The 50,778-nt window shown below is 40.4% G+C and overlaps 1 protein-coding gene and 1 pseudogene across 1 annotated transcript; one reads left to right on the top strand and one right to left on the bottom strand.

Moving 5' to 3' along the window:
• Positions 1-21,838: 21,838 nt before the first annotated feature.
• Positions 21,839-35,239, bottom strand: GTSF1 (gametocyte specific factor 1). The gene is made up of 9 exons (XM_058557523.1): positions 35,199-35,239; positions 30,470-30,570; positions 28,261-28,387; positions 27,722-27,805; positions 27,199-27,262; positions 26,013-26,107; positions 25,052-25,088; positions 22,998-23,037; positions 21,839-22,896 (listed from the first exon to the last, which is right to left on the bottom strand). Exons 1-7 carry the CDS (start codon positions 35,212-35,214, stop codon positions 25,072-25,074), a joined length of 504 nt encoding a protein of 167 aa, XP_058413506.1. The 5' UTR covers positions 35,215-35,239; the 3' UTR covers positions 21,839-22,896; positions 22,998-23,037; positions 25,052-25,071.
• Positions 31,519-31,619, top strand: LOC131416601 (small nucleolar RNA U3; annotated as a pseudogene).
• Positions 35,240-50,778: the final 15,539 nt, after the last annotated feature.

Here is a 50,778-nt window from a genome sequence, read left to right as displayed (position 1 = left end):
TCTCAGCAGTGTCCCACTCTTCTGAATTCCTGCTCTCGCAGTCTGGACTACACTGTCTAGCATTTAATTATACAAGGTATTTGTAAAGTCCTTGTGCAACTTAGAAATTGAATACATTTGGATGTACATATGATAGAAGCAACTATAAATATTTTATGAAAGCATATTCCATAGAATTTTTAATGCTAACATTTCTTTTTTGTTAATGTGCTTTTTTTTCTTTTTTTTTTGTGAGGAAGATCAGCCCTGAGGTAACATCCATGCCAATCCTCTTCTTTTTGCTGAGGAAGACCGGCCCTGAGCTAACATCTATTGCCCATCCTCCTCCCTTTTTTCCCTTTTTCTCCCCAAAGCCCCAGTAGATAGTTGTATGTCACAGTTGCACATCCTTCTAGTTGCTGTATGTGGGACGCGGCCTCAGCATGGCTGGACAAGCGGTGCGTCGATGCGCGCCCGGGATCCCAACCCGGGTCGCCAGTAGCGGAGCGCGCTCACTTAACCGCTAAGCCACGGGGCCGGCCCCTGTTAATGTGCTTTTAATTTGCACGGGAAAGGTGTATGTTATAATGGAAAGAAGACCTAGGGGACCGGCCCGGTGGCGCAAGCGGTTAAGTGCGCATCCTCCGCTGCAGGGGCCCAGGTTCGCCCGTTCGGATCCCGGGTGCGCACCAACGCACCGCTTGTCAAGCCATACTGTGGCAGCGTCCCATATAAAGTGGAAGAAGATGGGCATGGATGTTAGCCCAGGGCCAGTCTTCCTCAGCAAAAAGGGGAGGATTGGCAGATGTTAGCTCAGGGCCGATCTTCCTCACAAAAAAAAAAAAAAGAAAGAAGACCTAAGTTTGAATGCTGCATCTCCCACTTAATAGACATGTGACCTTGGCAAGTTACTTAACCTCCCTGGGTCTCAGTATCTTCATCTGTAAAATGGAGAAAATAACTTCCTCACAGATTTGTTGGGAGAATTAAACTAATATACTATATGTACAATTACCTACCACGGCACTTGACTGCCAATATTAAAGCCTTATTCAGTCTAATTAATCTGAAATCTATTCAAAGTCTGACGTGCTCTCTGAATGGAATGTATTTTATAGGTCAGTTCGCAGCCCAGACTTTCTCCAAGAAGCCTTCCTTAATCCCACCCGCCCCCAGTACCCCAGATTTCACTAGTCCTAGCACTTACCCCACTTATTCTATCTCCTAGTTTAATTGCCTCCCCACCAGACTCAGTTCTGTGAGGTAAGGATCTTGTTTATTTCTGTTTTTCCATTGCCTAGCACATTGCCTAGATCAGTAAATATTTGAATAAATTGAGCCTTTTATAAAAAGCAATGGTAAACATAACACAGTGATAATAAAAGCTAATTTCTGAACTGCATGACAAATAATTTAAGATTTTTTTTTTCATAAGACAGTCTTCTAGCAAGATAGCACTTCTTGGTATCATGTTTTTAATGCACATCCAATTCCTGAAATGTATCTGCAGATGTGGTCCAATTACTTGTTAACTTCGGTCACCTGACCTGTCCCTGCAGAACTATATTTTGTATGTGTGGCAGAGACCACTGTCCCCTAGCATCCAGCCTCGTCTTCTTCCTTTGAGTACTACGACCCCTCCACCCTCCCATCTACACACTGAGTTTTAGCAGCGTACATGGCTGCTAGCTAGATGCTACTCTGCTCAGCCCGTCTGGTAGTAGTGGGTGGCCATGTAACTAAGTTCTGGTTAATGGAATGTGAGTGAAGCAGTGTGTCTAACTTCTGGGTCATGTTCTTAAAAATGAAAGCTGATTACCGTCTAGTTCCTATTTCTTCCTTCTGCTTGCCAGGAACTAAGCAGCTACCTTGGACCATTTGATGCAAGCCTTCTCCACCAGTCAAAGACTATCTACCCCATTTACCTCTGGACCATTATTTTATTTTAACCACTCTATTTGTGGGTCTCTTTGTTATAGCAGCATGGCCTACATTCTTTGAATAAACATTAAGATCACATGCAATCACGAAATCTCTTAGCCTACTCTGAAAAATGTTTTCAAGGAGTTCAAAAATAAAATTGAATGAAGTTTCAATGAAAATAGAATCTGCTGAAGTCTAGTTTATTTAATGGCATTTTGAGAAAAATGATGAAATTTGCTCTATCATAAACATATTCAAATTTCTTACAGGTTTAGAAACATCTTACCTCTTCTATTTAACATAATATATTATTTATGATAACTTTGAAATCCCAGATGGATTATGTGGTAGCCAGCCTCCAAGATGGCCCAGTGATCCTCCTCTTCTGGTATTCATGCCCTTTCTGTGTTCCCTTCCTACACTGAATCATGGCTGGGCTGTGTGATCAACACAATACCGTGGAAGTGACATGTGTAACTTGCAAGGCTAAGTCATAAAGGACATTGCAGTTTCCACCTTGGTCTCACTCTTGGATCACCTGCTCTGAGGGAAGCCAGCTGTCATGTCATGGGGACACTCAAGCAACCCTACGGAGAGGCCCATGTGGAGAGGAACTGAGATCTTCCACCAAAAGCCAGCACCAACTAGCCAGAATTTGAGTTCACTCATGTGAGTGAGTCACCTTGCAGTACAAGGTGGCCAACGCCAGGCAAACTTTCAGATAACTGCAGCCCCAGTTGACATCTTGACTGCAACCTTATGAAGAGACATCAAGCCAGAGCCACCTCGCTAAGCTGCTTTTGAGTTCCTGACCCACAGAAACTGTGCGAGAGAATAAAGGTTTGTTGTTTTAAGTCACCACATTTTGGGAGTAATTTGTTATGCATCAATAGATAACTAATATAAGGCTATAAGTTCCTTGAAAGTAGGATTCATGTCTCATACCTATTTTACTTCAAGTTATTGCATCAACCACCTCCCTGCCCCCTGCATACTAAAATATCTGGTGAAATATGAGAAGTGAAATGACCTTCCCCTTGAAATTCAGCATAATACAACTGGATGAGGAAAAACCCGATGTTAATCAGTCTAACTAGTCTGACCATTCTTTCTTCCCTGAGGGTATTGAAGATTCCCCAGGGTGAAGGTGAGGACAAGGGAGTAGAACTCAAGACTCAGGTGAGTATTGTTGTCATTCTGGAATCTCCTAAAACTCTGTTCTCAATTCTTAAGTGGGATATTTTCCTAAGCCTGAGTATATACGGAAGCTACGATAAATGGGGAGTTTCCAATATTCTATGGAAACTCACCTGGGCAAAGGAAGTGAGACAATGCCTGGAGGGGAAGTAAAGGGATGCCTGTCTTCACAGAGTAAAGTCAGGTACAGGTCCTTTCCCAGGGACCAGGTGAACACTGCACAGGCAGCCAGAACCAACTGAGTCAGCCCACTGTGAATCTGAATGGGCAGGAATGGACCTGAGTGAGGAAGGGAAGCTCTGGGGGCATCAGAGACAGACCTGTGTTAGACTCAAGCTCAATATATAGTAATACAATGGATGTTACCCAGATGAGCATCACTCTTTTTGAGACAGTAGCTTTAGATTCTCTTAGTGTCAAGGTTGACTAGATCCTCCAGCCTTCTCAGTATACAAATAAGGAGGTCTGGAGCTCTGATCTTCAAATCCCTGTGGTGGTGGGTGCCTCGTGTGGGAACAGAGATAGTGGGGGTAGGGACACTGGGAACTCAGAACTTTCACTTCCTCCACTCCTCTGATACATGGTTCCCTTAGCTTAGACATAGCTTACGCCTGGGGTCACAGAGGGTTCTGTGGGTGCAGGACTGGTCACTTTAAACAAGCGAAAGTCAATCACTTCTCAAAATTGAATAGCAGATGTCAGAGGAGGAAGATATTCAAGACACCATCTAGCACAATGGTAGATCATTTTACAGATGAAGAACTTGAGGCCCAGGGAACAGAAATGACTTGCCCATGGTCATACTGCTAATGTGGGATAGAAGCCAGTGTCCTTATTCTAAGTTAGCTCTTTCCACCATGCCACAGATGCCTTCACTCTACTTCCATCACATATTCCGTTTTATCCTATTAACTCCCAACTTCAAGTTCTAGGTGATCGTCAGAAAGGTCCTAAGACTTTTCTTTTCCAGTGGAAAGGTGAAGAGCCTCTGCCACTGTTTTTAGGTAAAGTAGGGCATTACCTCCTTTCCCTGCTCCCTTTCTCCTGTTGCTCTCATGAGGAACTGAGTCTATTTCTCCATATGTAGGAGGGCTCTTGGAATTTCCAGGCTCCATTCAGTTTGTGGCAGAGGAAGCTGATGGGCATAATGCCTTGGGATGCCCTCCACCTTGGCAGGCTGATTGTACCCAACTGGTGGTCATGGCCTAGTGCCCACTGGCAGGGAGAGTGCCCACCCATAGATGCCAGACGGCTGGCTGGATACCTATGCTGCATCTTGCCTGGTCTGCTGCTCCTGGTTTGTGTCACTTTTAGATGTGTATATGTGTGGGAGTTTTAGGAGGGTGGTCCCTCCATGGATTTAAGATACTGGCATTTCCAGATTGGCAGGAAGGACACCTCACTGCCAACCTAGAATCTGTGCTCAACGGCACAGGACTTGGACTTCAGGAAAGTCCTTCAATGTCTCTGTGATCCCCCTCTTTCCATCTTTACCCCACCACAGAGTTCTTTGTATCACCCCTTCCTAGCCTGACATCAGAAGCTCACAGGTCACAGTCTCCGGCCAAAGTTTCTAAGAAAGAGAAGGAGGAGAAATAGGGTGTATGTGGGTTAGGATAAGTGGGGACTGGGAAGCAGCAAAGGCACCCTGCTTACTTTCTGCCACAGGCTTCAGAAGACTCTGGAAGCTACCTATTGCCCAATAATTTCCACTGCAGTCCCAGGCAGCCTTAGACTGCATCTCCACCTGCTGGACACCAAGGAGATCGACAACCCTGTCTGAGCTCTTTAGAAAATAGAGACTAAAACTTCACTAATACTCTATCTTTATTTCAAGGTTAAATTCTTCCTTCTCAGAATCTGTTGAGGCTACAATTTTCTCTCTTGGAAGACTGCCTTTTCAGGAGACTGGATTCTAGGCAGAACTGGCTACAATTTCCCCCATATTCTGTCCTTTCCCTATCAACAAATCTCTCAGAGGCTGGATATGGAGCCTTGCTTGGTGAGTTGCCCTAGGTATAGGGTGGTTGAAATGTACCCCCCTCCTCACACCAGTTAACTGCCCACAGACAGAGAGCGGCAGGTAGGCGTGGCTGTACTTGGACATAGATCACAGCATTCCTGTAAGCCTTAGGGGCAGGGAGAAGGAAATCCTAGATAAAGAATTGCTCTTATTTGTCTCTCTGTCCTCTACCTGATTCAGATATGGGAGAGATCGGGGTGTCCTCTACTGCTGTTCTCCTCTTCCTATGCCCACTAGCAAAGACAACTCCATTAGGACCCATTAGCAATCATTCAGTCCATGTTGAAACTATGGGCTAGCTAATCCTGAGTCCTGGGGCTACATCTTCAGAAGTGAAGGTGATTTGTAAGCAGTGATAGCTCTCAAATGAATCCTTTATTGGTGAAATGGGACAATGTCAATAAATACCCTCAAAACTGATCAAGATGTACAATAATATCAATCCATAAAGGTTACAGGGCTAGGAAAACAAATGACATCAGATCCAGAAATCTACTCTCCTTTCCCAGCTGATATTGTGATCTACCCAGGTTAAGTAAAAAGCAGTAGTTTTTTTTTTTATTTTTTGGATGCCTGACTTTGACTGAACAGATGTCCTTTGTCTTCCAAATTTTTGTTTTAAAAGGAAGAAATCAAGGAGTTAAGACAGTGTATGGGGATAATCTTGTGCTGCATGCACCTCATGGCACCTGTGTATTAGGTCTCCTCAGTTTATTCATTACAGCTAAAATGCATTGAGTGCTATTAACTTGCTTAAAAACTTGAATGCATTTTCCCCCATTTATACCTTTCAATGATCTTATGAATCTGTACCTTTATTATCCTCATGTTCTTAATCACTACCATGCTATACTCTTTACTCTGTAATTAGTGTGTGGATTGTTTTAAGGACCTGGGTCCTTAAAAACTCAAATAGTGTAATTATCTTCCTTGTAAATTCCTAAAAAGCCTTTATTCAAAATAATATGTGGTTTCAGAAACTTTATTGTACGTAAGAATTATATGAGGTGTACTGTGAAAAACAGATTCTGTGTGCTGCTTCCAGATATTCTGATTCAGGAAATTTGGACCAAAGCCCAGGAATCTGCATTTTAAAATAAGCACCCGAGTAATTATGATGTAGGATGTTTGGATTAAGCTTTGAGAAACACTGCCTTTGACTATAAATGGCCTGAGGGTAGGGCTGTCATTATAATATATCTTCATGAGTACATCCCATTTCATTTGGCTGCATGTAGTGAGAGATGTAACATTGGGGTTTGTATCATCTTGGGCTAAGAACTAAACGCTGCTCATTCACTCTTATCTCTCTCTCTCTTTTTTTGGCTAAGGAAGACTCACTCTGAGCTAACATCCATGCCAATCTTCCTCTATTTTTTAATATGTGGAGGCCAGCCCTGGTGGCCTAGTGGTTTTTTTTTTTTTCTGCACCAAGGAGAGGCAGCCCTGGGGCCTCCCTGTCGGTCAGAAACCCTTGGAAAAGAGGCTGTGTTATATGTTAAGTGGCTTTTTCTTTTGCTAACCTGAAATATCTCTGTGCAGAGGCATGGTGAAGGCTATACAATTTGACATATCGGTCCTGGTGATTGTGCAATCTTCACTGGAGAGGGCTGCTATTTTTCTCTACCTTTTGAAATGCACATGCAGGGGGCGGGGTGAAGGGAGCAGAGTGGAGGGACTAAGCCAGTCTGTAAACAAGCTTGGAAGCAAATGAAGAAAGCATATTAGCAGGGGAGAAATGAAGGGCTCCTGTTACACCACAGCGTTCTCTGAAGACAGCACCAGTCACTGCCGGGTGTCTCCTATTTGGAAGGAAATAACAACAACAACAAACAGTATTGGCAAACTGACCCTCAGCTAACATCTGAAGGTTTGTCTGAAAATAGTGTTCTGAAAAGCAGTTTATATCAGAGAGGCGAGAATGAAGGACAAGTCTTGAAGGGAAAAAAAAATTAGGCCAAAAAATGCAGCAGGCACCTCCAGTAGCCCAGAGGAGGTTGCAGGGAGCTGGGGAAGCTCTATTTAATCTCTGGCCCAGCTAACATAGCCTAGAGGACACTTTTAATGCACCTTTTTTTTTTTTTTTTTTTTTTTATCACAAACCTGGCTTTTGAGGTTTTGATGGGCCCTTCTAGCTCCTAGAATCAATGATGTTTCTTTGAAGAATTTCTTTGCTCCTTAACTCCTGGGAACAGATTAACCAAAACCTCAAATTGGGAAATTAGGGAACTCCGAAGCTGCTCTGTGTGTTTTAAAAGACTATTTTTGCTTCAATATGGTGAAGGCAAAACCCCTCCACTTTCTAGGTTACTTTCTTCCCCTATTGCTTCTCTCACCTCATCTGAATGCCCTCAGAGAATATTTTAAGGTTGACAGGAAAATTTTACAGAATGATCAAAAGTAAAGCAAGCCCTAGAAATGGTTGCATAATCTTCCTCCTCTTTGCTTTAAAAAATGCTTTTTTCAATTGAAACTAAAAGAAACAAAATTTTAGGGTTGGACTAAATCTTGGAGGTCATCTAGTTCAATCTCCTCACTTCACAGAAGAGAGGAATGAGGCACAGAAAGTTTAACTGATGTTTCCAAGGTCACAGGGCTGGTCTCAGACTCAAGATAAGTCTGTAATGACTCCTAGCTCAATGTCACCTCTCTTAACTGCTTTCACAACCACTTTTCTCAAGTAGTTTTTGCCTGCCCCTGCCCATTTAGTACTCAAGTACTGTAGCAACAAATTTTTGTTTTTTTTAAGAAGCAGGTTGGCATGTGGTACCTTTTTCTGTGAACTTTGAAAGTAACTCATTTCCTTAAAAAAAAAAAAAAAGACTGACCTCAATCTTATAAAAGCAAACATTCAAAAACCCCCAGACACCCTAGGGCACACTTGCAATGCTCCAGGCCCTGATTACCCAGTTTCCTTTTTCCTTCCTCTGCTGACCCTACGTGTGGATGTTTACATTGGTCAGTAGCTCTGCAAAAAGTCCGATACTCCATATGCTGTGGGGACTGTTTGTGGCAGCTTCCTGACCCCTGCATTGTAGTCATGGTGCTAAGTCCTCAAACTCAGCATGCCAGTGGCCCTCAGAGGCTGTAGCTCCCTTGGTGGGTTAGCTCAGTAGTGTTCTGGGAGTCATTCCTAGAGGCCTCAGCTTTAGCCTGCTCCTTAAGCTAATCAAATGATTCTCTAAGCACTTAATAATTCTCTGTATTAAATTTATTTTCTTAAAATATTGAAATATTCAGAGTGGTTTCTGTTTCCTGTTCTAAACCCTGTTACAGGCACTTAGAAGATAATTACAGGGGAGAAGTCAACATGGCAGTGTAGGCAGACTCTGAACTTACCTCCTCCCGTGGACACAGCCAATTTACAACTACTCGTGGAAAAATTACCCGGGACAGAACTGACAACTGGATAAGAGGAACTCCTGCAACGAAGGACAATCCTAGTTGAGGTAGAAGAGGCAGAAACTCTCTTCTGGAGAGAAAAAAATGCCGCTTTCACCAGCCGCAGCGCCTCACGGCCGCCCAGGAGCAGCCCACAGGTACGCAGCCCTCCCTGGAGGCGCGGGGCCCTGAGCTGGGGAGCACTCCCACTGGGGGCATTTTGTGGACCCAGCACAATCAAGACAAGCGGCATAATATCTGACTTTGCCTGCTACTGAAACACTGGGGAGTACCCCCAGAAAAGCTGGTTCACAAAGAAATCAAAACCGGCTCTTAAAGGGCCCACGTGCAAACTCACCCATTTCAGAAAGCAACCTAAAATCACAAGAAAGGTGCACAGTGCTTTGGTGAAAAGAGACTCACCTGATAGGCCCTGAATGCATCTCAGTGAGAGGTGAGACCTCTCCAGGGACTGGGACATGGGCGCCGGCCATTGTTATGGCCTGGTGTGGGCGTGCTGACACAGACGCCATTGGAGTTCTCCCTGGGGCGTGCTAGCTCAGGGTCTGCACCATCCACTAGAGCACCGATTTAATCCAGCTCAGCCAGAGCAGGCAGCCCACCCTAGAGACTGGCCCCACCCAACAACAAGCCCTCAGGCAACTTGTGGGCCTGCATAGATTGGTGACTGGATTCTCTGCAGCCTGGCAACTGAGCCCACTTCAGTAGGGCAGGGCGTGCACAAGTAGTGGGTGGAGAGTGTGGGGCAGTGGTGGAGTGTGTGGGGCTCCCGCTGTGGAGAGACTGGGTCCGCTTCGGGAGGTCGGGGCGTGCACACGGGCCAGGACTGTGTTGACTGTGTGTGTGGACCTGTGGGTGGCAGGGCTTGTCAGCTGCAGAAGACTTGTGCTTCTGAAAGACCCACATAGGGGTTTGCCCCACCTTCCAAAGCCTGAAACAATTGGGTGCTCCTGTGCCTGAGGCCAGCCCCACCCAGCTGCAATCCTCAGAGAGCTGACAAGAGACCTAAAGGCTGGAGGCTTATAGCAATTATAAGGCCCTGAGCCTAACAACCTGCCACGCTGGGGGCCTACTCACTTAAAAGAAATACTGCAACACAAATGTGGTATTAGAACTTGCAGCCAACTGTGCTGGGGCTCCCCACACCTGATAAAGAGACTGAAGGGGGGGCCGGCCCGGTGGCGCAAGCGGTTAAGTGCGCGCGCTCCGCTGCGGCGGCCCGGGGTTCGCTGGTTCGGATCCCGGGCGCGCACCGACGCACTGCTTGGTAAGCCATGCTGTGGCGGCGTCCCATATAAAGTGGAGGAAGATAGGCACAGATGTTAGCCCAGGGCCGTCTTCCTCAGCAAAAAAAAAAAAAAAAGAGGAGAATTGGCGGATGTTAGCTCCGGGCTCATCTCCTCACAAAAAAAAAAAAAAAAAAAAAAAAAAAAAAAAGAGACTGAAGGGCCCAGAACAACTACAGGCAGCTGAGCATTACAACAGCTGGCCAGGAGCCTAATTCGGCCTCCCTGGGTGCCTACAGGGACAGCAAACAGGCCACAACAGAAGGACACACGTAGCCCACATAGGGGTCACCCCTGGAACATTGAGAACTGAGGGAAGCACACTGCAGGCCTCCTAAGGCATCACTTACATAAGGTCACCTATCCAAGAGCAGGAGACGTAGCTGACCTACCTAATAGGTAGACAGAAGCCAGAAGCACAGGGAAAGAGGCAAAATGAGGAGGCAAAGGAATACATTCCAAGTAAGGGAACAGGACAAAACCCCAGAAAAGGAACTAAGTGAAACAGAAATGAACAACCTACCCGACAGAGAGTTCAAACTAAGAGTGTTAAGGATGCTCACTGATCTGGGGAGAGGAATAGATGAACTCAGTGAGAATGTCAACAAAGAAATGGAAGATATAAAAAAGAACCAATCAGAAATGAAGAATACAATACTGGAAATGAAAAATTCACTAGAGGGACTCAAAAGCAGAGTAGAGGATACAGAAGAATGGATCTGCGAGCTGGATGAAAGACTAGAAGAAATTACCCAAGCTGAACAGGTAAAAGAGAAAAGAATTAAAAAGAGTGAGGACAGTCTAAGGGACCTCTGGGACAACATCAAGCACACTAACATCCGTGTCATAGGTGTCCCGGAAGGAGAAGAGCGAGACAAAGGGGCAGAGAATCTATTTCAAGAAATAATAGATGAAAACTTCCCTAACCTAAGGAAGGAAACAGACATCCAGGTACAGGAATCACAGAGAGCCCCAAACAAGATAAACCCAAAGAGGCCCACACCAAGACACATCACAATCAAAATGTCCAGAATTAAAGATAAAGAGAGAATCCTAAAACCCGCAAGAGAAAGTCAAGTTACATACAAAGGAAACCCCATGAGGCTATCAGCTGACTTCTCAGCAGAAACATTACAGGCTAGAAGAGAGTGGCACGATATATTGAAAGTGCTAAAAGGAAAAAACTTACAGCCAAGAATACTCTACCCAGGAAGGTTATCATTCAAAATGCAAGGAGAGATCAAAAATTTCCTAGACAAGCAAAAATTAAAGGAGTTTGTCACCAAGAAACCAGTGCTACAAGAAATGTTAAAGGGACTGATTTAAGGGGAAAAGAGAAGACCACAAATAGGAAAAATTATCTATTTCCATGATAAGAGGGTAATGGATACAAATGCACAAAAAAGAGGTTAGATATGATATCAGAAACATAAAAGGAAGGAGGAGTGGAGTTAAAGAGTAGAGCTTTCAGTCAGAGGTCAAACTAAAGAGACCATCAATTCTGTATAGAAGAAGAAAGGAACAGAGAAGGACTACTAAAACACTGAGGAAAAAAAAGTTAAAAAATGGCAGTAAGTACATACTTATCAATAGCTACTTTAAACATTAATGGACTAAATGCTCCAATTAAAAGGTATAGGGTGGCTGATTGGATAAAACAACAAGACCCATATATATGCTGCATACAAGAGACACACTTCAGACCTAAAGACACTCACAAACTGAAAGTGAAGGGATGGAAAAAGATACTCCATGCAAATGGCAATGAAAAGAAAGCTGGAGTAGCAGTACTCATATCAGACAAAATAGACTTTAAAACAAAAACTGTAAAAAGAGACAAGGGCATTACATAATGATCAAGGGAACAATCCAACAAGAGGATATAACACTTGTAAATATCTATGCACCCAATGTAGGTGCACCTAAATATATAAAGCAATTATTAACAGACATAAAAAGGGAAATAGAGAGCAACACAATAATAGTAGGGGACTTTAACACTCCACTTACACCAACGGATAGATCATCCAAACAGAAGATCAATAAGGAAACACAGGCCTTAAATGACACACTAGAACAGATGGACCTAGTATATATATACAGAGTATTCCATCCAAAAACTGAAGAATACAAGTTCTTTTCAAATGCACATGGAACATTCTCCAGGACTGATCACATATTAGGCCACAAAACAAGTCTCCATAAATTTAAGAAGATTGAAATAATACCAAGCATCTTTCTGACCTCAACGGTATGAAACTAGAAATCAACTATAGGAAGAAAATCAGAAAAGCCACAAATACGTGGAGATTAAACAAAATGCTACTGAACAATGACAGGGTCAATGAAGAAATGAAAGAAGAAATCAAAAAATACCTGGAGACAAATGAAAATGAAAATACGACATGCCAGAATTTATGGGATACAGCAAAAGCGGTTCTAAGAGGGAAGTTTATAGCGATACAGGCCTATCTCAACAAACAAGAAAAATCTCAAATAAACAATCTAACAATGCACCTAAAGGAACTGGAAAAAGAAGAACAAACAAAGCCCAAAATCAGTAGAAGAAGGGAAATAATAAAAATCAGAGCAGAAATAAATGAAATAGAGACCAAAAAAAAAATTCATAAAACCAAGAGCTGGTTCTTTGAAAAGATAAACAAAATTGACAAACCTTTAGCTAGACTCACCAAGAAAAAAAGAGAGAAGGCACAAATAAGTAAAATCGGAAATGAAAGAGGACAAATTACAACAGACACCTCAGAAATACAAAAGATTATAAGAGAATACTATGAAAAGCTATATGCCAACCAATTCCACAATCTGGAAGAAATGGATAAATTCTTAGAATCATACAACCTTCCAAAACTGGATCAAGAAGAAGTAGAGAATTTGAATAGACCAATCACCAGTAAGGAGATTGAAACAGTAATCAAAAACCTCCCCAAAAATAAAAGTCCAAGACCAGACGGCTTCCCAGGTGAATTCTATCAAACATTCAAAGAAGACTTAATACCTAGCCTTCTCAAACTCTTCCAAAAAATTGAGGAGGGGGGGAAGCTCCCTAACTCATTCTACGAAGCTGACATTACCCTGATACCAAAACCAGACAAGGACAACACAAAAAAGGAAAATTACAGGCCAATAGCACTGATGAACATCGATGCAAAAATCCTCAACAAAATACTAGCAAATCGCATACAACAATACGTTAAAAAGATTATACACCATGATCAAGTGGGATTTATTCCCAGGTATGCAGGGATGGTTTAACATTCGCAAATCAATCAACGTAACACACCACATTAATAAAATGAAGAATAAAAATCACATGATCATCTCAATAGATGCAGAGAAATTTGACAAGATACAGCATCCATTTATGATAAAAACTCTGAATAAAATGGGTATGGAAGGAAAGTACCTCAACATAATAAAGACCATATATGAGAAACCCACAGCTAATATCATCCTCAATGGTGAAAAACTGAAACCTATCCCTCTAAGAACAGGAACCAGACAAGGATGCCCACTGTCACCACTCCTATTTAACATAGTATTGGAAGTCCTAGCCAGAGCAATCAGGCAAGAGAAAGAAATAAAAGGGATCCAAATTGGAAAGGAAGAAGTGAAACTCTCACTATTTGCAGATGACATGATTTTATATATAGAAAACCCTAAAGAATCCACAAGAAAACTTTTAGAAGTAATAAACGAAATATGGTAAAGTTGCAGGATACAAAATCAACATACAAAAATCAGTTGCATTTCTATACACTAACAACGAAGTAGCAGAAAGAGAAATTAATAATACCATCCCATTTACAATTGCAACAAAAAGAATAAAATACCTAGGAATAAACTTAACCAAAGAGGTGAAAGAGCTGTACACTGAAAACTATAAAACATTGCTGAAAGAAATTGAAGATGACACAAAGAAATGGAAAGATATTCCGTGCTCTTGGATTGGAAGAATTAACATAGTTAAGATGTCCATACTTCCTAAAGCCATCTATAGATTCAATGCAATCCCTATCAAAGTTCCAAGAACATTTTTCACAGAACTAGAACAAAGAATCCTAAAATTTATATGGAACAACAAAAGACCCCAAATAGCTAAAGGAATCCTGAGAAAAAAGAACAAAGATGGAGGTAGCACACTCCCTGATTTCAAAATATACTACAAAGCTATAGTGACTAAAACAGCATGGTACTGGCACAAAAACAGACACACAGATCAATGGAATAGAATCAAAAGCCCAGAAATAAACCCACACATCTATGGACAGCTAATCTTTGATAAGGGAGCCAAGAACATACAATGGAGAAAAGAAAGTCTCTTCAACAAATGGTGTTGGGAAAACTGGATAGCCACATGCAAAAAAATGAAAGTAGACCCTTACCTTACACCATACACAAAAATTAACTCCAAATGGATTAAAGACTTGAATGTAAGACCTGAAACTATGAAACTTTTAGAAGAAAACATAGGCAGTACGCTCTTCGACATCGGTCTTAGCAACATATTTTCAAGCACCATGTCTGACCGGGCAAGAGAAACAATAGAAAAAATAAACAAATGGGACTACATCAAACTAAAAAGCTTCTGCACAGCAAAGGAAACCATCAACAAAACGAAAAGACAACCTAACAATTGGGAGAAGATATTTGCAAACCATACATCTGATAAGGGCTTAATCTCCAAAATATATAAAGAACTCATGCATCTCAACAACAAAAAAACTAACAACCCAATTAAAAAATGGGCAAAAGACCTGAACAGACATTTTTCCAAAGAAGATATACAGATGGCCAACACACATGAAAAGATGTTCAAAATCATTAACTATCAGGGAAATGCAAATCAAAACTACAATGAGGTATCACCTCACGCCTGTCAGAATGGCTGTAATTAACAAGACAGGAAACAACATATGTTGGAGAGGATGTGGAGAGAAGGGAACTCCATACACTGCTGGTGGGAGTGCAAACTGGTGCAGCCACTATGGAAAACAGTATGCAGAGTCCTCAAAACATCAAGGATAGAGGGGCCAGCCCGGTGGCGCAAGCGGTTAAGTGCGCGCGCTCCGCTGCGGCGGCCCGGGGTTCGCTGGTTCGGATCCCGGGCGCGCACCGACGCACTGCTTGGTAGGCCATGCTGTGGCGGCGTCCCATATAAAGTGGAGGAAGATGGGCACAGATGTTAGCCCAGGGCCGTCTTCCTCAGCAAAAAAAAAAAAAAAAGAGGAGGATTGGCGGATGTTAGCTCAGGGCTGATCTCCTCACAAAAAAAAAAAAAAAAAAAAAAAAAAAAAAACATCAAGGATAGAACTACCATATGATCCAGCTATTCCACTGCTGGGTATTTACCCAAAGAACTTGAAAACACCAATGCGTAAAGATACATGCACCCCTGTGTTCACTGCAGTGTTATTCACAATACAAGACTTGGAAGCAACCTAAGTGCCCATCAAGGGACGAATGGATAAAGAAGATGTGGTATATATACACAATGGAATACTACTCAGCCATAAGAAACGATGAAATCCAAACATTTGTGACAACATGGATGGACATTGAGGGTATTATGCAAAGTGAAATAAGTCAGAGGGAGAAGGTCAAATACCATATGATTTCCTTCATTAAGTAGTAGATAATAACAACAATAAACAAACACATAGAGACAGAGATTGGATTGGTGGTTACCAGAGGGGAAGCAGGGAGGGAGGAGGGCAAAAGGGATAATTGGGCACATGTGTGTGGTGATGGGTTGTAATTAGTATTTGGGTGGTGAACATGATGTAATCTATGCAGAAATAGAAGTATAATAATGTACACCTGAAATTTATACAATGTTACTACAATAAACAAAAAATTAAAAAAAAAAGATAATTACAACACAACTCAATAAATGCTATTAAAAATAGCATGAACAGGGGCAGGCCCAGTGTTGTAGTGGTTAAGTTCGCACACTCTGCTTTGGTGGCCTGGGGTTTGTGGGTTTAGATCCTGGGTGAGAACCTGCACACTGCTCATCAAGCCATGCTGAGGCAGTATCCCACATACAAAATGGAGGAAGACTGGCACAGATGTTGACTCAGCGACAATCTTCCTCAAGCAAAAAGAGGAAGATTGGCAACAAATGTTAGCTCAGGGCCAGTCTTCCTCACCAAAATAAAAAAAAAAAAGAAAGAAAAAATAGCATGGACAGAGGACAGTAGGAGCCTAGACCAGAGAGCCTGGAAAAGTTATCCAAGGAGATAACATTTGAGTTGGAACTTGAAGGTGGAATATGCTAAGCTTCAGAAAAGCATTGAGAAGGGGAGGGAACAAGTGCATTTTAGGAAACAAGATATGCCAAGTTATGGTCATTAAAAAGCACAACGTGTTAGAGAAACAGTGAGTTCACCATGGCTAAACTATGAACAGGGTGGGGAAAGTGGAGGCTGGAGCAACTGTAAAGGCAGCGGGATTAAGAATACTGCTTTTCAGGGTAGCAGACCTCACTCCAATTCTGGTTCCTCCATATAGTAACTAAGTAACTCCGGTCAAATCTTGTATATTCTATGACCTTCCGTTTCCTTATCTACCAAATTGGGACTTAATAACATCTACTTACATGGAATTAAATGTGACAATGCATATAAAGTACTTGGCACGTACCAAGTGCTCAAATAAGCCTTTGCTATTATTATTCGGTAAACTGGAAACAGGTTACTAATTATCCTGAGTGCTGTGCTAAGGCAGCTGGAGGATAAACTGAAATGGGGAAAAGCTGGTGGCTAAAAGACAACTAGGAGGTTGCTGGAATAGTCTAGGCAGGGATGATGATCTGACATAAGACAGTGGCAGTGGAGACACAAAGAACTGGTTGGCTTCAGAAGTCATCTCTGGTACTGAAATGCCAGGATTTGGTGACTAATTGAAGGTAAGGAATTCTGAAAGATGGAGTGAAAAGTGACATCATTGACCTAGATTAGTTATGTATGAGGAAGAGCAGGTCTAGGTGAACCTGTTGAAGCTCAAGGTTCTAAGCACCTCCAAGGCCTGTTGGAGGAAAGTGGCCTTGATTAACTTTTTTGTGCATAACATTGATATGGCTTCTACCACAAGCATCACAAGAAACAACCTTCTGCTCCTTGAATGCCCAAGGGAGTAGGACTAAGCTAGAACACTGGTCCTGCAAACGAGGATGTTCAGTGGAGACAGAACAGAGTGGGAGATTGCAATGATTAAGGAGTAAGCAGGAATTGGAGACCAAGTATAGGCAATTCTTTCAAGAAATCTGTCACTCAAGGGAAGAAGCAAGCAAGCAATAGCTCGAGAGGGAGTGGGGAGGGTTCTATGCAATGGTTTGCTCAACGTGTACACCCTTCCAGCGTGCAGAAGCTGAAAGCTCAAGACTACATTTCCCACACTCCCTTGTAGCTAGAGTTCAGATGTGACAATTTCTGTCAACCAGATGCACTAGTGTTATCACTTGGATTCTGAAGCCCGCAGGGGTTATGACAGGCATTCATTTGGGGATGCTGACAGTGGCAGAGGTAGTGTGCTTCTTGAACTGGCAATGGCAGCTTCCTAACTGTAGTAGAAGCAGTAGCTCCCCGAGCAGACTTTGGGAGTTATTTCTGTAAGTCCAGTCTAAAGTTTGTTTCTTCAGCCTTCCCAACAACTCTGTGATCCATTTAATGCCCTCTAACAAGTTCCTACTTGTTTAGCTCAAATGGATGTTTCCTGCAATCAAACCCCAATCAATATGGTGGCCAGAGTATGTGTAGTATTCTTTATTTTTATTTATTTACTTATTTTTGTGAGGAGATCAGCCCTGAGCTAACATCCATGCCAATCCTCCTCTTTTTGCTGAGGAAGACTGGCCCTGAGCTAACGTCCGTGCCCATCTTCCTCCACTTCATGTGGGACACCGCCACAGCATTGCCTGACAAGCGGTGCGTCGGTGTGTGCCCGGGATCCGAACCCGGGCCCCCAGCAACAGAGAGTGCGAACTTAACTGCTACGCCACAGGACCGGCCCCTGTGCTTCTTTAAAGAATGAAAGTAACCTTAGCATTTTTGTAACTTACAGAGTTAAAGAAAGAGAAATAGAATTAAGGTAAAGAGAAAAGAGGGAATAACTTATGGAAGACACTGGAGGATAGAAGTTGGGTGGAGAGCCAGCCTTCAGGATGGCCCCCAATGACTCTTGCCTCCTGGTATTCATGCTCCTATGAATTTCCCTCCCACAAGGAAAAGGGCTTACCAGTAGGTAACCAAAAACATACTGTGGAAATGATGGAGTGTGACTTCTGAAGCTAGGTCATAAAAGAATTTACAGCTTCCACCTTGCTCTTAACTTACTCTGGGGAAAGGCAGTTGACGTGCTGTGAGGACACGCAAACAGGCTGTGGAGAGTCCCATATGGGGAGGAACTGAGGTGTTCTGCCAACACCCAACGCTGACTTGCCAAACATGTAAGTGAGCCACTTTAGAAGCAAATCCTCCAGCCTCAGTCAAGTCTTCAGAAAACTGCAGCCCTGGCTGACATCTTGACTGCAACCACATGAGACACCCCAAGCCAGGATTACCCAGCTGAGCCACTTCTGAATTGCTTACCCATAGAAACTGTGAGGGTAACACATGTTTATTATTGTTTTAATTCACTATACTTCGGGGAAATTTGTTATGCACTGATAACGAACACACTGGGATATAGTACAAGGATGAGGTTAGCCTTGGAGAAGAAGTATACCTCTGTGATAAAGGAAAAGATAGATACCGTACAAGTTAAGTCTAGAGATGGAAAAAAAGAAGAAGTTAAGTTAGATGACCAGTATTTTCTTTAGAGAGAACGACTCAAAGCCATATGCTGAAAGTAGGGGTGGCAAGTAGGGACTATAAAGTTGAGAAGAACAATAAAAAGGGTGCAAAGGTCACCAGGTAAATCTGAAAAAGCCAAACAGAAATGAGTGCCTCAGTTAAGAAATCATACATCTGCAGTGGAGTCAGTTGGCATATTTATGGGATTTTCTATCATTCTGCTCAATAACTTAGAAGAAATAGAGTAAGAGATGGGGGGTTTCACTTGACTTGGGAATTGGTGAAGTAGAGACAGTAGAAGAACAATGGGGTCAAAACTCAAGGTGCTGGTTTAGGTCACTGAAGTGACTGACCATGAAGTCCAAGCCGGTAGACATGGAAATGAGTTCAGGAGGAAACTCACAGCCTGGGAGAAAGAGAGGTTGGGTACAAAATCAACATTTAAGGAAGATGGATGGTTACAGGAGCCAAAAGCAGTAAATCAGAACCCACAAGTCCCAGGTTATGGTCACAGCTCACTACTAACAAGCTGTGTATCCTCGGCAAAGGGTAAAACATGTAAAATGCTAAGTGAGAACGGTGGCTTGCCTACAGTAAGCACTCTACAATGATTTTAGCATTTTTTCTCAAATGTTTTAAAATTATATAGTATTTAACACACATATATGAAGCATAATAAGATGGAACATCAGGAAACCCACCACCCAACTTATTCAACAGAATACTACTAATACATTGTGTTTTTTCCTGATCCCATCCTCCTGGCTTTTCCTCTAGAGATAACCACTATCTTGAATTTTATCATTTTCTTTCCTTTAAAAAAAAATGTCATGTTCCACACTTGTATGGGGCCTGTTTCTTCATATGTAAGATGAAGCTTTGGATTAGGTGCTCTCGGAGCTCCCTTCCAGCTCAAATTATGAGATATGATAGCTGGATATCAAAGTTACATCCTTAGCAGAACCATATCAATGCTTACTTTTCGAGAGGGTTTCATAAAGCTAAAACACTGACTCTTCTGTTGAAATCTCCAATTCAACAAAAGGATATCTCAATGGAGCTTCTAATCTCAAGATCAAGACCTTCCATCACTTTCAATTTGCACCTCTATAAGTTCTACTCTAGAGAAAACCAACACAAGGAGCTAAATAATCTAAGTCCCTGACCCTGTCCAATGAAAACCTAAAACCCAAGCCTGAGGAAATTGAACAGACAAACTGGGAAAGCATACTTTATTTCAGTGACAAGTATTTTAATAAAAATTAAGAGGCATGATTGGGTTCATATGCAGTTTTTCATACAATCTGGATTTATTTCCTCCATATACACATATATAAGATAAAATTAAACTTGTCGTCTTCATGTTTCCTCAAAGGCTCTTACACTATTTTAGTTTCATATAAAACAGTCTTCAAATAAACATAAGCGCAAATCGGCTGACCATATGGTTGTTCTCTAGGGCTACTGTCCGGCTTAGGCTGCTGTTCTTCCTAGCTATAAACAGTCTTAGATTTTATATTCATCTCACCACTTACCACCAGTTATGAGTTAAGTGAAGTGGACCCACAGAAGTGCTGTATAAAGAGCGAAAGCCCTGTGCATCCACAGGCCACATTTATCAGACCTCAGTACAGCTGGAATAGAAAGTCAGCTGAGACTGTCGGTGTGAGGTCACAGGTTGACGAGTCTTTGGTGGCCTCTAAGTAGGATGTGGATATGTTCCAAACCGTAGCAGTCCCAGGAGGACAGTGATGAAGAGAATGAGCGGTCACTGCAGTGTTTTTCTCATGGAATTTATGGTTTTCCTTATTCTATCCAGTGAACTGGCCCAAGAAAATGAATATTTTCTTAGAGGTCTCTTCTTCCCTAAGCCACTCCTGCTTCGATCATTTAAAATACAGTATGCAAATCACCTTGATTTTTATAACTTGCCTCTTTAAAAATGGTAATAATAAGTATAATGTTATCTCCTCGGTTTCTGCCTACTTTGGAAGCTTGATATGAATTATGAAAAGTATAACTAAAGGACTCTAAAAATGCCATTACAGCTATCTACATTTTGTCTAAGAGACTAATGCAAGCAGCTACCATTTTCCCTCACCAAGCATAGGGTACTGCAGTGCATTATTTGAAATTACATCCAAAGACTCTCCTTGTTTAGCTACCAGGAGAGCTAAACATCATTTATTACCTAGATTTGTTTATTCCTGGTAAGAATATTTGCAAATCACAATGGCACATCCAGAACCCCTACAGAGAAAGGCAATCTTCCAAAAGAAAATTCTCTCCTTGGGGTAGAGTATGGAAGCCCTGGATAAGATCAACATGCAAGACTCAAAGGCTCTCTGGCCTAAGCTTTTGAAACACCTCTGCATTTAACCTTTAACCATAACATTTGACTTTAACTGAAATTAAGGTAGAATATTCACCTGTTTACCTTCCACTGTTAACATTCCCAAGAGAAGGTATCCTCTGAAAAATAAGTTCTCAAAGAGAAGGAAGCTTCTCTTCCCAACTTCTGATAGAAGTAGTAGAATTAAATAGTCACTTCTTCGTTCTAGTTTTTGGGAATCTCCAAAAATCTCCAGCAAACTAAATCTAGACTAGTGAATCCTAGGCCCAATTAAAATCCTAAGCAGTCTCTGAAAGCTCCTGGACCAAATTGGCTGCCTTAATCATTAGTTTCCTAAAGAAATAGCAAATTGTCTATTTTGTGAGCTAACAAAATTAACACAGGTCGGCATTCTCCTATAGTGAGTGCTACTAACACTCCCAAGGTCAGATGTTTTGTGATTCAATTCTTGTAGTCATGAGCAAAGAAGTGTCCTCCTAAGATAACAAAATAAAGTTTTTCAAGAATCATACATGTTAGCCTGTCTCGCCACTTTAGCTATTTAAAAAACACAAAGTAACTATTTTCTATTTCATTCCTTTGTTGAGTTGTATTCAAGTAGCTAATTCTTTGCAATGAGACTCGTAAACTAGTAGGAGTTCTGGGTTACAAGTATAGACAGTTTTATTCTGTCATCACCCAAACAAATGAAATTAAAAGCGTTTTGTATTTTCCAGTAATAAGACTATTTTTAAATTAAGTTGTTGTGAGCTGTTGATTGAGACACAAACCAGAATTAGAAGCATAATGGGTGTTTTTTCCCTCCTCAATACATTACTACCCTCTCCAGAAGAAATGGTCTAGTTATTCACTTAAGATCAAATCACACAGCTAGAAGCAGAAATATTATTGTACTATGGCTTATCTTGAACCTGTTTTTAGAGATTGGAACTAAATAAACAGAGAGCTCTGCTTCCTTAGGAGAGAATTCTGTTTTGCGTAAAACTCGTGGAAGGAGGCATTCCACAAGAGCCCACTCCCTCTTGTCTGTTACTTACAAACAATGCTAGAGACATCATTTTTGGAATTGTCAGTATGCTTCACCCAAGTCCCTATCTATACCAGATCCCAAATCCCTCCCCATGCCAGACAGCTTTAAAACCAAAACAAACCTGAAAACAACCAAACAAAAAAAATCCAAAGAAACAAAACACTGGTCTGGGGAAATTATGAAGTCTCCTTGGAAGGGCCAACAAGCTGCTAGGATAGCCAGAGGCTTTGGTGTTTCAGAAATCTAATTTATTATATACACATCCCAGGGCAGTGAACAGGGCCCTCAGACATTCAAGCTTTGAAGCTTAAATCAAATTTCACACATAGGTGGAAAGTCTCTCTCTTCTCCACATGTACATTGGTTCATCCCTTCCATCCAATCTTCACTCCTACATAACCCACACCTAGTCTGACAGCTAGTACAATTTCTAGCTGGAATGTGGGAGAAAGAAAAGAAATAAAAGAAAGCTACTCTAGGTTGGAAATATTTAGGGAGCAAGAGGTACTAAAGATTCTAAATAAGAATGGGGTATTTTGCTATATAAATGCTATCAACATCTTGGAGACTGGGAAAACAGATGCACTGATCAGAAAAGGCCCACTCTTATAGGAATATATTCCTATATTCCTCTAAAAAGAATTTGGTCCATGTGTGTCAAAGAACACAAATACAGTTTCTTTTTCCGACCCAAGTTTCTTGCCTGCTTCAGCTGGATCCTTTAGGATAACTTTAAATGATTATGTTTCACTAATGCAGAATGGGATGTGATTTCTGATCTTGGGGCTGTAAGCACTTAACCAAACTATCAAGCTATCTACATCAATGGTTTATTTGAAACAGTTCTTCTGAGTATGAAGGTTCTTTCTTGCATCAAATGAGTGAGGACTCTAAGGGAGGAGGAAAAAAAATGTACTTGTCAGTTTGAAAGTAACAGGCAGTTTATCTTTCTATAATTAGATTAGGAGGAAAAAAAAAATGAAGAACCCACTGGTAGCAGGAAGAAGCAAGAGTCTTCTAAGGTCTGGCATCTACAAGGAAATGAAAAAAAAAAAAAAAAAAAAGAGTTCTTAGTTCCTTTCAATGACAAAACCACCAACTATATCTGACAATGGGCCACACAACCACAACCCAATTAAAATCTCTTGGTCTGCAGGAGGAATCTACTGCTGTTAATGGCAGAACACCAAGTACCTTCTGACCTTTAGCTCTTTAGTACCACTAAGCACACAGAAACTTGTTAATTGAATTAAAAACATTCTATACAGAGATCAATGTACATTCCTTGTGTCAACAGTTTCACAAGTGAGGAGAAAATCAGAATTGACTATCCAGGTAATTGACTCCTCCAGACAATTCTGGATTAATTCCAATTAACTTACATTGATCTTTTTCTCTTCTTATATACTCTATCTACTCAGTAACTCAATATTTTTTGAGCTGTTATAATGTACATTAGGGGAACAAAAATATGATATCTGCTTTTGAGGCACTTATCTAGTAACAAGTGAGTTGTTGATAAAAACAAATGGGATAAAGCATATTAAGTGCAAGGTGAGCAACCCTTTTCATATATGTGCATTCAAAAAAATCTGCACCCACACTTAAGTTCCTTAAGGGAATAAGCCATGTCTTCTATTTCTTTTGTATCCTTCCAAAGAAGCTAGAGAATTCTGCAACAACAGGCATTCAAAAAATGATGCTTTATTTTTATTAAGAGGACAAGAAGGTCTGTGGCTGTTTAAGGATTCTTACCTGACCTAGGATCATATTTTTCCCTGATTCCTCAGGGGTTACACAGAAAAACAACTTTTCAGAATGTAAAGAGTTTAACAGCAAAGAGTTAAGTTCCAAAGGAGAGAACTGTCTAGTCTTAAATGACAGAGATAGAAGTTTCTCCTAGGCTTTCACCTTAGAGTAGCCATTTTTACTAGGTAGCTATCTACGCTGTATGAGCACCAAGCATGTTGTGCAGAGTGTCCGAGAAGGATTCAAAGGTCACCATTTATCCAGGTCTGTGTGTACTTTCCTGACACACCCCAGTGCTGTTGTGTCTGTTTCTCTTCTGGGGCGAAATCCAATTTTCTGGCTTCCAGATTTATTTAACAATTTGATGTCAGAACCTACCAAGAAAAATGGTGGTACCTAGAAGCAACTGATAAATATTATGGTCCATAACTAAGGAGTGTTTACTTTTAGAATCTCTTTTCTGCTTCTCACCAGAAGAAACATCAGTTCTGGTACAAAATGAACCCTAACTCACAGAAGATCCATCTGCTTCACTGTCCAGAGAAAGTGAATGGACTGGAAGGCAATAGGCCAATTACTCATTCATTCAATAAATATTCACTGCGGGCCTACTATCTGCAAGACAGTGGGGATATAATCCCAATCCCAGCCTAATAATATTTCTTTTGCCAGGAGCAATGTGGCTGGGTCACCTCAGCCAGGACAGCATTTGAAGCATCAAACTTGGCTCTGCTATGGGTACATATGGTAACCTTAAGGAAAGGCTTCACCTGTGAGAAGTAAAAGATTTTGGTTTCTTCATACAGATTTTGTGAGGTTCTGCTAAATCAAATATTCAGATAAACAGTGCAAGACTCTTAGAGACCCAAAACTTTTGAGTGCTCATTAAAAAGAGTATGAATTTTTTGATAAGTGTTAAACTGTACTGCACAGGGAAAGAATTACAGAGCAGTGAAGCACAGCTGTCTGATTAATCTCAGTCCATTAAAGAGGCGTGATAGATCTAGAATGCAACTTTGATAAAAAAAAAAAAAAGAAAGAAAAAGGAAAAAGGCAATGTGTACTAACGTTAGGGAATGCAACTTGGCATCTTAACAGAATTCTAATTTAACCAGTAAATGCCTATTCAGTAGCGTGTGAAGCCGTAATAGAGGCTATCTACTTAAAACACACAGGCACGCACGAAGTTTTAATTTGGTACCATACTCTGAAAGAAAATTGGACCCAAATTGCTTTATGTCCAGTTAAATCTTGCTACCATCTGAAAAGACAGTGAAATAAAACTGAAACACTTACTTGATGAGCTAGATATTCAGTTACTGTGCATTTCCATCTATGGAGTAGAAATATTTCAAAATAAATACACCATGTCAATTGAAATTCACGCCATCCTCTATTCTTACTAAACACAAAGGACTTATTCCCGGGGTATGTTGAATTACAACATAAAAGTAGAAGAATTTAAAATTAGTATTGGATTCTACTCAAAAGCATGGGGAAAGAAAATCGTCCTCTACCTATCAAGCCTTTTGGCATATGATTTGGTGATCTCAGTTTTTGGGAAATGCAAGTATCCAAAAGGAAATGTTTTAAAGGGTATCCTCTAGCCACCTAAAAATTAGCTCAAATAGTAGCAAAGCCAGAAATCAAGGGAATTTGAATTTGGGGGCAACATTAGGAAAAGAAAGTTTGTATTAAATAAAAATGACAATATCTTGGGTGTTCCATATGTGGGACTTTCCTTACCAGGGTGGTATGGTATGAATTTAGTACCTGTTCACTCAGCATGGCCGCTGATGTCTAGGGAAGACATCTGAATACCATTCTTATGCTGGTACTTATGACTTATTACTTGCATTTTTCTCTTCACCCATTTCCTTTTAAGCCCCTGAAATCCAATTTCTAATCCCAATTCCCTATTCATATTATGCCTTGAAAGTCAAGGATGACTTTCTTCTAGCCAAAATCAACAGCCTTTTTATTGGTTCCCAAATTTACCCATGGTATTTGATGTCAGCGGTCACCATCTTGAAAATATTCTTTTGGCTTCTGTGATCTTGTACTTTCCTGTTACTAACCAAGGCCAGGACTAGGGTGAAGTGAGTGAGGTGCTTAGGGTGCAAAACTGAAGGAGGCACTCACTCTCAGAGTTATGTGAGTGCAAGGTGTTCAGAATGAACATGGTGTTGAATAATTAAGGTCAACAGTATTTAGCACAATGAAAAGAGTAAAAGCATTTTGCCTCTATTTCACTTACTGTTTTTCCATGGCAGAACATACGGCAGAGACTTGGGAACGCGCATGCCTGAAGCCAGGTTACTCTTATGTTCCATAACTATGCTGCTTGCAGGGCTGCAAAAAGAAAGATGGATTGACTATGCCAGCATATCTGTATTCTTCAGGCAGGCACATACAAGACAATCAAAATGTGTTTTTCCTAATCTGGGGGAAAACAACAACCTACATTCTGAAATGTAAACACATTTCCATCAAAACATTCTTGCAATTAGAATGATTACCACTTTTCTGGAAGGCTTACTGTTCTGTACAGGCATTATGATAGGTCTAACCATTTTCATTTTCCAGAAATTGAGATAAACAGCAATGCCATCTACTGTTCAGTTGTGTGACAGGCTCATCAACTCACTCAATAAATGTAAGAGATAAAATAAAACGCCAAGACAACCAAACCAAAGGCAACAAATCTCATAGAACTGAGGAAAAATTACAATTATACCAATGGAATTCATTGTTAAGGATTTCTATCTTAGTGCACACTCAAAAAGATATATTTACTCACTGACCTCAGGAGCTAAGAAATAAAAATGGACAAGAATTCTATTCGGGGAAAAATAAAGTCTAGCACCTCATTCCTTCATTTTCCAACCCAGAAATATTCTCATTTGGGTTTGAAACTTCGTCTTCCAAGGTTTCAAGATCAAGTAGTAATGAGAAATCTTATAGATTTAAATTAGATACAAAATCAGTGGGAAGAGGCGCATTTTTTCCCCTACCCAATAGGTACTCTGGATTTCCCAATATCAAATCAAGAACTTTGAAGATTACTTTTTCCTTAGACACTAGTTACCTAGAGTAAAAATGATCCATGTGGTTAAGCTGGAGAATTTTTTCAAAGCATTAAAATAATGTGAACCTAACAAAAAACCCAAGTAAGACATAAGAATGCCTGGTGCCACTGTCTCCCTTGCTAGACTATAAGCTAGCATTTTTGTGTTCCCACGGTGGTTAACACAAAGCATGTGACCGTTTTATGAATCAAGGAGTAAATAAGGAAAAAAACCCACCAAAACAATATCTAGCCTAAGTTACCAGCAAGTAACATCATCAAGAACAGAGGCCAATTCATGCCTTGGTGGCTTCTTTTGGTAACATAGCACTTTGATTTTGGGAGACAGTGCTGGGAATGAGACCTGTTTATTTACCTGTTGTTGCCACAGTAGTTGGTTGTGCCCCAGACAAATGGGGTGCTGGTCTGTTCCCACAAATCTGCCAAAAAAAGCAAAATAGAGTTTGTGGTACTACCAGGTAAGACACCTGTTCATGCTAGTTGAATTTGTAAAGATGGGAAATAATACACCCAAGTTTAGAGAAGTAAAAATTGATCAAGCACCCTGCCTAACTGACACAGTAGCAGGAATTTAATTGAAGGTTATAAACACAAGCAACATAAATAATAATAAATGTGTCTAGTAACAACCCAACACAGACGGTACAACACAATTTATGGAAAAAAACAGATGTAAAGAAGTGCTTTTTCCAATCAAGAGAGATAGGCTGTTCCATGTGTCTGCACAGCACTACAAATGTGCTCGTTTTGGGGCCCAATAAAAATAAGGCGTTCCCAACAATGTGATATGTTCATAAAAAAGGAAAATCTTCCTTCTGTCTAAAGCAAATGACTTGAGGTTTAGACAGTGTGAAGGGAAAGATGTAGAGGCACTTCACCTTTATCCCAGTCTTCATCACAAGGAGGGCACTGCCATGTGCTCTCAGCCAGAGTCTCTTGTCCAAGGTTCCTGGTTTGGTTGACTACAAGACAATAGAGATTCTGATGTAAGAAGGAGACATTGCCAAGTTATTATGTTTAAAGGGGTTAGTGACTTAAAAGGTTGCAGGGTAGCCTAATGGGTTTTTGTTTCTGAAAAATGGATGGTATGAAAGCTAAACAGAGAGGTCTTATCGCCGTGCTGACAGAAGACAAGAAAGAGAAGCAGAAATAAAGATGTTTACTACATCTATGGCAATAAAAGGATTTTTATTTTTAGATGAATTATTAGTAAAATGAATCAGGTTGTTCAGAAGAGAAAGCAGTTTGACAAACACAACTTGACAACCTTTTGCTGGTGAGACAAAAATCTCAAAAGCAGAAAAATATTGTTTTGAAATGATGAAAGCCAAAAATCAAGGTGACAATTTAGCATAATGCAAATGTGAAGGAGCGAACCCCAAGCACTGAAACATTTTAGCTAGTCAGTCAGTCTTACCAACATCTTGCTCAATACAACTTTTGTCGTCACAGCTTGAAATATGATGACTGATTTCAGCCCGAGGAACCTGGTGGCGAGCGTTGAAGGGACAAGTAGCCAACTTGTTGGCGACATCAGGATGATTCTGTGGAACAAAAATTAAGGGGTCTGTCAGTTCTTTGGATCTCTTAAAGTCCAATGGAGGCGGCTCAGCCTTATTCTATAAATGGTTCCTCTAAAATCTCTTAATCAACTTGTGGCTTAACTATGGTAGGTAAATTCATAGGAGAAAATTAAGAGGGATTATTTATCCCTCATACAGAGCATATTGACGTTACCTCCAAATCATCAGAATGTAAACCTCTTTGTTGTGACTGTAGAGACTGACAACACACACTGTGGTGAAAGTGGCTTATATGGAAGTAAACAGTGAATGTAGGATTGAGTATTTCAGCCAAATCTTCTCCCCGTTTATTTCTCAGGGTCATAAGATTCAGGTGGCACAACCTGTAATGGTAGAGCTCTCTGGATGTCTTTGAAAGCTGATATTCAGGACGAATAGTAACATTAAAACCCACTCTTAGTCTGCATTGCAGTAGTGGCTCTGCTATTACAACACAGTAAGCGCTAGAAAATAGCTGCTGGAAGGGAGCCTCAGAAGAGGGAAACCAGCGATTTTTCAGATTAACACAGGAACCCTTATTTAGACTAATGATGCCTGAAATGAGGCTTTGACCAATTTGACCTTTATTTCAGCTATTTCACTAAGGAAAAGCCCAAATGATAGAGTCTACTCTGCTGACCAAGTTCCTTATCTTAAAACAAAACAAGAAACAAAACAAGTGTTGAATATCATCTAAATCCTATGGTAAATATATCTGTAGTTAAGAAATTTATTTATTAGGGGAAGCAATAGATACATCACAAATGATACTCAAAAAAAGTAAAAATAATGTGAAGTGGGGAGAAGGCTGGAAAAAATAGAGGATGAAGAAAATTGTGAGGGCAATTATTTCCATGATTTTCATAAGAGATATCAGGCATTCCATTGCAAAAGTTTTGTAGCCAAAGATTAGAGCATTAGAAGTGGGGAGTTATGAGAATATCTTTCTACTGCTTGGCTCCTTTCCCAACCTTTATCCTTGGGACATGTTTGAGAGCCTAGGGGAGAAAGTTGTGGTGGCATCTGCTGGTCCATACTGTCCAGGTTCAACCTTAAAGGATCCTTGCCTAGAGATTAAGAGCTAGAGAAATAATCAACAATGGCATTATAATCGTGTCTCCAGGATTGCAAGAGAAACACCGTTTAAAGGATGTTAATGCATACATGAATTGTATGCAGTTTGGATTAAATACCAAAATTGTTTTCCAAGCATAAATCCTGGCAGAACTTTGGCCTCTGTTTCTGAATCTGTATTCTAACAATCTTTTCAAGGTGCCTCAATTAATATACCAGCATTAAAGTAGTTTACATCAGCAAAGTCTACAAAAGAGTGACCATAGGAAAAAAAACTCTGATGAATTGTTTTTTCCCCCCAAAGATGCTTACTGTTGAAGCTTGGAGAAAGTTATTTTTAGGAATAATCTTTTCTTGGGCTAACCTCTAGCTGTTCAACTTGTCTAAAATTTTTAAACCAAAAAATCAGGGCCGGCCCCCTGGCTTAGTGGTTAAGTGCGTGCACTCTGCTGCTGGCAGCCGGGGTTTGGATCCCGGGTGTGCACCAAGGAACCGCTTCTCCGGCCATGCTGAGGCCGTGTCCCACATACAGCAACTAGAAGGATGTGCAGCTATGACATACAGCTATCTACTGGGGCTTTGGGGGAAAAATAAATAAATAAATAAAATTAAAAAAAAAACTAAACTAAAAAATCAGAAATAAGTGTATTATACCACTCAATCCTTAACAGGACAATAAAAACATCAAATTCACAAGTCAAGAGGGATTTCTCATTGCTAGCAAAAATTAGTGTTTTCTTTGTTTTCCAAAGGATGAGAAGACTCCACAGAAGCTGTTTATAAAGTGCCAAAACAAGAAAAAACTTATGTACCCAAGCAATAAACAAACTTTCTATAAATGTTGATATTTAACACAAAGGTAGATTCCCAAAACAATTCTGGCATTCAATTAAAACATTTATGCTGAAATTATTTGATATTTACAAAATTTGGCTTTTTAAAAGAACTCAGGAGGGCATTACAGGGCAAATTATGAAAACAAGACTCTACCTTTCTGCACTTGACAAGATGATAAGGAAACCTGCAGGCCCTGATCTGGTGGTTTTTATCATAGGGGCATTGTAATAGCTTTTCAGGGTCCAGGGAATCGACTGAAAGAGAGAAAGACAGGATAAGTATAAAGCTTAACATGCCCTTGTAAAACTACTGCATTCCAGGCACACTGGATTTTTCAACAGAATCTGTAAAAAAAGAACAAGACAGTTTAATGACAACTTAGAATTTTTTAAAAAAGGTGACTAAACATTTGAAAATGAAAATTGTAACTCTGAAAAGATAAAATTGTGTTATCATCGAATCTTAATAAGTCCAGCAAAACCAGCAATCACAGGCATGGGTCTTAGTTCATATTTGGTTGTACACGAATACTGTTTTTTTTTTTTTTTTTTATTGTTGGTTACCCTTGCTATAAAACAAAAAGTTAAATGAAATGACATCTTCTTTCCCTTTTCTAAAAGTGCTAATTCAGGGTCATTCCTATCTCTAGCTAGCCCAACCAGAGCTTCCCAACCAGTATGCTGAAAGTTGGAGTGGATGGTGTGCCAATATGCTGATGTGGGGGTCCACTGCACGTGTGCTTTCTATCCCCCACTAGTCCTAGTGCAAGTGGAAGGTAGTTAATCTCCTTCACTAGCATCCTTGTCTATTTACTAGTATGCCATGACATGAAAAAAGTTGGTAAGTACTGCTCTATATCACTTACATGTTCTATGGAAGCTTGAGAAATATCAGTTAATAGATGATTTCTTTTTCATCTGGCTACTTTAACTTACTACTATAAGTAATTCCTGATCTTGGTAACTCTAGTTACCTCTCAAATGAAATCAATATCTTTATCAGATAGGTGGTTTTATTTTCCATATTTTTAACATAGATGAGAAAGAAAGAATTCTTTAATCTAGTGATCAAATTGGCCAGATTAGAAAACAGAATCATCTCCAAAAACAGAACCTCCTGAGGTTAAGACAAGTGCAGGCATATGGAGCTGCTGTATGAAAGAAAGCTGTAACCTATATCACGCTATTTAAAACTACCCTTAGAAGATTATACTTTCAGGGATCATTTCTGTAGTCTGCTACTAGAGAAGTTTCTCTGAACGTGTAAAACTACCCTTAGGCTTTACAGATGCCCAGGCTGAGCCCCAAATTTTAACAAGCCTGGTTGAGGAAGGGAAATGAAATGGTTAAGCACATTCTGAGTATATTGTGAGGACAACAGGCAACCTAATAAAGTGTTGTTGCCATCACTGAAGGCAATGATAAAAGTGAAATAAGATCAACAACCCACATTTGATAAGAAGCTTATACACCAAGAGACTGCTATGGAAATCAGAAGCCAGTGGGGAATTGAAACAGACACTTTCACTGGAAGAGTGGTAAACATGTAACAAATTGCTAACCATGATCATGATGCAAATGAGCCAGAAAGGTGACTTGAAGGACAGAATGACTAGGAAGGAGAAAAGTCCTAAAGGACAGGCAGGCTTATTATGCCAACCAGGCTCATCCTCACCAGCAATTTTTCGACATTTCTAAAGTTTCAAGACATGCAGGGAGAGTTTATAGATGAATTCTTATTAGTTTCCCTTCATTTAATCCATTCCATCACTAGCAAATGCTAGGCCACGTCAGCAGCTGACAGACTGGATGCAGCTTATGATTCACACACATTACACTGCCTGACCAGTGGCATACATCAGAGTTGATAATGATAGCTTCCTACCATAATGCTTTACTCCTTGGTCTCTGGTAACATAGATCAACTCTAAACTGGTTTTCTAAATTTAAAAAACTTTTATTTTACTTTTAATTAAAAAATTTTTAATGGTGATAAAACATATCTAACATAAAATTTATCACCTTAACCATTTTTAACTGTATAGTTCAGTAGTGTTAAATGTACTCACATTGTCGTGCAGCCAATCTCCAGAACTTTCTCATCTTGCAAAACTGAAACTCTATACTCATTAAAAAACAACTTCTCATTCCCTCCTCCTCCCAACCCATGGCAAGCACTATTCTAACTTTTTGTTTCTATGAGTTTGACTATTCCAGATATAGTACTTCACATAAGTGAAGTCATCTAGCATTTGTCTGTGACTATTTCACTTAGCATAATGTCCTCAAAGTTCATCCATATCATAGCATGTGATGGGATTTCCTGTACCTATTTGGCTTTTTTTTTTTTTTTTTTACTTAATACATCTTGGAGTTCCTTCTACGTCAATACATATAAAGAATATTTCATTGCTGCATATCGATGTACCATAGATTCTTTTTTTTGTCTTTTTGCTGAGGAAGATTTGCCCTGAGCTAACATCTGTGCCAATCTTTCTCTATTTTTTTTTCGTGAGGAAGATCAGCCCTGAGCTAACGTCTGTTGCCAATCCTCCTCTTTTTGCTGAGGAAGACTGGCCTTGGGCTAACATCCATGCCCATCTTCCTCTACTTTATATGGGACGCTGCCACAGCATGGCTTGACATGTGGTGTGTCTGTGTGCGCCTGGGATTTGAACCTGCAAACCCCGGGCTGCTGCAGCAGAGCACGCGCACTTAACTGCTATGCCATGGGGCCAGTCCCTGTACCACGGATTCTTAATCAGTCCCCTTACTGATGGACATTTAGGTTGTTTCCACTTTTTTACTAGTATATACAATGCTGTGACGACCAATCTAGTATATACTACTTTGTGCACTGTATGAGTATTTCTCTTGGGCAGATACTTAAAGAGTGCTGCAATGAAGTATATGTGCATTTCAAGTTGTAATAATTACCATCAAATTACTCAGCAAAAAGGTCTGGCTTTCTGGGAATACAACTTAATTTGGAAAACAAAGCAGTCCCTGTTGACAAGCTTCCTTCAGAAGCATAGACTCAGTCGTTCCCCACACCTGGATAGGGCCTAGATCCCATGGAAAGAAATGGAGGAAACTTCATGGACATAAGGAACTAGACTTGACAAAAGTGTCATCAGCTAAGAGACAGAGCCCAAAGACAGAAGAAGCTGGAGATCTTCAGGAATCTATCAGATTAAGGTTAGAGTTTTAGGTCAATTTTGGAAAAAGGTCAAGTATATTTTAAAGCAGTGTTTCTCAAACTAACATAATTGCTGGGTATTAGATAATTTGGGGAATGTGTTAAAATGCAGACTCTGATTCAGTAGGTCTGGGATGGGGCCTGAGATTGTACATGTCTAATACACTTTCAGGTGATATTTTCCTAAGAAAAAAATTATGGCTGAAAAAAGTAACTAAAGAATGAGAGACATAAAGGGGAGATGTTGCTTGCCAATTTAATAGAGAGTAAGTAGTAAGCTTCCAAGAATAAATAAATAAATATAAATCTATCTCTATCTCAAACGGGAATTTTAGATTTTAATTAAAATATTTTACGAAAAATTAAAGAGATGGGGGAGAGAGCCCTAAGGAAGATCAAGGAGAATCAGCCTTCAAGATCAATGATTCTTGGGGCCGGCCTATGGTGTTTGGTTAAGTTCGCATGCTCCTCTTCAGCAGCCCATGGTTTGCGGGTTTGGATCCTGGGTGTGGACCTACACACTGCTCATCAAACCCATAGTGTGGTGGCGTCCCACATACAAAATAGAGGAAGATTGGTACATATGTTAGCTCAGGGCCAATCTTTCTCACCAAAAAAAAAAAAAAAAAAAGAGATCAATGATTCTCAAAGCGTGGTCCTCAGATCAGCAGCATCACCTGGGAACATGTTAGAAATGCAAATTCTTGGGTCCCAGACCTTCTGAATCAGACATTCTAGGAGTGGGGCTCCAGCAACCTGTATTTTAACAAGCCCCCCCAGGTGATTCTGCTGCATGCTAAAGTCTGAAAACCTCTGTTGTAGATATTTAGATATAAAGACTACTTCCATGTAGTTTCTATATGTTGGTGATAAAGATTCTGTTGGACTCTTCCTTGAAGGTAGAATCGGACTAAAATATCCTTTAGTTGGAACTTGTTAATGATAAAGAGATTCTGAACAAGACAGCACAGTAGGAAACAAAGCAGACCCTGCTGACAAGTTTCCTCCACTCCTTGACTCAGATGTTCCTCAAACTTGGTCAGTGCCTTGTGGTATCAAGTAGGGCACTACACATAAACAACATATAAGACTCTGGTTCTCACTCTGTCCTTAACTATGTAACCTTCTATTTTCTCACTTGTAAAATCTGAGTGTTAAATGAAATGATTTTTCAGGTCTCTTTTGGTTCTACACGTGTATGATTCTAGGTGCAGGCTCCCTTTTGACGACTTGGATCATCTCAGGTTCCTGGATCACTTGAGAAATAAGAATCCTCCCTAGGATTTCTTTAATCCTAAAAACTCAATGTATGTCACCGTTACTATGTATCCCATATCATCCCTCAAAAGAGAAAGAAAACAGAGGCTACTATTCCTGTGTCATCAACAGGAGAAACTGAAGTCCTAAAGAATTAAAATGCTTCATATAAAAAAATTTAGTTTAACACACGTGTTCCAACTGCAGCCTTTTCAAAGCTCGATGACGTCTCATACCTCTTTATTTAAATTTCAAGTGTCTTCTTTCAAATTTGGGCACTTCTCTACATTACTATCACACAGACATTTCTCCTCAGCAGTTTAGGGAGAAATGTGAATCTTTCCCAACACACTAAAAGTCTTGTCAGACATATAAAACTATATTAAGTAATTTAACTTATTTTTAAAAAGCAACAAGAAGCACATACTGTAAGTTTTTTCCATGTTGGAAATGAAGAAGCTGAATCCAAGTGCTGGAAAAAAACAAACAAACAGTGGTTCAGGGAATCAGAAATGAGGTGTACCAAAAAGTAGCCTAAGAAGTGGAGTCAAACTGGAATTGAAGCTAACCAAGTTCAATATAAGAAACTCTTAGCCCCCCTCCCCCAAATATTTTCTCCCCTTTAAAGCATTCTTTACTACTTCGAAGCATTTTAACATTATTGCCTAATTCACACTCTTGGAATAAATTCTAGGGCTCACAAATAGCTAAGAAAAACCAAATATGACTAATTTAAACTGTACTCAAGTGACAAGATGTCAACCTATTTTAAGCGCCATTACAACAGCGTGTCACGGTTTACCATCTATTAGGGTTTGATGCTATTTAACGTTAGAGGGGGCAAGTCAAGACCACAAGAATACTGTTATTTAAACTTCAGGATAAACTTAGGAACAGGGTACTATTTTAAAGCTCTCCTCTCAAGTTCTTAAAAACACAGGATGGGCAGGCTGCCAGTCTTACTCCCTCCTGGGACCTGGAAATCCTGGAAGCCTATGTCAGACAGTATACACTTAATCCATCCAATAAACCCAGAGACATTCTAGTTTACCCTGACTTTTCTTAAACACAACCAGGAAGTTCCAATGATGCTTCACCTTCCCACTCCCTCCAACCTCCTACGCTAAAATGGATAGTTGGTTATGTAAGTCCCTCCAGTTAATACTCATTCCCTCTATGCATTGAGGGAAAACTTCTGAATGTTAGGACTTAAGAACTGTCCGTTTTATGGATAACACAGTCATAAAAGACCCAGTCTGTAACAGAAATGTGGAAGATTAAAATACAAGAAAAGTTTTGGTAGTTTGAATCCTCTTCTACCGAGATCTCCCCCATTAAGCACTGTGATTAAATAAACTTATCATTATAGGAAAAAACTAAAATTTATATAAAACCATCCCCATAGGACACTTCTGAAAATTGGCTAGATTTACAGCTATTGTCTCTAGAGCAAGCTCTCCTTCTGCCCCTCATACAATTCCACAGTCCTTCTCCCCATTCTATGACATAAGCAGCCTTGGAACCTATGATAGGAAATACGAGTGATCAGCTGGAACTCTACTTTGGTAATCTGCTGTAGAGCCCATTTGTTAATGACGATCCTTAGCGAAACTGTCATAAAAAATATTTTTCACGTCTGGATTAGGAAATTCTGACCTTCCTTTGACATGTTTTATTCAATACATAGTTACTTTATACTTTTTCAATAAAAAGAAAAAGAGGTTTGGAAGGAGGAAGCAAGCATTATGTTCCTCGATTTTGAGGCATTTAAAGCAGTGATCAGCGCCAGATTCAGCAACTTGTAGGAAGCCACCCTATCCTTTGGGGGCAAAAAGACTAACTGCGATAGATTTAGGGCACTGGAATCCAGCGCTTCATCACTCCGCCGTGTCCATTTAAGCACCTTCCACGTCACACTGCTAGCCGGTGATTCTTTGCCTTTTCCCTAGCACTAGGTCGCGGTGAAACGGACCAACTACACGAAGCGGTCAAGTTTGGGGGCTGGATGTAGTTTGAAGCAACTGGTTCAACTCAACAGAGCTGACGGCTCAGTAAAACAATCGTTTTTCTTCCTTTAACAAAACAACCGGAGTAGATTTCAGCAAAGGGACTAAACAGGAGAAGGTGGGGAAGGCGGCAGACTTAACAGCACGTAGACAATGGAGGCCCTCGAGGGGACGAGGCGGTCGCGGAACCAGGGGTAGCTAAACCAGCCGCCAACCCACAAGGCCGAAGGCCATGGGCAGGAAAGCGAAAAGGGAAGATACTAGATGGTGAAGGTACCCCAGGGCACTAAACGGTAGCTGCAGGGACTCCCCAGGTCACGGCCGGACGCCTTTCCTACCTCAGTTAGACGAGCGCTCTCGACAGCCGCCTTCGCCCAACATCCGGGCCCTAGCAACGCTCACTTCCGGCCCCTGACGCGAGGGGTGGGGCCCCCACTTCCTGTGACGGAGGTCTCTCCTCTGGCCGCAGGGTGGGGCTGGTGCTCCACGGGGTTTGTTCTGGGCTCCGTGTCCTCGGGGCCTCCTCGTCCTCGCGCCCACCGTGTTTTAGACCGTCCTCCTCTGGCCCCCAGAACGCTGGTGGTCTTGCGTGGGTGGAACTCGCACTGCATTCTCCGGCTTCGTGGCGGCCATCCTAGAGAAAGAAAAGGGTGCTCAGAAATGGGCTCTCGAGGAGGGAACGGGGCTGGTTGGAAGGAAGCCTCGTTTGTGGACGTTGTCCGAATAGAAAGGTCATTTAGATTTTGAGGGGAGGGAGGAGGAAAATTGTAAGGGAGATCAGGCAGAGCGGCCAAAAACCCCCGAAAATATCAAAGACAGAAATCTAGTTGGTTTTGTTTAGCACACGTTGTAAAATCTCAAAAGTCAGTAATAGTATCTGAGAATGCGTGGTAGGATGGATGCCCGAGTTGGATTAAGGGGAATTTTAGAGTTGAGGAGAGAGCACGACATAAAGAGTTGGAGAGGTAAAGAGGGCCAGAAAGTTACAGCTTATAGTGGAAAACTAGACATATATTGTCAGACTTTGTTCTGGAAACTGTGATTAAAAAAAAGTGTAAGCATTAGTTCTTGTCCCCAAGGTGCTTAGGAAAACAGGTCCCAAAGTGGATGAAAGGTTAAGTGGCAGTATATCAGATGCCAAAAAAGTGGTTGAGACGGTAAATTCAAAAAAGGAAGAAATCAGTGGGGCCCAAAGTGACCTGGGAAGGCTTGATGGAGAAAAGGGAGTTGTGGCCTTTGAAGGTTAGACAGAAAAAAGGAAGGTGTTGACACTACAGGTAGATCTGGCAATAATGTTTTTCAAAACCAAGAAGTAAAAGATGTGATATGACAAATTTTTGTACCGTTCAAGGTGTAGGAGGCAGTCTGGGAGATCAGTCTGGGGTGCTGAAATATTGATGTTTTTAGAACATTTCAATGTTTTATAGAGCCTAAATATGATTTAGGAGAACTTATCCTGACAGCAAGTATTGTGTGGCTTAATGAAGAGGATCATGGGAGTGGGACATTTTATGTGAATAATTTGTAAACATAAATTGTTATCAGATGATTGTTGTTTTTAAATTATCAGCCCTTGGGCTGAAGAGGGTGTGCTTCACAGCCTTTGGTTAATATTAAGACCCTGAAAAGAAATGTGTTGATGGAAGCCAGGCCCAAGCCATTCTTATTGTAGGCTAATAGTTCTTTATTTTTTGTGAGGAAGTTCAGCCCTGAGCTAACATCTGTGCCAATCCTCCCCTTTTTGATGAGGAAGACCAGCCCTGAGCTAACATTTATTGCCAATCCTCCTCCTTTTTTCCCCTTTTTCTCCCCAAAGCCCCAGTAGATAGTTGTATGTCATAGTTGCACATCCTTCTAGTTGCTGTATGTGGGACGGCACCTCAGCACGGCTGGACAAGTGGTGCATTGAGTGCGTGCCCAGGATCCGAACCTGGGCCGCCAGTAGCGGAGCGCGTGCACTTAACTGCAAGGCCAGGAGGCCGGCCCTAATAGTTCTTAATCTTGTCTGCACGTTAGAATCATCTGGGGAGCTGTTAAGACATGCTATGCCAAATTCCCATCCCAGACCAATTAATCAGAAAGGGCTGGGCATAGTTATTTTTAAAAAGCTACCCAGGGGAGGCTGCCCCGTGGCTTAGTGGTTAAGTGCTGGTGCTCCGCTACTGGCGGCCGGGTTCGGATCCCGGGCGCATACGGACACACCGCTTCTCCTGCCATGCTGAGGCCACGTCCCACATACAGCAACTAGAAGGATGTGCAACTATAACATACAACTATCTACTGGGGCTTTGGGGAGAAAAAGGGAAAAAAAAAGTGTTAAAAAGCTACCCAGGTGATTTTAATGTGCAGTCAGAGTTTGAGAACCACTGACCTAGGCACTGTTTTGAATTTACAAAAGCTGTTTTTCCACCTGGGTGGCCTGGATGATTCCTGTGAAGGAGGAGCAAGCTGTTAAAGGGGTTCTTGAAAGATAGTTGCTAAAAATGAAAGCTTCATTGCAAGTTTAGCAGAGAAGATTTTAGAAAAAGCTGTTGTTTTGGCAAATCAGTTTCAGATTTTAGGAATATCTTACACAAAGTAATCTTTATGAAATCCTAAACCTCTGAATTTATCACAACATCATTCATGCAGATTGGTGGAGCCAGTGTGATTTGAAGCGAAATGTAATTTTTCAGGCTTTAAATTGCAGTAATCTGGTGAAATTGTTGACACTGTGACTGTGACCCATAACTACTTTTCAGTCAGATACCTGCAGATTGAAATTTCTGAGGAAGAAAGAGCTAAGGGCTTGAGAGATGAGGAGTGGGTACCAAACTGGAATCCCAAATCAGGCTTCACTGCGTTCTGTAATGCCTTGTCAGGGTGACAGGATCCCCAGCTGATAAAGCTATTCCATTTAGCGCCAGTGAACAAGCCCACCAACTTCCAAAAAAAAAAAAAAAAAAACAAAAAAACCTAACCTGTCTTGCAGTGGAGATTTTTAAATAAAAATGCACCACACATCTATTCTTTCTATTCTTAAATGCTTTTTTCATTTCTTTCCAACCCAGAAAGTTCTGCTTTATCTGAGATCCCTGCCGAGCTTTCTTTCAGACTGGTTTTCCAGCCAGGTTGAATATATTTGAAAAGGAAAAAAACAATGAGAGACCCAGGCATTTACACAGGGTCATTATAGGAGCTAGCTGGGATTAATGCCCTAAACTGAATCTGATCCTTGCTCGTTCTATTTGTGGATTTGCTAGCATTTGTCTCTAAATTACAGATTATATTTTTAAAGTTAATAATTATTAGTTAAAAATACTTTGGACTAATGAGTAAAAAGACAGATTGAAAAAAATCTTTGAAAGAAAATGAGTTTTCTCTGCATTTAGGGTTGAAGGAATTCTAGTAGTCCTTGTGATTCTTTAGAGACTTTCAGCGTTTCAGAAAACCTCGTAAAACTTAAAGTTTTGCCCATCAGAAGACTGAAGTATTAAATTTCTTTTTTTCTGGCTTGAATTTTATCAACTAAGTCCTGGTTCTCTCATCCAATTATGATTTCTGATTGGTAGTTAAGTGTATAATAAAAATAGGAAAATTATTCAGTAAGTGCAGTTGCAAAATATTTCAAAATGAGAGATCTATGGGGGAACATAGTAGGTGCACTTGTTGGTGAGGATGGATTGGGAAGTATTTTTTTTTTTTTGTGAGGAAGATGAGCCCTGAGCTAACATCCATGCTAATCCTCCTCTTTTTGCTGAGGAAGACCAGCTCTGAGCTAACATCTATTGCCAATCCTCCTCCTTTTTTTTCCCTCAAAGCCCCAGTAGATAGTTGTATGTCATAGTTGCACATCCTTCTAGTTGCTGTATGTGGGACGCGGCCTCAGCATGGCTGGAGAAGCGGTGCCTCGTTGTGTGCCCGGATCCCAACCTGAGCCGCCAGTAGCAGAGCGCGCGCTAAGCTGCTAACCGCTAAGCCACGGGGCCGGCCCTAGTTTGGGAAGTATTGCTTTACAGGAGGGTGATAAGTTGGCGCTGGTTACAATTTTACAGGCGAAGTAGCAGAGAGAGTGCTCCCACCAGGGAGCCAATGAGAATAAATTTATGTTTAAAGAAGACTCTAATGGGAGTTTGCTGAGATAGCCAACATCCAGCTCTAGAAATACAGGATGATGCAGGATGAATTAAAAAAAACCAGTGGTGATTTTTTTTTTTGGTCTATACTTCAAATTTATTGTGTCCTGATATGTAAATGTTATATACCTGTGTAATCCACATTGCCTGTAATAGTTACCCGTGTACTTGAGAAATCTGTTCTCTATGTTTTTCCTTGACTTCTAGGTAGTTCCCTTCCCCAGAACTCAGCAACAAAAGCGCCTCACACCGCTTCTGGTACTGGCCTCTAAGATGTAAATTTTAAGTCAAAGTTTGTAAACCATTGTTAGTTTCACTTTGGCAAGGCTTAATGAACAGATAGCTAAGGAAATGGAAACTTCTTAAAAGTTTGTCAAAAAGATGGTAGAACGGCAGAATTATGGTTTCTAACATTGTGAAATTTTGGGTTGTACATTTTTGTTTGTCCATCACCATATATATGACTCCCTTTACCCCTTGTGCCCACCCCCACTGCCCCTGGTAACCACAGTCCAGTTTTCTCTGTCCATGTGTTGGTTTATATTCCACATATGAGTGAGATCATACAGTGTTTGTCTTTCTCTTTCTGGCTTATTTCACTTAACATAATACGCTCCAGGCCCATCCATGTTGTTGCAAATGGGACGATTTTGTCTTTTTTTATGGCTGAGTAGTATTCCATTGTATATATATACCACATTTTCTTAATCCAATCGTTAGTCGAGGGACACTTAGGTTGCTTCCACTTCTTGGCTATGGTGAATAATGCTGCAATGAACATAGGGGTGCATAAGCCTCTTTGGATTGTTGATTTCAGGTGCGTTGGATAGATTCCCAGTAGTGGGATGGCTGGATCATAGGGCATCTCTATTTTTAATTCTTTGAGGAATCTCCATACCGTTTTCCATAGAGGCTGCACCAATTTGCATTCCCACCAGCTGTGTATGAGGGTTCCTGTTTCTCCACATCCTCTCCAACATTTGTTGTCTTTTGTCTTGGTGATTATAGCCATTCTAACGGGCGTGAGCTGGTATCTTAGTGTTGTTTTGATTTGCATTTCCCTGATGATTAGTGATGTTGAGCATCTTTTCATGTGCCTATTGGCCATCTGTATATCTTCCTTGGAGAAGTGTCTGTTCATTTCCTCTGCCCATTTTTTGATCGGGTTGTTTGTTTTTTTGTTGTTCAGTTGTGTGAGTTCTTTATATATTATGGAGATCAACCCCTTGTCAGATGTATGTTTTGCAAATATTCTCTCCCAGCTGGTTGGTTGTCTGTTCATCTTGATTCTGGTTTCATTTGTCTTATAAAAGCTCTTTAATCTGATAAAGTCCCACTTGTTTATTTTTTCTTTAGTTTCCCTAGTCTGGGTAGGCACGTCATCTGAAAAGATTCCTTTAAAACCAATGTCAAATAGTGTGTTGCCTATATTTTCTTCTATGAGTTTTATAGTTTCAGGTCTCACCTTCAGGTCTTTGATCCATTTTGAGTTAATTTTTGTGAATGGCTATAGCACATGGTCCACTTTCATTCTTTTGCATGTGGCTGTCCAGTTTTCCCAACACCATTTATGGAAGAGGCTTTCCTTTCTCCATTGCATGTTCTTAGCACCTTTGTCAAAAATTAGCTGTCCGTATATGTGTGGTTTTATTTCTGGGCTTTTAATTCTGTTCCATTGATTTGTGTGTCTGTTTTTGTACCAGTACCATGCTGTTTTGATTACTATTGCTTTGTTGTATGTTTTGAAGTCAGGGATTGTGATGCCTCCTGCTTTGTTCTTTTTTTTTAGGATTTCTTTAGCTATTCGGGGTCTTTTGTTGCCCCATATAAATTTTAGTATTCTTTTTTCTATTTCTGTGAAGAATGTCATTGGGATTCTGATTGAGATTGCATTGAATCTGTAGATTGCTTTAGGTAATATAGACATTTTAACTATGTTTATTCTTCCAATCCACGTGCATGGGATATCTTTCCATTTCTTTATGTCATCATAGATTTCTTTCAATAATGTCTTGTAGTTCTCATTGTATAGGTCCTTCACCTCCTTGGTAAGACTTATTCTTAGGTATTTTATTCTTTTTGATGCAATTGTAAATGGTATTATCTTTTTGAGCTCTCTTTCTGTTAGTTCATTATTAGCATATAGAAATGCAACTGATTTTTGTAGATTGATTTTGTACCCTGCAACTTTGCTGTAGTTGTTGATTGTTTCTAATAGTTTTCCAACAGATTCTTTAGGGTTTTCTATATATACAATCATGTCATCTGCAAATAGTGAGAGTTTCACTTCTTCGTTACCTATTTGGATTCCTTTTATTCCTTTTTCTTGCCTAATTGCTCTGGTCAAAACCTCCAGTACTATGTTGAACAGGAGTGGTGAGAGTGGGCAGCCCTGCCTCTAGAACGGCCGAATTATACTAAAGAAATTTTACCTACTAAAAATTGTGTAAAGCACTAGTCTGGCACAGAACAGTTCTAAAATTCAAGTACTGCTGTTATTCTGATCTGTTATTCTAAGGAATGTCAAATGTTTAAACCCAAGGGTCATTTTCTCTGTGAAGCCTTCTTCTAACCTCTGCCTGGGATTAAGTTCTTACATTTTCTTGTAGCCTCCTCCCATCATCCTTCCCTCCCAGCACCTAAACCGTATGTCATACCAGTGGTTCTCTAAGTATGGTCCCCAGACCAGCAGCATCAGTATCACTTGGGAACTTGAGAAAATGAAAATTTTTGGGCCTTACTACAGACCTACTGAGTCAGAAACTCAGGGGTGAGATGCCCTACAATCTGTGTTTTAACAAGCCCTCCAAGTGATTTGGATACCCACCAAAGTTTGAGAAGTGTTGCCTAGTACTATAGTTGTCAACACTGTTCCCTTGTCATGGACCATGGCCCCTATAGTTCTTTACATAGTGCTGCGAACATTGTAGATACTTGATTATTTGATTTGAGAGCACAGTTATATTTTGTCAGAAGCTGCAGCAACTGTGAGACATCATCTGTTTTGTAAGAGAAGATGTGAGAAGAGACTAAAATATTTGAGTTTTTTTCTTTCCCTGTTTTATACCACAGCTGCTTGGAAAGCCTGCACAAAAAGGCCCGTAAGTATGGACCGACAGTAGGATAAGGATGTAGAACCAATGGGATACATTTTGGTGCATATCTAGGACATGGGAAATGGGACCTAGCAATTTTTTCCCCCCACAGTTCATACTGTGCATGTAAGGGTGGAAACCCTAAAACCTGATTTTAGGGAAGAGACGCTATAGCTGAAAAGTCTTATTACTGTTACATAAATAAAATTTAAATCACTTTGATAGGACTTTTTGGTGAAGATGAGTGAACCTGGTTACCAAGGCTTTTGAAAGGTTGACTTATTCAGTATAAATACTTAGCCCAGGCTACTGAGTCTCTTTTTATTCCACCATGTCTATTAAGTATAAATTCTCCACATTCAGCAACTTGGATTTTTTTTGTGGGCACAGGACTAGTACGTAGTCAAGATCATGCCTCTCCTAAAGCATCTTATAGTTGAATGATAACAAATCAGAACGAAAGGAGGGTAACGGGGGCTGTAAGCCGCCGGTTACGGGAGTGTGGGGGAATAGTTAGGACTTTGGGGAATCGAGGCAGTTTTTGAGGCAATTGCTTTTTTTTTTTTTGAGGAAGATTAGCCCTGAGCTAACACTTGTTGCCACTCCTTCTCTTTTTTGCTGAGGAAGATTGGCCCTGGGCTCACATCCGTGCCCATCTTCCTCTACTTTATATGGGACGCTGCCACAGCATGGCTTGATAAGTGGTGCGTAGGGCCACGCCCGGGATCTGAACCTGTGAACGCCAGGCTGTGGAAGCGGAGCGCACAAACTTAACTGCTACGCCACCAGGCTGGCCCTGAGAGAATTACTTTTAAACTTTCCTTTTTCTTTTAAAGTAAGTATTTTTCCATAAGTTTGGTCTTTTTGAAGCTTTGAACAAATGTTGTGTTAGAAGCCAAAAAAGTGATGTTTTAGTTGCTATTGTGCCTTCTTCCAAGGGGCTCAAAACTTCTTAAAGCAAGATTTGAGTAGATCTGGCCCCAGTATGTGGAATTACACAACTGCCTAATAAGTGGTGTTTTATCCCTTAAGATTTGGGTGGCTGACTTGGTTTGTCTGGGTGTCCCAGGGTAATTATTGTTCCTCCTTTCATGCTCAAGAGTGTCTTGGTTTGGAGGAAAAATTATATGGTCCCCACTTAAGACTGCGTGGCCTTTTAGGGGAAGATTCTGTATACCTAAAATATGATAAAGGAAGACATCTTTATCTCTTTGGGCCATTTTTCCTGGGAAACATTCTTTGTTTTTATATAGTCTGGTGTTATACCAAAGTGTAATTTAAAAAATTCAAAATATGTGTAAGGCCTTAGTCCAGAGATAAAAGTAAATCTTGTTTATATTATATAAATCTAGAGAAAGTAGCCTCCCTTTGTACAAAGTATACTAGAATGTGCTAGATACTAAGTGTCTAGTTTTTCTCTCTTCTATTTTTTGTTTTAACTGAAGAAAAAAGATCGTTTAAAAAGGATCTAGAAAATAGATAGGGATAAGTCTCATAAGTGCAGAAAATGTTCATTTAACTACAACTTTTTTTTTTTTGTGAGGTAGATTAGCCCTGAGCTAACATCCGCTGCCCATCCTCCTCTTTTTCCTGAGGAAGATTGGCCCTGGGCTAACATCTGTGCCCATCTTCCTCTATTTTATACGGGAGGCCGCCACAGCATGGCTTGACAAGTGGTGTGTCGGTGTGCCCGGCATCCGAAACTGCAAACCCCAGGCAGCTGAAGCAGAGCATGTGCACTTAACCTCCACGCTACCCGGCTGCCCCCTACAACTTCCACTTTAATTGTAAGTTTAAATATACCTGAACTAATCAGTAAACTAGCAAAAACCCCAAGTCATTATTTTAAAAGGATTAGCTAGCTGCAATAAAAAATTACAGCTTAAGAGGAACTAACTTTGGCCTGTTATAAATTGGGTCGTGGTTCAGTTTAAGCACCAAATATTTGAATATCTACTAGATGCACAGCACCAGGCTAGTGGTGTAGCAAATGCAGAGCAACATGTGATTCTGACTTCCCTGGTGAAGGTTTGGGGTGTGGTTGAGGTTGGAGACAGGGAAGATTTAAATGAGGTGAGGATTAAGAATTGGACTTAAAAAAAAAAAAGCTAGAACAGGGATTTGAATGGTTGAAGGGCAAGGGGTGGTGACATTTTAAAATGGACAGAATGAAAAAGGCATGTTTAAGATGGGAATAAACCGACCTCTACCGAGTTAGGACGGTAGATTTGGAGCCATGTTTCAAACTCAGCTTGTCATAAAAACTGTATCCTTTAAGCATGGAAAATTTGCAGAGAGAATTGATTGAAGAAGGTTAATCTCATGGTCAGACAGTAAATGACTTGGAGATAGGAGGAAAAAATTGGAGGAAAAAATTGGAGGATAACGAACCTAGTTAAGGAATAGCATTTTAGTCCACATGGTGGCTGTATTTCCCCTACTAAGGGGAATAGGCAAATAAGCCTTCTAGCCTTTTGGTTGACAAAGAGGATATAAAAACAAGGAAGAATAAAAAGCAAAATGAAGCTTGTCATAGGAAAAATATTCTTTATTTAAATAAAAACATTTTAAGATGCCAACAATGATCAGAGTTGTTATCTAAAACTTGACAGTTAAGATTTCCCCAAAGTTTTGAAAAGATTTTAATAAATCTTCCATCTTCTGGCTCTTTAATCCACAACTCCATCAGTTTTTCTGACCTATGGGTAGAAAGAGAACATTGAGGTAGTATCGTTTTGATAGCAAGTATTTTTATGGAAGACATAAGCTTGATGTGTGTGAGTAGCATTTCAAATAGAGTTCTAGACAGCTCTTTCTCTAGAGTCTAATTTAAAGCCATTAGGAATTTCCCTGCATTCTTTCAAGGAGGGAAAGAGGACTTAGAATAGAAAATATGATATGTTTATTTTTTAAAGAAAAAATCTTGTCTAAGAATCTTTGAAGATATAGAATAGAACATTAGTGATATAAGTTAAAACTATGTTAATGTGTTAAGAACTATGTTAATATATGTTAAAACTACGATATTAGTTTAACAAGTTACTCTACCTTTTCTCCAGGACTTATAGTTGTTTGGATGTTTATCCTCCATAGTCTCTTTTTTTATGTCTCTTGAGTCACTGTAGGAGATGACCAAAAGAGGGAAGTTAGTTGGAAACCAGAACTAGAGAATTAGTCTAGATAACTAGTTCTAGGAGATTAAAGCTACTTTATCAAAAATAGTTGATATTACTAAATGTCAGACTAGGAATTATTGATTTTGTGCTATTTTGTGTGAAAACATCCTATTTTGTGTTTGATTTTGTGTGATTTTCTGCCTTATGTAGTTCCTTTGCACTTCCCTTCCCCAGTGTATGTGGTGGGTAACTTCATTGATGGCTCCCCTAACTCCTGGATGTGCCCTTCAAGCTTGTTTGGTTGGGGATCCTGATCTGGTTCAGTACAGTATACTAATTCTTTTCTCTTCATAGTTTTAGGAATTGGTTTTTTATTCCTTGAAAATCTTACACAGAATCAAGAACCTTGTGTAATTAAGTCCTTCATGGGTTCAAGTCCTGAGTGGAGCCTTAGGGAATGGAAGTACTCAGGGCCCATGAATACAGCTCTTTTAAAATTTGTAATGAAAGCTTAGGCATCTGCCACACTTAGGACCTTGTGGCCATCTCACTTTAAGAGTCCAACTTAAAGGTATTCAGTTCTCTATTCCAATAACTTCTATAAGATGACTTATCTTACCTTTCACAAACCAGCATTTTGGGAGCAAATGTCTTAAGAACAAATGAAGAATGATGTGTGTTATCTAGAAAGAAAGCAAGAAGAAATAACAAGTACTAAGCATTTCTACATTGTTGTGGAGAAGGCCAGCTGGCAGCAGAGATTTGAGTTTCCCTTCCATAGTTGTTACTGGGAAGTGGCCGCTCTGCCAGGGATGACATTCCCACCGCCCTTACATTTAGGTACGGTCATGTGACTAGTTTTGGAATGTGAGTGGAAGTATTCTCTTCTGGGCTGAGGTGGTTAAGAGGCAGCTGCACCTTCTCCATTCTCTCTTTGTGGCAGCTGGGAAGCCAAGTGTGGAAGGTGACAGTCACAAGATGAAAAGAACCTGTGTTCTTGAATCACCACCCCACTGAAGACTTGCATTGGGATTATATACAAGGAAAACTTCTGTTGTATTAAACCATGATATTAACACAATTTGGACTTTATCTGTTAAAAGAGCTTGCATTGTTCTAACATATTTTTAATATTGATCTACCTTATAAGGTAGATATTATTCCTTTTATAGATGAGGAAGATGTGTTTGAGAAGTAACTTCTTCTTAAGGCCAGAGCAGATAGTTGACCTTGGATCTGACTGAAAAGTTAGTGAGTTCTCCACTGTAACATACGGCATCCTAGAGCAAGGATGTCACTTGAGATAGGATAAATCCCAACCTTTCAGATTACAAGTTTCAGTATTATACCAGTAATTTTTCCTATGGAAAGTGACCAGGTATTTGTAAGATAAGAAGAATCTTTTAACTGTTGTAAGTGAATTTAGATTTTAATTAGACTCCTTTTTACTGGGTTGCATCTCGAGACAGATGAAATTTCCAGATTTACTATTTTGATTGTTTTGGTGAAGGATTTTGTGGGAGGAGTATCAAGACTTAATTATTCAGGGCTGCAGTCCTTATTAGCTATGAAGGACATAGAGTCCAAGCCTTCATTTAGGACTATGTCCACTGTTTCACCATTGCTCACCTACATTCCAGATGTCAGGGTCAGGAATCTGATTGGCAGCATTAGCAAGTTTTTCATTTGGTTCCAAACTTGGAGAAATAATGTTTGGAAGGTGAAATGGCTCTGAAATAAAGCAGACCAGAAGTTATAGAAACAGAGTAGAAACTTCCTTTTGTTTTTTATTTCTCTCATTTGGCTAAGACTTCCATGGCTATAAAACATGGAGGGCAGGGGACAATATAACTTGATGGTCACTTATCTGCCCCCCAAATAAAAAACTTACCATCATCTATAGCAGTTCTGTTGATACAGTTAGCCTCATGTTCCTTGAGCCTTTTGATTGGGACCACATGACAAGCATTATATTTGCAGTTAGCCATCTTTTTAGCTATCTTTGGATTTTTCTAGAAGGAAAAAGTTCTTGTTAAATGGCTGTTAGGTTTTGCCTGTATTCCACCTTCCATTCCTTTCTGGGAGTGCTGAAGACATACCATATTCAACATGAAGAACTGCCAGATGCTACGTGTGGTCAGAAGTTTGTTCTTTTTTTAAAAAAGTCTTTAAACTTTTATAGTCTGAGCTTACTTTTCTCCCTCCAGTGACCTAACAGTTCTTATCAGGAAAACTTACCTTTCTACATGCTGCCAGGTGGTACTGTAACCTGCTGGCTGGCATCCTGTGGTTTGGGTCGTAAGGACATATTTCTATGGCTTCTGGCTCCATGAGGCCTAAATAGCAGGAAGCATGGGTTGGCAAAGAAAATATCAACATTTAAGATCAGTAGTCTTGACGTAGGCCTATTTTCTGTTCTCAAAAGAGTGGTGTGAAATATATGGGTATCTTGAGTCTTACCTATGAAAATTTTGGATCACTAACACAATAGCCTAGCCAGTTAGATAATAGGAGAAATTCGCTGCTTATATGCCTTGGAAGACCAAAAATTAGCATTTGTACATATTTTTTTGTCTTATAGGTTGTTTTTACTAGAGTGCTTTGCCCCCGAATAGAGTATTAAACAGGCAGGGTTTCTTGGAAAACTCACAGCAGTCGGGTAAGATGAAGTTTAACACCATAAGCTTGAGTGCTGGAGAAAGCAAGCCTGGGGCAGCTGGTTCCCTCACTGTTCAGCATTGCTCCCTCCCATCTCTTCACCAAACCTATCTAAATTAAGCTCTTTGCCAAACGAGGATGCTATTTGTCAGATAGGTCAGCACAGACGCTTTTGGGGAGAGGGGATTGGAAGAATGAACAGTACTATGTTCAGGTTCGGGCTACCTTATAATTATCTGAGAATGTCAGTCTGAAATCTCTCAAGTTGTAGGTATTAACAAATGAAGACTCCTAGAAGTGAACTAAGAATACACCATCTCAAATCTGCCGCATTTTACTGCCAATAGGAGGCCTACTTTCCCTTATGGCTAGCTGTCTTGAGCTATCCTAGCGGAGTTTCACTTCAGGGACTCCCAAATTTCCAGGTAACAGCTACAGCTGCGATTTCTGCAAAGCAGGGACAGCATGGTCTGTTGGGGGGAGAAAAGATCAAGGCAGACTAGCATACGCAGTAGGGATAGAAAAGCCCATTTCAATTCTGCTTTGCATCATGCCTAGGGCATAGACAAAGGGCACAGAGCTAGACAGTTAAATGTCAGATTTTCCTGAGGGCATTAGGTGATTAAGTCCAGGGATTTAGACTCAGATACGTTTCAGGAACACAGGCCACGGTGGTTCTTTAAAGCTTACACTGCATATTAATGATTATATTAGAGCCGTGCCATGAACACTTAATATGAAGTGAATTTGCTCTCTGGAAAATAGAAGGCTGCGTATAATCCAATATTGTATAGTTATCTTTAGATGTAAAGATAATGGAAAAAGAACTTTAATATCTAAATGTAGCCTTTAGATAACTCCAAACCCTTATTTTAGCCAGCAGCCTAGAAAAGTATGAAGTTTGACCAGATTCATAAGGATGGCAGCGATGAAGGCCTATTCATTCAGAATAGGCAGTGAGAATTGGTGACCTTGGATCATTCACCTAATTATTGATAGCTGAATATCCTATGTAGA

This window comes from Diceros bicornis, chromosome 17, assembly GCF_020826845.1.
Source record: "Diceros bicornis minor isolate mBicDic1 chromosome 17, mDicBic1.mat.cur, whole genome shotgun sequence".
Taxonomy (NCBI): Eukaryota; Metazoa; Chordata; class Mammalia; order Perissodactyla; family Rhinocerotidae; genus Diceros; species Diceros bicornis.
The sequence above is the reverse complement of the archived record's forward strand: the minus strand, read 5'-3'. Positions and strand labels throughout refer to the sequence as shown.

Coding starts and splice junctions, on each gene's coding strand:
- GTSF1 (XM_058557523.1), bottom strand. Junction 28,388..30,469: donor ATCTTGTCAAGTGCAGAAAG/GTAGAGTCTTGT, acceptor TTTGTTCCACAG/AATCATCCTGATGTCGCCAA. Junction 27,263..27,721: donor TGATGAAGACTGGGATAAAG/GTGAAGTGCCTC, acceptor TTTTTTTGGCAG/ATTTGTGGGAACAGACCAGC.